The sequence below is a fragment of the Benincasa hispida genome, chromosome 1 (genome assembly GCF_027475165.1).
Source record: "Benincasa hispida cultivar pf3 chromosome 1, pf3_genome.v1.1, whole genome shotgun sequence".
Lineage (NCBI taxonomy): Eukaryota > Viridiplantae > Streptophyta > Magnoliopsida > Cucurbitales > Cucurbitaceae > Benincasa > Benincasa hispida.
Window position 1 is genome coordinate 94,124,065 of NC_143478.1, and position 50,679 is coordinate 94,174,743.

The 50,679-nt window shown below is 31.8% G+C and overlaps 4 protein-coding genes across 13 annotated transcripts; all 4 read left to right on the forward strand.

The window, feature by feature from the left end:
- Positions 1-22,430: 22,430 nt before the first annotated feature.
- LOC120088227 (cytochrome P450 family protein) lies at positions 22,431-23,499 on the forward strand. The gene is made up of 2 exons (XM_039045378.2): positions 22,431-22,866; positions 22,972-23,499. The coding sequence occupies exons 1-2, from the start codon at positions 22,719-22,721 to the stop codon at positions 23,220-23,222; spliced, it is 399 nt and encodes a 132-aa protein (XP_038901306.1). The 5' UTR covers positions 22,431-22,718; the 3' UTR covers positions 23,223-23,499.
- Positions 23,500-27,525: 4,026 nt separating this feature from the next.
- Positions 27,526-31,462, forward strand: LOC120087116 (uncharacterized). Of its 10 annotated transcripts, none has more exons than XM_039044025.2 (6): positions 27,526-27,962; positions 28,070-28,172; positions 28,569-28,794; positions 29,659-29,749; positions 30,833-30,941; positions 31,038-31,462. In XM_039044025.2, the coding sequence occupies exons 3-6, from the start codon at positions 28,686-28,688 to the stop codon at positions 31,089-31,091; spliced, it is 363 nt and encodes a 120-aa protein (XP_038899953.1). In that variant the 5' UTR covers positions 27,526-27,962; positions 28,070-28,172; positions 28,569-28,685; the 3' UTR covers positions 31,092-31,462. The 10 variants fall into 10 exon arrangements, with proteins under 10 accessions (XP_038899953.1, XP_038899969.1, XP_038899929.1 ...); XM_039044041.2 differs by having other exon boundaries at positions 27,624-27,962; positions 30,875-30,941; XM_039044001.2 differs by having other exon boundaries at positions 27,734-27,962; positions 29,647-29,749.
- Positions 31,463-31,617: 155 nt separating this feature from the next.
- LOC120087106 (HSP20-like chaperones superfamily protein) lies at positions 31,618-32,736 on the forward strand. Its single transcript, XM_039043991.2, has one exon. The coding sequence runs from the start codon at positions 31,940-31,942 to the stop codon at positions 32,567-32,569; it is 630 nt and encodes a 209-aa protein (XP_038899919.1). The 5' UTR covers positions 31,618-31,939; the 3' UTR covers positions 32,570-32,736.
- Positions 32,737-45,518: 12,782 nt separating this feature from the next.
- On the forward strand, positions 45,519-46,217 carry LOC120069221 (EPIDERMAL PATTERNING FACTOR-like protein 8). The gene is made up of 2 exons (XM_039020926.2): positions 45,519-45,702; positions 45,819-46,217. The coding sequence occupies exons 1-2, from the start codon at positions 45,618-45,620 to the stop codon at positions 46,043-46,045; spliced, it is 312 nt and encodes a 103-aa protein (XP_038876854.1). The 5' UTR covers positions 45,519-45,617; the 3' UTR covers positions 46,046-46,217.
- The last annotated feature ends 4,462 nt before the right edge of the window (positions 46,218-50,679 follow it).

Genomic DNA, 50,679 nt, shown 5'->3' on the forward strand with positions numbered 1-50,679 from the left:
CAGGATCTAGTACACCTCAACAAAATGATGATGAGTTATATTTCCTTACCTAACTCGTTTTGGGGCTATGCAGTGGAGACTACAACATACATCCTGAACTGCGTTCCCTCCAAGAGTGTTATCAGAACACCTTTGAAGTTATGGAATAGTCGTAAAGCTAGTTTACGTCATTTCAGAATATGAGGTTGCCCAACACATGTGCTTGAGATTAATCCTAAAGAATTGGAACCACGTTCGAGGTTGTGCCTATTTGTAGGCTACCCTAAGGGAACAAGAGGTGATTATTTCTTTGATCCTAAAGAAAACAAAGTATTTGTATCGAAAAATGCTATTTTTCTTGAGGAAAACCACATCAGGGAACACAGACCCAAAAGTAAAATCGTGTTGAATGAGATTTCCAAAGAAACTATTGAATCTTCAACAACAGTTGTTGAAGAACCTAGTACCTCAACAAGAGTTATTGAAATAGGTTCATCTAGTAGGTCAAATCCACCTCAAATGTTGAGGGAGCCTCGATGTAATGGAAGGGTTACGAACCCACCTATTCGTTATATGGGTTTAACTGAAATCCTAGTTATGGTAGTTGATGGCGAAGTGAGGATCCATTGTCTTACAAGAAGGCAATAGAGGATGTTGATAGAGATGAATGGATCAAAGCCATGGATCTCAAAATGGAGTTTATGTACTTCAATTTCGTTGGGATCTTATAAATCAACCTGATGGGGTTAAACTTATAGATTGTAAATGAATCTAATAGAGGAAACGGGGTGTTGATGGGAAGGTGCAAACATTCAAAGCTAGACTGGTGGCAAAGGGTTATACCCAGGTAGAGGGAGTCGACTATGAGGAGACTTTCTCGTCTGTTGCCATATTGATGTCTATCCGGATCCTCTTATTCATAGTATCATATTATGACTATGAGATTTGGCAAATGGATGTCAAGACTGCTTTTAAGGAGACCATTTATATGGTGCAGCCCAAGGGATTCATAATCCAAGGTCAAGAGCAAAAGGTTTGTAAGCTTAATTAATCCATTTATGGACTGAAAAAAGCATCTCGATCTTGGAACATAAGATTTCATATCGCGATCAAATCTTATGGATATTCAGATCTTTCGAGATCGAAAGAATAAAATGCTAGCACTGTCTCAGGAACTCCAAGAAGGGCTTATTGCCTTTCAGGCACGAAGTTACTTTGTCTAAGGAACAGTGTCCTAAGACACCTCAAGAGGTTGAGAAGATGAGACGGATCCCCTATGCATCGGTTATTGGCAGCCTGATGTATGTGATATTATATACGAAACCTGAGGGACTACATGCTCGTGTATGGTTCTAAGGATTTGATTTTTACAGGATACACGAACTCTAATTTTTAGACTAAGAAGGATTCTAGGAAATCCAAATCAAGATCAGTGTTCACTCTTAACGGAGGAGCAGTAGTTTGGAGAAGCACCAAGCAAGGGTGCATAACTGACTCCACCATGGAGGCTGAGTATGTAGCGACTTGTGATGCTGCTAAGGAAGCTGTTTGGCTCAGGAAATTATTGACTGATCTGGAAGTCATTTCAGACATGTCAAAGTCCATCACACTTTATTGTGATAATAATGGTGTTGTGGCTAATTCTCGAGAGCCTAGAAGTCACAGCGCGGGAAGCATATAGAGCGGAAGTATCATCTCATCCGAAAGATTGTACATCGAAAGGACTTGATCGTCACGCATATATCTTCGAAGCATAATGTTACTGATATGCTTACAAAGGCACTCACGGCTAAGGTCTTATTCAAGAGAATCCATGAGTGGAAGCAAGATCTTTCCAAGTCCATTATGACAGAATTAAAGGCATTCACAAACATATAGAACATTTATGCATCTTCTAACAAATTACAACATGCTTTCATAATTAAAAACAAAAGAAATGAGAGACATACCTTTGAAGAACGTTTCTTCTTAATTTCTCTCGCTCTCGTGATCACTGGAACAACAACCTCTCGCTGTCGCTTAGAACGCCTACCCAATCTCTCACTGTCGCTTAGATCACAAACAATCTTCTCCGCAAACAAACACCCTTAGACACCACCACTCGGCAACCTTGTATTCTCGGAGTGAAAATCCAGGAGATATGGGCTCTGTTGGATTTGGTAGAGGAATGGAGGAAGTAACAATCGAACTATACGATCAAACAAGTGGGAGAATGTAATGTCTATCGCATACACTTTTTATGCTTGATCGTTTAGTAAATCTCGCTAAGTACACGATCGTTTAGAAAAATACACTTGATCATTTACAAGATCGTTTAGTAAATCTCGCTTGGCACGTGATCGCTTAGTCAATCACGCTAGATCATCTACATGATCGTTTAGTAAAAACTGCTTTACACGATCGTTTAGGCTAGCAGTTAGAAGGCTATCGTGTAGTCTCTCGTCAATTAAAGGATCAATAAAAGCACTTAATGAAGCAATATTTTACAAAATTAAAACATTTTTCATTTTATTCTTCAGTTATGAAAACTGAACATAACGTCCCACTTCATGCACGGTTAAAGGAGAAACCACCAATAATTATCACATAATCGTTTTAATTAAATAAATATAATAACTAACTTGTCATATTATATTTATAACCTATAGTTTTAATATCACATCATATGTAATATTCAAACCATAGTTCTTTTCTCCTTTATTCAATACAAATCATATTTATATCAAAATCCTCCGATTAATGTATCTCATACATCATATCAATTATATCACATATAATTGAACTAGTTTAATTATATCATATATAATCAAACTCCCTCTTATTAATTTGAACACTTCAAACTAACTCAAAAATTGATTCTCAACTTTAATCCATTAAGCTACCAAGGGGATCTTATGGACCTGTAGCTTGACGCTCCAATGGTACGTGAATAGCTGACTAAACTCTTTAATCACGAGATCCACCATCCGTTAACTGTCGGACACTCCACTAAAGACCGATAACTGCACTCTTCTCACTACAGATATTGTTAGGATGATGCCTTAAACTCTCGTATCCTGTAGTTTGTAAACACACTTTTGAACAAACGCTTGTGATATATAATATGTGATATTTTCTTCACTACTTGTCTTTGAACATTAAATGTATTATTTGCTTTACTACAAACCAATAAACTAAAATCCCTGGTTGTCATTATGTGACTTCAGCATGTATGTAGTGACATACAAGTGGATAATGTCTTAAGTGATAACCAAACTGGTCTGTAGTATATGGATATAGGAGGAAAACCTTATCCTGGTAACGCTACGGATGCAGCCCGCTTTGTGGAATAGTTACAAGTGTTGTAACTTACTACAGATGGTCTGATCCTGATCATTCATGTAGGGACGTGTGAGCGGGCACGTCCTATACAAAGAGTTTGTATAAGACCTGACCACGAAGTGTTAACGTCTTGTTATATAACTTCGTTCATGACAGAGATTTCACTTCACTAGAATAACCATAGGTAACATGATCTTAATCCTGATTAAGTTGGGAACTCCTGCCTTTGAGGGCAGACCTTTGATTTGTATGGGTGCGAGTGGTGATGACATGCAGAAATGCATGTCATCTTAGGCCTTTTATTTAGAATTATGAGGGCTGTTAAGCAGAATATGCGGAAATTATGTTAGGAATTCATGAGAAAATGAGCTTGCGTCGTTCAGCATGATGAATCTCAGAGAAACTCTGGGACGTATTCTGTCACAAACAATTATGTTAGGAATTCTTTGCGATAGAGAGTTTCTCCGCATATTCTGTCAATGCATGGGACGTATTCTGTCACAAACGTGTTATCTTCGTTCAGCATATTCTGACAACGCATAAACTCTCCATCTCAAAGACGAACGCGTTCGATCAATGCATGGGTGTTGCGGTAATCAGCCACATACGTCCATCGCATGGGAGTTGCGCTCGTCAAGCGATTGCGGTCATCGTGTAGAGTTGCGGTATTAAGCGAATGCGGTCACTACATGATTGCAGCTACACGATAACGCATACTAATGAGATCAATGCAAGGTTGGTGGAATGAACGCATCAACGCATATCTCGGGAAAATCAAAAGATGATGTTGACATTTCACCTACCACGTCGTTAGCAGCAGAGATTCAAAAAAGACTAAACACACTGCGAATGTCAGAATCAGAGCAGTCCATTAATGTTGCCAACGATCCAAGCTCTATATAAAGAAGCCGAGGAGTATAATTTCAATGCATCCAGGGTTTTTCCCAACAATCCAGACTAATGCGTGAGAAGAAAGCTTGAGAGTTCTTCATCTTCTTCCTCCATTTCGAGTGACAACTGGAGCCTTCGACCGGAGCTAGATCTTGGGAGAGTCAGCTCCACCACTCTTCCATGGCACCACCAACATCCTTGACCCACATCCGCTGGAAGTAAGACATTGCTTCTAGCTGGTCATTTCATTTTCTCTTCTTTTCTTATATTGTATTGTATTACATTTTTTGATTAAGGAATTAATACATTATGTGTTCAATGCATTTCTGTGTTTTCTTCGATTCCATCTCCATCTTTCTTTACTTAGCACCCTTAACTTTCATTGCATCACTTAGTAAGATTGCTAGAGTATCGCATACTTAGTCATGTGGATTAGAGATATGAAGCTTGTAACAAACCACCGGAAGGTGTGTGTTGCGTGAGTGTGTGATGAACCTTGTGTTTACAAGAAAATCGTCAACGATTCAGTAGTTTTCTTAGTGTTGTATGTAGATGATATCCTACTCATTGGGAATGATATAGGTCTACTGACTGCAGTTAAGAACTGGCTAGCAACCCAATTCCAAATGAAAAATTTGGGAGAGGCTCAATTTGTTCTGGGAATACAGATCTTTCGGGATCGTAAGAACAAAGTGCTAGCGCTGTCTCAAGCATCGTACAGTGACAAGCTGTTGCTCAAGTACTTGATGTAGGACTCCAAAAGAGGCCTACTGCTGTTCAGGCATGGAGACACATTGTTTAAGGACATGTGTTCTAAGACGCCTTAAGAGGTTGAGGAGTAAGACGGGTCCCATATGCATCTGTCGTTGGTAGTTTGACGTACGCGATGCTCTATACTAGGCCAGACATCTACTATGCTGTGGGAATAGTCAGTAGGTATCAGTCTAACCCAGGCCAGGGTCACTGGACTGCAGTTAAGAACACCTCAAGTATCTTCAGAGAACGAGAGACTACATGCTAGTGTATGGACCTAGGAATTTGATCCTTACTGGATACACGGATTCCGACTTTCAGACTGATAAGAACTCTCGAAAGTCCACTTCAGGGTAAGTTTTTACTCTTAATGGAGGAGCAGTAGTATGGCGAAGCACTAAGTAGAAGTGCATCGCCGACTCCACTATGTAAGCCGAGTACGTAGCGGTTTGCGAAGCTGCTATGGAGACCGTTTGCCTCAGGAAGTTCTTGACAGAGCTAGAAGTTGTTCTAGACATGTCATGACCCATCACCCTCTATTGTGACAGTAATGGTGCTGTGGTGAACTCCAAAGAGCTCAGGAGTCACAGGTGCGGCAAACACATAGAGTGAAAGTATCATCTGATCCACAAGGTAGTACATCGAGGGGACGTGATAGTCACAAAGATCGCTTCGGAGCACAACGTTGCTAACCCATTTACGAAGCTCTCATGGCTAGGGTTTAAGGGTCACCTTCAGAGCATGGGTCTACGGGACCGTCCACAACGTTACTAGGGCAAGTGGGAGATTTTATTGTACTAGGCCTTAGTGCCCTAGTTTATTGTTTTGTACTAGTTTTTCTACACCCCACTCGCTTTAGGACAAATGGGAGATTTTTGGAGATGATGCCCTAAACTTTCGTGTTCTGTAGTTTGTAAACACACTTTTGTACGAACGTTTGTGATATATAATATATGATATTTTCTTCATTGCTTATCTTTGAACATTAGATGTTTTATTTGCTTTACCATAAACCAATAAACTAAAATCTCTGGTTTTCATTATGTAACTTAAGCATATATGTGGTGACATACAAGTGGATCATGTCTTAAGTGATAATCAAAATGGTCTGTAGTATATGGATATAAGAGGAAAACCTTATCCTGGTAATGTTACGGATGTGACCCGCTTTGTGGAATAGTTACAAGTATTGTAACTTGCTACAGATGGTCTAATCCTGATCATTCATGTGGGGATGTGCGAGTGGGGGTGGCCTATACAAAGAGTTTGTATAAGACTTGACCACGAAGTGTTAACGTCTCGTTATATAACGTCGTTCATGACAGAGACTTCACTTCACTAGGATGATCATAGGTAACATGACCTTAATACTGAGTGAGTTGGGAACTCCTACCTTTGAGAGCGGTTCTTTGATTTACATGGGTGCGAGTGGCCAGGTCGCTGACTCAAACCTACCACTTTGAGGATTCGTCTTATTTGGGAGCTGAGAACTCAGCTACACAAGATGAAATTCACTCCTTCCTTAAAGCAGAGGTAAGTAGATAGATTGATCCCTTAAAGGCCGATCCCAGGGATTGAACGATGTGGTGCCACACACCTTCTCATGGCTCGAGAGGTGTCCACACATAGTAGAACTATGTTGTATTGTTCATTAGAGGGATCAATGGTACATAAGGAATTAGATGTAACTACAGGGGCAAAACGATAAATTAGCCTAGCTATACTTACGAGCATCTGTGAAGGGTTATCATACTGTTGATTGGTTATATCCGATGGAGACAGAAATATATCTGTGGTAAGGAAAGTTCAGCTGTCGATCTTTAGTGGAATGCCTGGCAGTTAACAGATGGTGGATCTCGTGGCTAAATAGTTTAGTCAGCTATTCACGTACCGTTGGAGCTTTAGCCATAGGTCCATAAGGTCCCCTTGGTAGCTCAATGGATTCAAGTTAAGAATAAGTTTTTGGGTTAGTTTGAAATATTCGAACTGACAAAAGGGAGTTTGATTATATATGATATGATTGAACTGGTTAATTATATATGATATAATTGACTTTATGTATGAGATACATTAATTGGAGGAAAATGGATATAAATATGATTTATATCTAGTGGAGGAGAAAACACTATGGTTGATATGTGATATTAAACTATAGGTTAATGAATATAAGAGGATTATATTTATTATTTTAATTTGACAATTATGGGATAATTGTGCACGTCGTTTTCTCCGTAACCGTACATTAGTGGGAGGTTCCAATCAGTTTTCGTAACTAAAGAATAAAATGAAAACCGTTTTCAGTTTGCAAAAGATCACGGTTATTTGCTCACAAAGTTTTTGCTGTCTATCGCTTAGTAAATTAGGAGACCATACGATAGCTCGAATTTTACTACACGATCGCTTACACACGCGCGCCATCTTCTAAACGATCGCCTACATTTTACTAAATGATCGCTAATGCTGAGCATTTACTAAACGATCGTATAGACGATCGCTGCCTTTTTACGACACGATCGTGTACTTCATCTAAACGATCAGGCATTTTGTCTATACGATAGACTAAGCTTTCTCCCACTTGCTTGATCGTTGTATACGATCTTCCTCTCCTCCTGTCCTCTGCCAAATCCCAACAGATCCCACTCTTTAGATTCTCACACCGAGAATACTAAGGGTTCCAAGTGGTGGTGTCGTCCCCATCTTCTTTTGTTCATGTGGAGGTCATTCGTGGTAAACAACCGGTGGTGTTGTTGGCGATTGGCTTGACGTTCCAGCGAGAGCAAGAGAAGCCTGTTTTGCTGAAGAAAAGTTCTTCAACTGGTAAGTTTTTCTTGTTCTCTTGTTATTGAATCTTAAAGCATGCCGGTAATTTATAGTTTAATGCATATTTGTTTGTTTGAATGTAAATGTGGTAATTCTGTCATAGTGTCTTTTGAAAGGTCCGCTTCCGCTCGAATGTACTCTTGTATATGAGTTCCTTCATATTTCTGTGTCCATTGGGTATAACTAATCAACAGTACGATAACCCTTCACAGATCGCTCGTAAGTACAGCTGGACCAATTTACCGTTTTGCCCCCGTAGTTACATCTAACTTCTTAAGTACCACTGATTCCTCTAATGAACAATACATTATAGTCTTACTATGAGTGGACAATACATCTAACTCCGTAGTTACATCATATGAATATATATTAAATAAATTAATTAATAATTTATTTTACTTTTTTTTTAATAATCAATTTTAATTTTATTTTAAAATTAATTATAGGGAGGGTGTTCCCTCTTTATCTCCACCACAAGACGTGGTTTGGCTGGTTGCTGGTCTTCATCTTCCTTCTGCAAGAAAGGAGAGTGAGGAACAAAAAAAAAATAGCACAGAGAAGAGTTCTCAATTTTTCCCAATTTTGCATCCTTTCACAAAATTCTTCTTCCCTCAAACCAAAATCACCATAGCCCTACACACTCCTAGGTTCTCAACCCTATAGTTATTGAGGTTTCCAAGTGATAGTGTTAATTGGAATTCGAAGGTTTCGTGTGAAGAAGGTCTTCAAAGGTAGGTTTTCTAAAAATACTAAAATCCTTTTCTTTTCCTTTTAACTTAGCATGTTGTGCTAATTTGATAAATGCATGATCTGTACTTCCTCCCTATAAAATTGTTTTTCCATAAAGAATTGGGATTTAGGTTGATCTCGCTTCTGCTCAAGGTTCCCCTCACTGGGGTTCCTTCAATTGGTGTTAGAGCGTTGGTGTTAATCCCAAGTTGTAAATTTTTTTAATTAATTTTTACAGTAATGGTGGGGTTTAAATTTCTGCATTATGTGTTTCGATTCATGTGATAAATGACTTTTTATGATGAATGTGGTTTGTTAATGGATGTTTTCGGGATAGGGCATAAATTTATGGTTTTATGTTTATAATTTGATTGTAAAGGCCCATGTTTTTTAGGGATAATTGCTATAGAGTCTGTAAGTATTTAGTTTTGAGTTGTTCGTGATGCTTCCCGTTGGTTTTATGGTGATTTAGAGTTGTTTTTAGATGTCAGTTCGAGGGAGAACGTTTCTGTAGAGTAGCAAACTACACAGTAGCATCGCGACGTTGTGCCCTAGCATTACGACGCTCCGAGTGAAAAATGAAGAAAATTCCCCGTAGCATCGCAACGCTTGGTAGAGAATTTTCCCTCGTTCACTCGTGGTTCACTCGGTTCAAGTGGTTTGAGGGCGGTTCTGTTACTGGTTGGACCGGTTTATGGCTTGGTTCCAGCGGTTCAAGGCCCAGTTCACTTGTTCAAACCGGATGGCTTTTTTTATTAATGTAATAATTAGCTATCTAATTACTTTATTAGTGTCTTATCCCGGTCCATTAACTTTTATTTTAAATATACGTGTGATATATGTTTTATTATTATATGTCATATTTAATTCCTTTACTAGTGTCCTATCCCTGAATATTTTTTTATATATATATATTATTTTTACTATTCTTTAATATATATAACAATAACTTATATTAATTTTTCTTCTATCTTTTTTTTATGAAATTAATATACTACAGTAGCTTCCTATTTGTTTTTTTTTTATTTTTAAATTTCATTTCATAATATAATTAATTTTAACTTTTTATTAAATTTACATTAAAAATCTAAAGTATTCTTTTAATTATTAATATAAATAACTCAAATAATAATATAATAATTTTTATCTAAAATATTTATAATTTCAACCTAAATACCAAATTTGAATTTATTTTAAATAAGTAATTAATTAAAAATATAAATATAAATGCAAAATTTTTCTCCACGAGATTTCCTGACCTCGATCCCGACTCTCCAAAACGTATAATAGGGCAGGGACGAGGATTACAAGTCCTTGCCCCAATCTCGCCTCATTGCTAACCCTACCCTTCTTCCAACTTCCAAGAATAATCATGGCCTTGTTTTTTTTTTTTTCCTTCTCTCCTATTTCCCCTTTCTCTCTCTTCTTCTCCATTTTCTTTTCCTTCCTCCCACCTCTCTCTCTCACAAATTTAGAAACACTTTCCTCCCTCTTTTTCACTCCATTTTTTTCTTCTCCTCTATTCCTTCATTCTTTTCTTGTCAATCTTTATTTATTTATTTTCTTTTTTGTTATTGTTCTCCCTTTCTTATTTTTTTTCTTCATCTTTTTATTTTTACTTCAACTTCTTGTTTTTATCAAACTTACAACACGGATGAAATCATCCACTCCGACTATATGATTGGACGATCGATGGTAGCAAGTATCCACAGATTATGAACACGAACTGTCGAAAATCGATGTGATGATTAGTGTCAGTTTTCACCCAAAACCGACGGTGTCCGCCCGATGATCACCCTAGAAGATATTCTCATACTTAGAGTGGAGCTAACCTAAGTATTACTAGTAAAATGATATTTATTTGAACATAGAAAAGATTTGAGTGATCTTTGGGAGGGAGTCTCGTGCTTAAGAGGAGCTTAAGTATTATTTCACTAAGTTTGGTTGTTTGTGTATATCACTATAGAAGTTGTATATTTACAAATAATTACGATGTTGTAATTGCTCAACTGTTCATTAATTAAAATATCTTTCTATGGGCACACTGTCCCCAGACATAAGTTATTACACTGAATTGGATTATCAAATTTTATGTTGTATTCTATCACTTTATTATCTGTATATATTTTGATATTTTTAGAATTGATATAACATTGTATGTAATTTGTTACGAGGTGTGCCGATAACCTTCTTCCATCACTAAACATGAATTTAGACTTGCCCCAAGCATCCGATAAAAGATTAATAATCTAATTGAAATTTATGGAAGAGACTATAAACCACCTGATATAATTGGACTTTACACGTGGCCCAACAGGGATGGTTGAATGTTGGTACAGAAACACCTGGCAGAGGGTGGAAGACGACACGTCGGAAAGAAGTGGAAAATTTAGATACTTGTATTGTTCAATTGGTCCACTACTGTGACGACATGTTGTCCAATACTGCTTGCCGACATCTGTGGTAGTTGCCTACTCCAACTGTCAATCATGCGTCTCTTCCATTGTCTCTCTTTGACTTAAAATACTTTAATTATCTTCCTAAAAAAAAAATACCCTTCAATTATCATACATTTCTAGTTTCATCCCTCATGTTTTAGAATTTCCATTATGGTCCCTGAAATCAAACATATTTCAAATTAATTCCAAAATTTATTTTTTTAATAAAATTATGTTTTCTAAGATTCCGTTTGGTAATCATTTATTTTTTATTTTTTGAAAATTATATTTGTTTATAAACATTTGAATTTATATCAAAATTTTGAATTTTCAAACATAAAATTTTAACAATTTAGTTTGAAGTTTGAAAATATCTTTGAAGTAGTAATAACAAATAAATAAATAAAAATCTAGATAGAAATAATATTTAGAGAAAATATCGATTTATACTTCTAAACGTCGGAGTTGTAGAACTAATAAGTCTATCAATTTAATCATGAACTTTTATAATTATATCAATTTACATCCTTCTTCGCACTTAGGCCATGTTTACTTTTGAATGTAATCAATCAATCATTGTATGAAAAATGGGGTTCATTTAAATACGGTCCAGAAAACTAGTTAACAATATTATGTGAATTATGAATAATAAAAAAAAATCACATTACGATTGCAACAATTTTGATTGCGAAGTAGTAAACATGTCTTAGTTTGAAAGATAACGTGTAAAACACATAATTGATTCAATTACACTTCTAAACTATTACAATCAATTTGGACCCTTTTTTTAATATTGCATTTAAAAATCGTCCATGCATTCAATTCTTATACGCGTGTAAATCTATTTCTTCAAATGTCAGATTAATAAAATGGATAATTAGAATTGATGTTGTTGGGGTGTATGCCCTAAAGTCTCGTAGTTTTATGTTAGTTGAATCAATATTTGATTAATTTTATATTACTTGTGCAATAATCCATTTGTTGGGATTGGTGTCCTAATTCTCCCGGAGTCTCGTAGTTTGTAAACAGTTTATACACATTGTTATTAATAAAATAAATGTTATTTTATTTGCATTTATTCTATTCAATAAACTAAAATCCGTGGTTATTTCATATAAACTTAAGCATATATGTGAGACATACAAGTGGATCATACCTTAAGTTTTAACCTAAATGGTCTGTAGTATAAGGATAAATGAAGGATACCTTATCCTAGTGACACTACGGATACGATCCGCTTTGTAGATAGTTACAAGTGTTGTAACGTGCACCAAATGGTCTAATCTTGACCATTCATGTAGAGATATGCGAGCGGATATGCGAGTGAGGGTGTCCTATACAAAGATTTTGTATAAGACCAAACCACGAGATGATTAGTCTCTTTACATAATGTCGTTGATAATTGAGACTTACATTTTACTAAAATTACCATAGGTGACATGATCTTAATCTTGAGTGTTTTGGGAACGAGCCTATGAGGGTGTCCTTTGATTAATATGGGTGAGATTGGCCAAATTACCAACTCAATAAGTCTACCTTTTTGGGGATTTGTCTGATTGGGGAGCTGGAAAATCAGTTAAACAAGACGGAATTCACTCCTTCCTTGAAGCAGGGGTAAGTAGATAAATTTCTCCCTTAAGGGCTGATTCCGGGTCTTGAACATAGTGGCCACATCCTCTCTTTGGAAGAGATGACTCAGTCATAGTAGGACTATGACTTATTGTTCACTAGAGAAATCAGTAATACTTAAGAAGTTAGTTGTAACTATAGGGGCAAAACGATAAATTGGTCCAACTGTACTTACGAGCGATTTGTGAAGGGTTATCACACTGGTGATTAGTTATATGGACACAGAAATATATCTACAGTGAGAAGAGTGCAACTGTCGATTTTTAGTGGAGTGCCCGGTAGTTAACGGATGATGGATCTCGTGACTAAAGAGTTTAGTCAGTTATTCACGTACCGTTGGAGCTTCAAGCTACAGGTCCATAAGGTCCCCTGGGTAGCTCAATGGGTTCAAGTTAAGAATCAAATTTTGGGTTAGTTTGAAGTGTTCAAATTAACAAGAGGAAATTCAATTATATGTGATATAATTGGTGTGATGTATGAGATACATTAATTGGAGGATTAATATAAATATGATTTATATTAAGTACCATAAAATAGAAAAATAACTATGGTTTATATGTTTCATGAGGTGAAATATTAAAACTATAGATTATAAATATAATATGATAAGTTGGTTATCATATTTATTTATAATATATTAATTATATGATAAATAATTCTTTTTCTCTAATAACCGATTGAATGGGAGGTTATTGGAAGTTTTATGGTAACCGTGAGATAAAAGAAAAATTGTTTTCCAAAATTAGTAGTTTCTTCATTCGAAAAGTACTAACGAAAAAGGGCTATCAAGTAAAATTGTTTTACTAAGCGATAGCTATTGAGAGACCAAATGATCGTTTAGAGTTGACTATACGATAGTCACTCAGCTGATCATTGCTACACGATCGAGTAGCAAAGTCTATGCAATAGGTTGCCGTTTACTAAACGATCGAGTAAATCGTTTATGCGATAGACAGTGTTTTATCTCCCACTTACTCAATCGTCTACTCGATCATAGACCTCCTGTCTTCCTCAAACCAAGATAGAGCCCACAACTCCTGGATTCTCACACCGAGAATACCAAGGTAACATCTGTGGTGGTGTCCTTACTCAGTTCATGAATCGAGTTGGACTCGATTGGGTTCGAAGAGCATTCAGACGATCGTTGTGTTCATGGTCGTGTCGTTCCAATCGTTGCGTTCGAGTGTTGTTGTTGGACACATTGGAGATTGATCGAGGGATTCTTGAAGAATGGTTCTTCAAAATGACGTATACTCTATCTCTTGAATCTCTTATAGCATGTTGTAATTACTGTATATGCATGACCTATTAGTTTCCATTTAAGATTGTGATTGTTTGTGTTCAATCTGAATGGAATTTGGAACGATCCTTTCCGCTTCGCATGGAAATCCACGTTTATGATTTCCTTCACCATTAACCTAAGATCCAAGGTTATCTTATGTAACTTAAACAAGTATATGGAGACATAAAGGTGGATCACATTTAAGTGATAACCTAAATAGTTTGTAATATATGGATAAGATCGAGTGCCTTATCCCAGTAACACTATTGATACAATCCGCTTTGCAGTTGTTACAATTGTTGTAAAGTGCTACAAATATTTCGATCCTGATTATTCTTGTGGAGACATGTGAGCGAGGGTATCTTATACAAAAGAGTTTGTATAAAGATCGAACCATGAAATATTAAGTCTCTCTTTATAACATCGTTGCTAGAAGAGACTTATATAGACTTACATTTCACCAAGATGCCCATAGGTGACTTTGAAGGAAATTGGACATGAGGATTTCCATGAGCAACGGAATGATTGTTCCAAATTCCAACCATATTTGAACATAAAAAATTACAGCACACAAATGGAAACTAATTGATCATGCAACGCACGAAATTACAGCATGCTTAACAAAGATCAAGGGATAAAGAAACATACCTTTGAAGACTTATCTTCACCTACCTCGATCCCGAACGCTCGTTCAATCAGTAAGATAGCAATCACGAACACTTCGATCGTAATACAACACGATCACAGCAACTACGAACACAACGATCTTTAAGATCACAAACACAGCGAACTGCCTCCAAAAACCTCGAACTATGTCGACTTGAGTACGACACCACCATAATGGCTATCTTGGTATTCTCGTTGTGAGAATTTAGAAGTGTGGGCTCTGCGTGGACTTGGTTAGAGTACGAAACGGGAGGAAGAACAATCGTGTAAATGATTGAGCAAGTGAAAGATGACAAAAGTCTATCGTATAGATGATGCCCAATCGTTAACAAATGCTATGCGATCGTTTAGCAAAAGCTCCATGATCGTTTAGCTAAAGGCCAGCTGAGTGAATTATCATGTAATGTCACTCCACGATCGTCTAGTCTCTCTTCAACTATCATTTAGTGAATCTAATCCACTTGACAACCTTTCCGTGAGTAATTTTCGAGAATAGAAACTCTCAATTCAACAACTATCAAATTTAGGAAAACGTTTTTCATTTTATCTCATGGTTACCATGAAACCACCAATAACCTCCCAGTCAATTGGTTATTAGAGAAAAAGACATAATTATCCAATAATTAATATTATTATAAATATATATGATAACCAACTTACTATAATATATTTATAATCTATAGTTTTAATATTTCATCTCATGAAATATATAAACCATAGTTCTTTTTCTATTTCATGGTATTTAATGTAAATCTCATTTACATTAATTCTCCACTTGATGTATCTCATACATCACACCGATCATATCATATATGTTCGAATTTTCTCTTGTCAATTTGAACATTTCAAATCAATACCAAAAACTAATTCTCAACTTAAATCCATTGAGCTACCAAGGGGACCTTATGAACCTGTAGCTCAAAGCTCCAACGGTACGTGAATAACTGACTAAACTCTTTAGTCACGAGATCCACCATCCGTTAACTGCCAGGCACTCCACTAAAAACCGATAGTTGAACTTTCCTTACCATAGATATATTATGTGTCCATATCAACCAATCAACAGTGCGATAACCCTTCACAAGTCACTCGTAAGTATAGTTAGGCCAACAACCGTTATGCCCCTGTAGTTACATCTAATTCATTAAGTACCACTAATCCACCTAATGAACATAAGTCATAGTCCTACTATGACTGAGTTATCTCTTCCAAAGAGAAGGTGTGGCTACTATGTTCAAGCCCCACAATCAACCCTTAAGGGAGAAATCTACCTACTTACCTCTGCTTTGGGGAAGGAGTGAATTCCATCTCTCAAATCCCAAATCAGACAAATCCCTAAAAAGGTAGGCATGTTAAGTTGGCAATCTGGCCACTCTCACCCATATTAATCAAAGGACCGCCCTCAAAGGTAAGAGTTCCCAAAATACTCAGGATTGAGATCATGTCACCTATAGTCGTTTAGGTGAGATGTAAGTCTCAAGTATCAATGGCGTTATATACAGAGACTAGTCATCTCATGGTCCGGCCTTATATAAAATTTTTGTATAGGACACCCTCGCTCGCATGTCTCCATATGAATGGTCAGGATCTACCATCTGTAGTAGTTCACAACATTTGCAAACCTCTACAAAGCGGGTTGTATCTGTAGTGTTACCAGGATCAGGTATCCTTCTTTAATCCTTATACTACAGACCTATTTAGATTATCACTTAAGGCATGATCCACTTGTATATCTCATATACTTGCTTAAGTTTACATACAATAACCATGAAACTTTGTTTATTGGATATGAGTAAATGCCAAATAAAATAACTCTTATTTTATTCATAATAATATATAGATTATAAACTACGAGACTCCGGGAGAATTATGACACCAATCCTAATAGACTTAACCTTAATCCTGAGTGAGTTGTGAACTTCTGCCTATAAGGGTGATCCTTTGATTTATATAGGTGAGAGTGGCCACATTCGTCGACTCAATAAGCCTACCATTTTTGGGATTCGTCTGATTGGAGAGCTGGGAACATAGCTACACAAGATGGAATTCACTTCTTTCCTATAGTTAGGGTAAGAAGATAAATTGCTCCCTTAAGGTCTGATTCTGGGGCTTGAATAATGAGGCACCTCACCCTCTCCTGGCCCGGGAGGGATTTGGTCATAATTGGACTATGACTAATTATTCATTAGAAGGATCAGTGGTACTTAAGAAGTTTGATGTAACTATAGGGGTAAAACAATAATTTGACCCAACCGTACTTACGAGCGATTTGTGAAGGGTCAACGCATTGTTGATTGGTTATATTTAATAAACACAAAAATATATTTATAGTGCGAAGAATTCAGCTATCAGTCTTTAGTGAAGTGATCGACAGTTAATGAATGTTGATTAATTTGATTAAAAGAGTTTAATCAATTAATCTCGTATCATTGGACCTTCAATCTATAAGTCCATAAGGTCCCCTCGTTAGCTTATGAGGACTGATGGGAATCAAATTAATTTTGGTGTGATTTGAATTGTTCAAATTAATTAAAGGAAATTAATTGTATAAGATACAGTTAAATAGTCTATATTGATACATTATATAATATAATGTATGTTGATATATTTTTATGAGAGAAATAAATACTTGAATGTGATTCAAATATTAATTATATGAATATGATTCATATAAAAACTATATGTTAAAATTTAATGTGAATATGATTCATGTTAAATTTAAATATAATTTTATGAGAGAAATAAATATTTGAATATGATTTAAATATTAATTATATGAATATGATTCATATAAAAACTATATGTTATAATTTAATGGGAATATGATTGATATTAAATTTATATAGTTTTATGAGAGAAATAAATGTTTGAATATCATTCAAAAATTAATTATCTGAATGTGATTCATATTAAATTTATATACTTTATTGAGAGGTGTTATAATTTGAATATGATTCAATTATTATTTATATTAATGTAATTCAATATATTAAAATTAAAATGAATTTGATTTATATTAATACCTTAGGTTATTTGAGAGAACAATAAACTATAGTTTATGTTATATGTGATATAATATTAACAATAGGTTATATGTTATATGTGATATAACATATGGTTTAAATATATATTAAATTCAAATTTAATAAAGGGGAGGGAATCCCTCACCCCTTAATCTCTCATTCTCTCGCGTAACAAATGAGGAGAGAGAAAGTTCCCTCCCTCTCTCTCACTCACTCTCTAGTTCTTCACCTAGAGAAATTTTTTCTTCTCTCAATTGTTTTCTCCTTCCCTCCTGTCAAATTTATTTACAAGTCCACAAATCTACACGGTTCTCGTCCCTAAGAATGATGGGGAAGACTCCGTGGTGGTGTCCGATTGTGGTGTTCGTGAGATTGGGAAAAGACAACGTGAATTGGAGAGGAACGCGAAGAATTTGTCTTCAACGGGTAAGTGATTTCTTAATCCCTCCTATCTAATTTGTATTGTAGAAAGCATGCTTAAGTTTATGTTTTTCCATGGTTTCCGTCATTGTGAATTTTCTGCATTTTGTTAAACGAAATTTTGAGATTAATGCGTCCAATTGCTTCCGCTACGGGAAATTCCAATCCCTTCAAATGCATGGGAAATTTTCAAATAAAATCGTAATTGAGAGTCTAAATTGATTTGTTTATAAAAGTTTAAGGGTTTAATTGATAAAAATAAAATCTCACTTGATCTTTATACAAACACATAACGTAAATAGAGAGTGTAAATTGGTACAGTTACAAAAGTTGGTTTCCATTGATACAATCAGTTCAGAGTTAAAATTATACATATGTATAGCAAACCATGACAATATAATATTTCATGTTATAATTTCATTAATTTCAATTAAAAACAAAAACTACTGAACTTAGAATTTATTGAATAAGAGAAAATCTAAATATGACTTTTAAACTTTAAGATCCTTCTAAAAAAATATTTAGCCAATGAAAGTAAAAATTGTATTTAAACCTACTACTATACCATGAGAATTCTAATTTAAATAAAATTATTAGCTAGAGAGAGATATTTATTTAATTTCTCTTCTCAACTAAAGTCCCTTCCTTGGAAAAAACCACTCAATCAAATATCCATAGTTTTATTCCTATTATACAAACGGATAACACGAATAAAATTCAATGGTAACTAACATATATTTTTTTAGGAAAAAATAATTTTCTATAAATCTTGATTTATTAATAATAGATGTATTTGGTCTAAGATTTTAAAATTTATCTTTTAGTCTCCGAGTTTTTAATAATGAGTTTAAAATATTTATGAGTAATTTTTTGGATTTATTTGTTTCATATATTCTATGATTTCAGACAAATATTTTTATTTGTTTCACATTATTTCATTTTTTAAAATCCAAGATATATTATCCATAGAAATTTAAAACACATCTAATATGAATTTTCTAGTACCATCTATATGGGTGGAATTTTTATACCTAGTAAAAATATAGTCTAATTAATTAATTGATTGACATCAATTAACCATTATTATTAATTTTAATTAATTATTAAATATAAATGTATTGTTTAAGCTTAATGAATTTAAGGGCGATTTTCAAAATAGAAAAAAAAAAAAGGTAAATTATTTATACAAAATAGTAAAATTTTAGTCTTCTTTGATAGAGGTCGATAAAAGTCTACCAATGTCTATCAGTGATAGAAACTAACAGTCGCTGATAGAAATCTATCAGCGTCTATCAGTGTTTTTTTTTTTCTTTTTTGTTATTTCTGTAAGTAGCTTGACATTGTTTCTATTTGTGAAAATTTTCCTAAAGTTTTAAACTAATACATTTATAATTAATATTTTATGTTATCTTAATCATTTAATATAGATTTTATTATTAAGAATTAAGAATTAATATATATTGATTTAATTATTTCTAGTAATTAAATTATGTTTAATGTTTTATTTTAAGTGATTAATTTAGAATTACATTTATTGTTTCTTCGATTTAATAAGTAATTATTTAATTTTAGATTTCATATACAATATTCATAAATCAAATACATATAGATATAGTTAACTTTCAGATATTAATCATCCTACATATTCAAATACAATGATTAATTATCTTATATAAAATAAGATATGTGATCTCAAGATGCTATTAGTGATATAAAAAAAGTAATTTTACTAATTTTTAAATGGAGAAGATGGTGGATGAAATAAAAAGTTGAAGGATGATTTTGCAATTATTTAAAAGATTGAAGTATAAATACAAAAAGTTAGGGGGTATGAAAAGAAAAACAATGAATAGTGATAAAGGTGTGGAAACCAGGTGTCAGGTAACAGTTGGAAGACAGTGTTTAAAATAAATAGGAATGGGGAGTTTTAGCCTTTTAGGGTTATCCAGAGTGGGTCCCACCTGAATTGACTGTTCTCTCAGAACTCTTCTTTTGGGGGTTTTGAATGAAAGTTGACTGCTTACTATTAATTATTTTTTTTTCCAAAAAAAAAAAAAACAATAATAATAACATTTTGGTTTCCATAAACACTTTTAAATGTCTTATTAGTTTGTTATTTTAATCAACTTTAGGTTAAGTTCTAAAAATTAAAAAAAAAAAAAAAAAATCATTTTTAGTCATAGATTTTAGTTCCATTTAATTTTTAAATTTCAAAATGTTACTTATTTAAGAGTGTTTGGGATAAGAAGGTCATTATTATAGTCTTAGATTATTATAATTTATAATAGTTTGTGTTTGAGGTGTAAACTATTTTAGTTTGAATGTGAAATAGTAAACAAAAACTATAGCAAACAGTAAATACCGTAACAAATAAGAGTTTTGAAATAATATTTACTATAACAAGAAATGGTTATTATAGTCTAATTATAATCCTTGAACCAAACGCCCCCTCGGGGGTTATTCTTATTATAGTTAATTATTATTATAATTTGTGGGTTATAATGATTTGTAGGTTATAATAATCTGTATTTTAGGTGCACATGAGTTAGAAAATAGTAAATACTCTAACAAATAGATATTTGAAATAGTAATATTATTATTAATTATATATTATAATAGTTGAAATATTGGTAATGGAACCTCGAGTTTGGAGGGGCTAAGCACGCTCCACCCACTTGAAGTTGGGGGCCTAAACATCCCATTAATTCTTAAGTTTTGAGTTTGGTTTCAAATTTAGTTTTTAGATTTTAAAATTTTAAAATTTTATTCTTGAAATTTGAGTTTTGTTTCAGCATCTTCTTTTCCTTAAATAATCACATCCAATCATTGACTTTAATTAAGTTAATAGTTGAAATTTAATGTCTATTAATTAAGTTAAAAGTAATTATGAAGTAAAATTCAATTAATTATAATTATTTTAGATTAACTAGTAGACATTGACATTAAAGATGTAAAATGAGTATTTAGTGAAAAATCAAGATTAAGAATGTAAATCTTGAAATTTAGGGACCAAATTAAAAAAAAAAAAAAAAAAAAAAACTCAAATATCAATGGTCAAATTATAAGGCTTTCAAATCCAGAAACTACATTGAAATCAAACTAAAAACTTAAAGATTAAATGCGTAACATTTTGAAATTTATAGATCAAATAAAAACTATATTCAAAATCTAAGAACCAAAAATATTTTTTTAAAAAAGAAAAAAAAAAGGAAAAATTAGGTTGAGTTTATAGTTAAAATTTTAAAATATTAAATATTGTCTATTTGCATTCCCTCCCCTAATTTTTTGAATATATTTACTTTTGCCTTTCATCTTAATGATAGTTATTATTAAATTTTCCAATTTATAAAATTAGAATTTTAAACCAAGCATATGAATCAAAATTTGAAGGTATGATTAAATTTAGATATTTAAAATATTTAAAAGTCTAGAGATTAAAATAAAATGAGATATTTTAATCTAATCTTTCTAACAATTTTCAGTTTAGTTAAACATTTTCAACTTATTCTTTTATGTTGTAATTTTTTTTCTTCATTTTTTTTCCAATTTATTTCCTTGATGTTCATTAACGTTTGAATGGGTTGTTTCTATTTCTTTCAAATCTTTAACTAATTCATAGAAATTTCAAACTTCAATAGCATCTACTTCTATGTTCCCATTGATTAACATAATTTTTCTTTAATTAATGTTTAGAAATCTCACTCCGACAAAAGCTCTACTTTAAGTATTATTCTTTCTTAAATTAAGATGATAATTTTAGGTCATTATTTATCATGTCAAATCTACATTTAAAATTTTAATGAACTTCACATTAAAAGTCGTGACACATACAAAATACGACAAGATCGTAAAGAGAAGAGTTTACATGAATCCCTAAACAATTAAAAAATACATCATATAGAACAACCTAATAAATCACTAAGAGAACCACAAGGTAGCTCCATAAGCACAAAGATTACGTTCTCTCCAAATACAGTAAACATTTCACAAAGATAATTATTACTGCACTAGAACGAAAAATCCAGTTAACATATGTATCCCAATAAGAGATCCTATGAGAGCATCCACACAAAATTCATCAAAATGATTATCGCATTACAAATATTAGAAATAAAAATCTAATCATCCCCTGAGAGATCTGACGAGAACGTCCACCCTAAATTTTGTCAACCACATCATGATAGTCCCAGTCCATTAATTTTGAGTAATTAATTTTGTCAACAATAATTATTTGAATTTGGAAAATTAAGTCTATAACAATCTGTTTTACTTCTAAATTTCTTATTTTGTTATTTATATTCTATCCATAATATAAAATTTTCGTCGATATGTCAATATTTTCATTGATATTTCTACGTTTCTATGAGTTCAAGAATCCAGTTAAGTTATGTATTGTAGTGAAAAATTCAGTGAAAACATCCCACGAAGTTCTCCGATGATTATTGTACTAAAACAATCCAATCAAGTTTTGTATGCCTTGAGACATCTTACGAGAACGTCCACACTGAGTTTTGTCGACCACATAATGAAAGCCTAAGTCCATTAATTTTGAGTCAATCTCTCTCTCTCTCTAGAGAAGCTTACAGAGCCACTTATATAATTAAAATCTCCATCTCCTTCTCTCCCACTTGCCAACTAAAAACTTTCCTTTCCCAAATCCCACTTAAAGAAAAAAAAAAGGAAAAATCCTGCATCGATTTTGTTTTTTCGATTCATCAATAGAACAGGCAAAGTTAAAGAGAATCAACTCAACTTTGGGCATCCGCCATGTCTTCCATTCTAAGCTCTCAAGGTCTCGTCATTGCCACAGCCATGGTCGTCTCCTCCACAGCTCTGTTCCTCGCTTTCTCCAATCACCACAAGATCAATCCAATAATCCCTTCCATATCCCTTCTTCCTTCTTGCTTTTCTTCTGGTAATTTCATTTCCTTCAATTACTTGGTGGGTTTTTTATGTTGTTGTATTTAGATGATAAATTTGAAGATTTGGAGGTGAAATATTGATGGGTTTTTTATGTTAGATGAAAAGAAGAAGGAGAAGAAGAAACAGAGGAGGAAGAAGAAGAAGGTGAGATTTGCAGAGGATGTGAAAGAGCCAAAAGGGAATGGAGAAGAGTATAGAAGAGAGCATGATGAGAAAATGGGTATGGAGGAAAGAAAATTAACAAGAACAAGAACAAGCAATTGTAGAAATGAAATTCCTGCAAATCGAGTTGCTCTGTATAATGGAATTCTTAAAGACAGATCGCAAAGGATTCAATGTTCGTTTTGATCATAACTCTGTTTTTTCTAAACCTGTTTCTTTCTTTCTCTCTTTGTTTTTTTCTGGGGAAATTATGAGAAAAATCTAGGTTCTCTGTGGCTGTCAATGGATGGTGGAGTTTCTCCCACTCACTTTTTTTTTTTTTTTTTTTTTTTTCCTTTTCTCTTTTCATTTTAGTTAAAAACAAAAGAAGGTTATGAATGATGTAAAGAAGTTTTAAGTTTTGTAGGGTTTGTTGGTGGAATTTGAAAATGGAAATGTGAAAGAAACGATTGGGAAAGTAGAATTCAATTTCTTGTTTTCATGCGTGCTAGTTATCATTTTCTTAAGCTCCATTAGCTGATTATTTGATTTTTTTTTTAAATTTTTGAAAATTAAATCTATATAATCGTTTATTTTACCTCTAAATTTTTTTGTTTTGTTATTTATATTCTATTAATAGTGTTAAATTTTTGTCAATATATCGATATTTATACATTTCTATGAGTTTGATATTGATATAAAGGATGAATCGATATTTTCATTATATTATAGAAAAATTTGGGAAACAAATAATTAAGCAACAAAATGTCACTAGTGTAACTATAATATAAATAATTGATATGTTAACTTGTTTAAAAATTATAAAATGTTTATTTATTAAATTAAATTATTCTTTTAAATTTTTGTTTCATAATTTTTTAAAAAATATTCGTCAAAATTGAAATTTTTGTAAACTTAAAACCTCGATACTTCCGTCGACATCGATATTTTAAATGTTGGTTTTGCTAATGTTTTAAAAAAACTAAACCAAGTTTTGAAAATTAAAAAAATAATTTTTAAAAAGTATTTTTATTTTTGTACTTTGGCCAAGAATTCAATTTTTTATTTGATAAGAAATTGAAAGGAAATAGATTTAATTAAAAAAAAAACTCAAAATAAAAAATCAAATAATTACGAAAGGAATTTTAGAAATTAGATCTCTAACTTAAAAAATTGCTATTATTGTTATTATCTTATATATAGCCCATCAAACAAATTATATTTTCCCTTAAAATATAGAATAACTTTTGTCATATAAATGAATGGGTTACAAAATCAACATCTTTCTCGAGTAAATTTTGGTATGAGTATAGCTCAATAGTTCTATATCATATGGTTGCTTAGCAATGGTAAGATGTGTAGGGTTTGAAAAATGTTCGAATACATCTATAGTAGTTAATGCGTAGAGTTAAATTCAAATGTTTCATGATGTAAACTCATACAATCTCAATAGAAAAATAGTTGATATATGTTAGGCTAATAATTACAATATCATTAAAACAAAAATCTTGTTTTATATCTTCGAGATAAATAAGTGGCTAGATTGAATAAACAATATATATCATTTCGAACATAACTCAATCACAATATTAATTATCGTTCTAAAAGTCAATGATCAAATCTCCTATCTATAAGATCATATGTCTTCTCAAATCGATTATATGGATTACAAGTATGAAATATGATACAAAGTAGATTAGACTTTACCAAACTTAATGGATTTTGAGAGATTTTTATATTTTCATTTTTCTAAAAATTGAAAGTAAAGAAGGTAACCTTTTTTTTTTTAATAAAAAGGACCAATTATTTGATGGAACTAAAAATAGAAATTATTTAAAATTTCTTCACTTTGTCTTGTCTAGAGACAAGGGTTGGAGTAGGGAAAAGAATCATTCCTTTCTTAATAGATAATATATATTAATTTTCTTGGAGAGATTTTAAAAAATAGAAAAATAAGAGAAATTATTTACCCAAAATTATAAAATTAATTTTTTTATAGAGACGGATAAAATTCTATTAATGTCTATCAATGATAGAAATTGATAGAAATCCATCTATATATATCATGGTTTTTTTACTATTTCTATAAATAAGTTTACATTTTTTTCTATATGTAATTTTTTTTTTTATAGTCCCTGATTTTGGCACTATTTAAATAGAAACTCTATGGTGATGTGGGCCAAAAAGATTTTTACCATCTCTAATAATGAAGATATAAAATTATGATTGACCAGATTAAAAATTCCATTACTTTTTTTAGTCCAAAAGCTATTCCATTCCAAAAATCTTCCAAAGTACTACTTTCGATGCATACACATCATTGACTTTAGAATATATATTAATTTTTTAAAAAAAAGAAAGAAAAAAAGAAAAAGGAAGAAGAAGAAAGAATCTTCATTTGCCCAAATAATGAGTAATGTTTAGGTTAATCAAATTAAATTTGTTGATATGAATAGAATTAAAGTGATGTTTATGTGAGTGAAAATGAGACCATAAGACACTATTAAAAAAACATTACATTTCTAAAATATATGGAGTAAAGTTGTAATTTATATACATGTCATATATCTTATGATTCATTTAAACTTTGAAGATCTAATTTTTTTCCAGTTAAATTTAATTTATGTCAAAGTAAATTTGTGATTATCAAGAATTTTTTTTTAAATACAACTATTTGGATTTTAGCCATTCCAAACTTTTATATAGCTTGGTAAACAATATCTTTCTCGAGTAGATTAACAGATAACATCTATTTCGTATTCTTATGGATCATGAGTTTTGGTGATATTTTTACAGTTTCACTCATGTTAAATTAGGGGTATAGAGGGTTGGGTTGGGTTGACGATATTTTTTGGACCAACCCGAAAACTCAGATTGGTTAGGTTGTCAACTCGAATAAACCAAATAAAGTCTCTAACTCAACCCAACTTAACTCTTTAAACTCGGGTTGGATTTTCGGGTTATAACTTATTTTTTTTCTTTTTAATTAAAAATATTTAAATTTATATACAACATATGACTAATAACTAAAATCTAATAAAATTCAAATGGTAAGTACCAAATATCTAAGATATTTATTGCAAACTTTAAATAAAGACAAATATCATAACAATTTTAAAAGAAAAATATTTAAAATTGATATTAATTAATACAAACTACAAAGTAATCAAATTTTAAATAAAGAGAAATATATATATATATATTAATTTGAGTTCGGTTAACCCAATTTTTTTTAGCCAACTCACAAAATCCAACAAAAATAGAAAAAGTTTAACCCAATCTAATCCAAAAACAAAACTAACCCAACCTAACCATTATATTTTAGGTTGTTAGGTTGAATAATTCGAGTTGTTCGGATTATTGAGTTATTTGAACACCCTTATATTAAATAAATATGTATATATTAAATAAACAACTCAACTCAACCAATTTGATTTTGGATTCACAAATAACCTTAATTTGAATGCTTCTTACTTCAATGTTATGAGATTGGCTTGAACCAATCCCAATATCAAGAAAAAAAAACTTTACATTTTCCCACAAATTCCCTTGTGCTATTTTTTAGGGTATATGAATGAGTATGAGCATTATTAAGGTTGTGTTTCAAAGGGTGTACTAAGTAGGTCAACATCAATAAATAAGAGGAATGTGAGGTTTTGGCAACCAAATTGAAGAGGTATAAGTATAATTTGCATACGTAACATAAATTTTGAGAAGAATTATATTTATCTGCTTAATATTTTATTTTCATAACATGAAAATTTTGAAGAAGTTAGATCTATCGAGCCATATGAAGCAGCAACAAAAAAAAAAAGACATATTACGCTTAATCAAGGAATAAAATATGATATCAAGATTTTCAATTCTTATTTCAATTTTATGGATATATTAGTAAAATTAAATATATATATTGTCAGATATTTCTGTAAATTAAAAAAATTAATAGTTAAGTTCTTTATACTTCCAAATTAAGTTATAAATCTTTTCGTTAGTGTAAATCCTTATATTGAGATTAATAGATGATATTCTCTTATATTTGATGACTATTTTTCAAAGATAATGGAGATGGAGATATTGATTAATCTTTAATATCGATGTCGAATCTTTCAATTTATGCATATATCAACATATCATATTTTAACATTTGAGCTTAATTAAAATATTATCTTAGTTTGAAAACAAAATAGACTAGAATTAAACTCACTTTTGATACATATAATTTACTATATCTAGTTACAACAAGGAAAAAAAAAAGCTTTAACTAAATGAAGAGGACAATGAAATTAAAAAAAAAAAAGATACATTGAAATTAAGTACTAGTAACCAAAATCTAAAGTATAATTTGACCACAATATCATCCCAAAAACTATTATTATTATTATTATTATTATGATAATCATCCCGAAGATTAGTTATTGGCCTAAATCTAGAAATTCAAATTTACATTAGATTGCTTTATCTTTGAGTTTGCTAATACTATAAAGAAGATAAACACACCTACCTGACATCCAAATTTTATAATTCATTTTTTTTTCCTTTTTTTAGTTAGATATAGAAAAATCAAAGAATCAATTTATCCACAAAATTCAAACAAGATCAAACTTTTCTTGGAAATATTAAAATCCAGAAATTAACCAAAACATTCTCTGAATCCATATTTGATCATAAAATTAGGTTTGATTATTATTTTAAAAGATAATTACAATCCATTTGCCTATAAATAATAATATTCTAAATTTCCACCATTTTCCTCCTCCCCTTCCTTTGTTGCCATTGCGCCCATTAATAATATCCAGAGAAGAAACCAAGGTTGAAGAAGAAAGGGAGAGGAATAGCTTAGCTTGTGAATCCTCGAACAGAGCATTTTCGATTTCAGGGAGGCACGAGAGAGGCGACCCGTGATATTGTTCATTCGAGGTCGACCACTTTTATCTTTTCCCTCGAAAGGTTCAATTTCTCTTTTCCCTTAATTTTTAATGCTGATCTATCCATTTCTCAAATTTGCTTTTGAATCTGCTTTTATCTTTACACCCGTGAATCTTTTTCGTTTCTAGAAGCGGTTCTCTGATCTTTTTCTTCCTGGAATCGGATTTGGTTGCTCTGTGGATCAGTTTTTGTCTTCTGGGTTTGCTTTATATACTTTGCCCTGTAAATGGGGTAAGCTCTTTTTTGCTGTTCTGGATTCTGAATGTATTTGATTGATGTGATTGTCATTGTGTGTGGCGAAATGGGTTATTGGGTCTGTGTTTGATTGCCTAGAAAATTTACTAACATTAAAGGAAGGGGTTTAAATTGGTTACCTCGAACTGTTTTTGCTGCTCTAATATTCATTTGATTTGTTTTTAATGGTGTTAATGATAGTATGGAAATTAAAGATCCTGTGGTTTTATGGATTCTTTCAGTTGTAAATTGGTAATGTACATATGGGAAAATGTGAATAACTACTTAATGAGCATCATGCAAAAGATTTCTTTTATGTTAGAAACTTAGAATCAATGCCTCTTCTCCTTTTCTTTTCCTCCTAATTTTTCTTCTTTCTATTGTTCACTATAGTTTATGATAGATCATTGGTTGGCCTGAAAACCATATCGAGCCTAAGCTTACGACTCTAGTAGTTTATCGATTCAAGGCTTCTTGTAACATATTTTGGGAATCTTGAGCTCATACGATATGGACAACATTGCTAACCAGTCACAGGGAGGTGATTCATCAATTAAAACCAATCGATTACAGGGGGACTCTAGCGAATCTAATGTTCCTACTGCATTTGTTAATCATGGTAAGTTTTTCGTTTGATTAACTTGTGTTGCCAAGGCTCTATAACTTATTTTCTATTTGTTTCTTTTTTTGAAACAGCAACTTTCATTGAAAAAAAAAAAAAGAATGAAAGAGTACAAGGACATAAAAAAAAAACAAGCCCACAAAAAATGGCCATTCTATTCTTAAATATCAAGTCTCAATCCATGTCTGAGTTGATGCAATACAACCACTAACTAATACATAGTGTATCTAATTTGTTTGAATCCCAGTTATGAGAAAATGATAATATATTGTAACTATATTACAATATAGTAACATAGAAGAAATTATAATATCAATAGCTTTTTGAGATGGTTATCTCTTTCAACAATGCATCCACTATAGACTGATTCACAGACCATTCTAACCTCCACCCTCTCTAACTTTCCCTACTTATAACCAACTCCACCCAAACCAACTATCCCTACTTATAACCAACTCCACCCAAACCAACTATCAAAAATTACAATTATGTCACTACTACTATTCTCACATGACCCTATTTTTTTAAAAAAAGCCATTCATTGAGAATAAAGGAAAGAATACACTTAAATGAAAAAAAAAAAAACAAGCTCAGAGAAGGTCCATTAAAGAAATGAACTCCAATTGTGTAAAATAGTACCTATGAACGTTACAAAAGGCCTTCGAAATTGAAGCCTAAAGACAATCTTGAAATCTTACGAAGAACAAAATATTGCTTGGATCTCTCTCTAAACCTCTAAACATTCATCTCTAGCATCATTATTCTCTCTCTTTTGGATACAAAAGTTTATAGTTCAGGAGAGTTTCTATGTTCAACAATATTGTCATGTTATTAGCCATTAGTTGACAGTTCTAGTTGTAGGTCTTCTTCTCTGGAATCAAACTAGGCAGCATTGGGTGCAGAACAGAAAGTCCGGCAACAAAGAACATTTGATTCGAGAACCCAAATTAAAGTAAGTTGGTGGCTATTCTTTTCCGTAACCGAAGTTATTTTATATTCATAAATCAATCAGGAAAATTTTGATTTCTACTTATAAAGCTGTATTGAGGTTCTTGACAAACCATTTATTCCGGTCCATGCTGAAAATCATTTACTAGTTACATCTAGTTAATTTCATTGACAACTTCTAAATCATGTCCCCTTTTTAAGAAACATTTATTGGAAGATCTTGTATTCCGTACATTTTATATATTTCTTTCCGAAAACATTATTACAAGTTTCCATGATGGTTTTCTTCTAAGGTTTACATACGCTATGATTTCACATCCCTACTATGTGGTTTGGTCAAGTGGGCCTATGAGAAGGTTAAATGTTCTTTAGAAAATTTCTATGAGTTTTTGTCAATGAAAGCACCATGGATAGTAGTCCATCATGCAAGCTGAATTGTTTGCCTGCAGTTGTTTAGAGGGAGACCATCATGCTACAAGCGTTAGATTTTTATGGAGAACTGTTTGCAAGTATTCTTTTTTTAGTCTTGTGTTTGTTTTCAGAAGTATTTTTAACAACTATGATTGTGTGACAGGTAAAAGGTTAACTATATTTCACATTTGAATTACCGTTTTCAAAAGTGCAACTTCATTTGTTTTGGCCAAATTGAGCATAAACTCAACTGGCATAAAATGTGTACCCTCGACCAAAAGGTCCGAGATTTGATTACCCCATGTTGGATTAACAAAAGAATAATAATGAAAAATGAAGAACTTCATTTATTTCGAAAAAAGGACATTGCTTTAAAACCAGTTCCATAAGAATAATAATGAAAAATGAAGAACTTCATTTATTTCGAAAAAAGGACATTGCTTTAAAACCAGTTCCAAACTAGTCTAGTTTCAACCATTAACATATATTGTAGTGAAATGATTCACTTCAAATACGTCTTGATATATTCTACACTTCAACATGTTGATACTACGTCACACTGAAAGCTTGCTGAAGATGATAAGAAATCAGAAAGCAAAATCCTTTTAACAATCTGGTTTCGCTGAATCGGGAGTTGATTATTCGTGAACTTCGTTTGTTGCATCTTTTTTTTCAGCACTCATTGTCTCTGCATGCCTAAATCGTTCTGGCTTTGCAGTTGGAATGCAACATACGACAGTTTATTGGGAAGTAACAAGCCGTTCCCACAGCCTATACCACTTGGTGTAAGTGTCTGCCGTATCGAACCAATATGCTTCATTGCTGATCGATTTTCCTTATTAATCTTGCCTTTTTTTCTAACGTAATCGTGAAATCTACAGGAAATGGTTGATTTTCTTGTGGATGCATGGGAGCAAGAGGGGTTGTATGATTGAGCATCATTTATGGAATGAAAAGCTATTTTAAAGGTTAAGTTAGACTCTGGAAACCCTATGGACTGTTGAATTACAGCTATTACATCAACTCGACAGGTTCAATTGCTAAATTGGCCACTTGAGCCAATACCCAAAATGTAGATTCATGCAGAAAAAAGGAAAAACAGAACATTAATCCATTTTAGCATTCAGTTTGTTATACTAAGTGTTCTGTGTTCTTCCTTGGGTAGTTTTTGTCGAGTTCTTGTCTGAAACTTGAGTTGCTTCCTTCTGTTCTAGTGATGGATTGTGTGTAGAGAGAGACACGGTGAGTTTATTGTTTCCATTTTTTCTTGTCGCTAATTTGTTTTATAATATATAAAGTTTTGTTATCTTCTGCCTGATCCTATTTGTGAAAAATATTAGCTTAAATATATTGATTTATATTCTTATTTGGATTTGATTCTATTATTCTTTTAAACTTATACTAGTGGCTGCTTCGATTGCAATCCACTTTTGTAAGTTTGAAACATCACAATTCATAAGTGAAAAAGATGAAGCGAAAAAAAGAGGGAGAGAGAGAGAGAACTGTGTTTGGATTAGAGATTAAATCACTTGTTCTCTGTGTTGGTTCTTATGGTATATTTGAGAAACAACTGGAAGCTCTGCACAGGACATGAATGACACTTGTTTCCGCCATGGACTAGCACCTGCCAGAAACTCCAACGATCCTTCTGGACTCATCTTCTAAATTCTCTCCTACCCCCCAATGTCCTTATATCATCATCTTCTTCCATCTCCATTTTTACACAAAAAACACATCACAAACAAAGCCCACTTCACATCTCTCATTTGAATACCCATTCCCCATGGCCTTGACCCGTTTGGCTCTGAAGAATTTGCAGCAAAGGGCGGCCCTTGTTTCCTCTCCTGCTGATGCTCTTCTCCCCAGGCGAACCGAAGCCCTGATCAGAAGGTTGTGTGATCAGAGCTCAGAAGTCAATCCCAAAGAGATCACCGTTAAAGATGAAGACAGAAACCCCAAAATAGTCCCGAAAAGGGAAAGCAAGAAGTGGGCACCATGGAGGAAGAATGGGGGAGAGTTTCATCTGGGAAATTCACTGATGCAAGCGGCAGAGAACTTAAACAGAGTATTGAAAAGCTTGAATTTGAGCCGTCCATGGTGGGTCTCCGGTGGCCGTGTGAAAGAGCAAGAAGATTGGTACAAACTGCGAGTAGAGATGCCTGGGATTGCTAAGGAAGAAGTGAAGGTGACAGTGGAGGGTCGGATTCTGAACATCAGAGGAGAGCACAGGGAAGAAGAGGAAGAAGAAGAAGAATTTGCAGAGAGTTATGGTTACTATGAAAGCACGGTGATGCTGCCGGAAGATGCGGTGGCGGATGAGATCAAGGCGGAGTTGAAAGATGGGGTTTTGACGATCACCATTCCTAGGGCTGAGAAGCCGTCAAAGGATGTTAAAGAGATCACTGTCGTGTGAAATGTTGCTGAGTTTTAAACATTTTGTAGTCCTTTACTTTGGCCATTGTAATTTCATAAACATGAATGAATAATCAACTTAGTTGTATAAACTGGATGGTTGGATATCATGTTTTTTGGTTCTAAATATATTAATCTTAGAAGTTGATACAAAATATTTTTCTTAAATTATAAGCTTTGAGCTTCTTCAGTTTATTGTCATCCGTTCTGGGGTCACCACCATTTTAGGGTGCCAAAATTTTCATTCAAAATTTCAGAGGATACTACTGTTTTAGGTACGAACTTTCATTTCCCATTTCAAAGCTTTATACTACAAGTCGGCAACTTTAACGACCAATTCGATAGATCATATACTAGAAAAAATGAAAAAAAAAATAAAACATATTTTTAAGCAATCCAAACATGTCCTAATCCAAAATTTCCAAACTATAATTAATTCAAAATTTCCAAGTTACACCTGACATGTTAAAAACAAAAAGTAGCATTCCATTGCCTTTCAAGAGTCTGCCTGGAACATGCATGAAGGGACCGATTTTTTCGCGTGAGCTAATTCTGTAAAGTAGGAGCTTAGAGCTTTTATATGATATGCTTTGGGAGCAGGGAGCTAAAGACTTCCGTCAATGAACATGAGAAAGAAGAATCGAACGTGAAGGTCTCTCCTCATCCGGCTTTTGGCGACTACCGCTAGCGCTTGGACTTGGTACAGGATCGAGCGTAATAAGTGTAACGTGTTTACTAACAGGACTAACTCTTCAATAATACATTAGTAGGGTAGGCTAGGCTGAGTACTCTTCAATAATACATTAGTAGGGTAGGCTAGGCTAACTCAGCCGTGGTTGACCGAGGGCTCTACTTCTCTTCTCGAGCTCATGAACTCTGTTTATGGGGGGTACTGAGCGAATCAACTCCACAGAACAATCAAGTCCGAGGCGGCTAGCTAATCCACAGAAGTAGGGAGGGAGTAGGGGCGTACTTTTGCGAATGCCTTCTATCGACAAAGAATCCCTCCCAGTTAGACGTCAATCAAGCTTTCCTTCACGGAGATCTCAAAACTATTAGTAAAGCCCTGGAGTGCCCTTTGTATATAAAGGTAAGGAGATGGATAGATTTATTCGAGATGGTTGACCATAGACCAAGATTGTATATGTTTCCACTCTCTCCTCAAAGATGGAATCTTTTTTAGACCCTCTCGTTCATGATCGAATAAGATTGGGTTACTCTCGTCTTCAAAAGGGGTCTCGTTCAAAACAATGAAAGCCTAAAAATATACACACCCAGTTGAGATGTGATATGATTGCATCGTGATGCCTAAGTTGTTGCTTGTCTTCCTTTTACGGGTTGTCTTGGGATGATACGAAATAGAGCAGTTGTCAATTGGCATGCGAAATCCGCGTTGTACTGTAGAAGTAAGCTCACCAGCAAGGAGTAGTGAGGAATTCATTCTAACGGGAAAAAGAAAGGAAGGTTCTTCATCGTGAATGACGTATGTGTTCCGTGAGTGAGCTAGTTGTTCTGAGGAGGAGTTTCACAGGAGAGAGTGGTTGTCAAAGACTCAAATGGAGTGACTCAGTCTATGCGATCGAGCGGCGACTCTTATCTGCTAAGCCGTCTCCTTCCTAGTTTTCAAAAAGAACAACTTTCACCGAATACAATTAGACTTTCAATAGGGCTAGGTTAGATACATTCGAATTATGAGAAGTGGTCATCCGAGTGCAGGCGCGGACTCAGGTGGTCTGAATAGGGATCCCCGTAATCTTGGGTTTGGGGCACAAAACAATCTTCGTTAGAAGCGCACAAGCAAGTCCCCCGACACCTCGTCGAGACTCCTTACCCATGAGGTTCCAACATTTGATCCTTAATTGACCTAGGAGTTGTTCCCGGGTATCCTAAAAAAAAAGGTTTTTTGGAAAAAAACCGTTGCCGAAGAAAATGTTTACCATATTGTCATTGCCTTTTTCTCACCGTCACTGCCATCTCACGACTTGGATATTTCTTAGGTTTCTTTCCGTTTCTTAGTAACAATGGGTGAAACACCATATTACATTATATTTCATAAGAAACAACCTATATCATATATACACATTTTTATTTTTTAAAACAAATTTGAGATGTATTTTTTATAAGACAAACATATGCATTTGGTTCAAATATGCATTCTAAATTTGGACATAATGATATAAATACTTTAAACCAACTAACATACGTACATAATAAACTCTAACTTGATTTAGATGTCAAAAAAACTCTGAACCCCTTGACAGTCTATTAATTTTTGTGCATAAACACCACAATTAGAATATAAGCTATAAAGGTATTTAAGATGGTTTGTTTCTCTATTTGAAAAAAAAAAAGAGTATATTTCTTTAAATAAGAATGTCTTCTAATTCTAATATATGAAATCTTAATTTAAAAAAGATATCAAAAGTATCTAATATTGTAATTTTATTGTTATTGTGAAACGTGAGTACTTTGTGTACCTCAAATACAAAGGTCACATGCAAAAAAATTGTAAAATACATATGAAGTTTTTAAGTTGGTATCATATATGTATTGAAAACTTAGGATAATAATGTGTAATTGAATGATTGTGAAAAAGTTATACAAATAAAAATAACTAGAAAAAAATCAAAGTTTTGTAGGTTGTAAAAAATGGCATTAGATTCCATCGATCCCTCAATTCAATCATGCACTTCAAACACAGTTTTATTAACACTACAAATAAGTTTACTCCACAGATAAATATTACTTACTCAACTCAACTGCATGCCAAATGCCCAAAAATCTCCTAAATTGGTGGATTTAGGTATTGTTGAAGAGGTTGAATATAGGACGATGGTCAAAGGATGTGTTTTTATCAATAATAATAATAATAAATGGTAACAATGATGATCCGCGAGTGTATAAATAACAAGCTATTTGAGATTGTAGGAAGCAAATGAATGTACATTTATAAATTTGGGTAATTGTTTTAAATAGTAAAACTACTGAAAATATTTTCAAGTATAACAAAATATAACTGTTTATTAGTGATAAACCATGATAGATATCTATACTAGTACTGATAATGTTTATTACGGTCCATCGTAGTATATCACTAATAGATAATAACATTTTGCTATACTTGTAAATAAACTGACTCATTTTCATTTATTTGAATACAAATAGAAACAATCAAATTGATTTAAAACTACAGAAAATTGATGTAAAAGATTGTGCTTTGTTGCCACCAATCTTAATTGCAATTGACTTTTAACAAAGTTTTAATTACAACCATTCATTTCACGCATATAGTTCATTGGCAAGTGATATTTACTATCTCTTATGTATTATCTCAAGATGATAGCTTTGTTTCTACTTTTACAATTTTAAAAGCTATGATTGTTTTAAAAAAATATTTACTGCATTATTACCTCTCTAAATAAACATTTGCTCTAACAAAATTCTAATACATTTTGGTTTAAATTTTAAAAGCACCCTTAGAAAGTAGACAAGGAGAAAAAAAACTCAAAGTAGAACTCGTATCTAAAAGATTATAGATAAAATATCATCCTGGTCTTTAAATTTTAGGTTTCATTTCATTACATTTAATAAAACTAAAATTTAGTCTCTACAATTAGTTTATTGTTGGTTTTTTTTTTTCTTTCAAAAAATAATTACCATGTATTAGAAATATATTTGCATGATGTCTTTTCTCACATGAAAACTATTATTCATTAGGGAAAATATCATTATATATCCCTAAATTTTAGTGATTGTATTAACTAAAATCACGAAGTAATGATTGTATCAATTTAAACCCTAAACTTTAGTAAATGAATCAATTTATACTGTTCTTTAAATTTTGTTAAACTAATATCGCGTGGAACTTATTATTTGAGTCAATTAAATCCTAAACTTTCATAAACTAATGAATTTAAATATTTCATTACGATTACCTTTGAAGGCCATCCATGCATTGACTCTCAAATGTGTGTAGATTTTTTCAAATGTCGGTTTTACAAAATGAACAATTAGAGTAAATGCATGAATGATCTTTAAAGAAATTTTTGAATAAGAGTTTAAATTGATCAATTTATGAAAGTTGAGGGGTTTAATTAATATAATTATAAGGTTCACACAAGGTTTTTTTAAATGGAACGTGAAGAGTGTAAATTGATACATTTACAAAAGTTGAAGGTTTAAATTGATATATTTATGAGTTCGAGGTCTAAATTGATACAACCACTAGAATTTGTGTGTATAAATTGATATTTTTTCGAATTACTATTTTATAAATTTAAATAAAAATTAATTTCAAATAACTAAATTTAAGATTTATTGAAAATATTTCATCGAAATTTAGACGATAAAAAAATACATGAACAAAAATAGAATTAAATAAAAATATATGTAACAAAAAAATATTTTGATTTATTATCATAGCATTTTGAGAAAAAAATTGAAGTAATGAGAGTTTAAGGGGTTGTTTGGCCCACAAACTTAAGTTGAGTTAAGTCAGTTAAAAGAACCAACTTAGTGTCTGGCATACCAACTTCAGAAGTTGGTATTAAATAACTCAACCCCACTAACTTCAACATTATTCATTATTGAAGTTTGTATATTTATCGAGGAACTTTATATTCCGCTCTTTCTCTATCAATCCTCTAATGTTTCCAATGACTTCATCTGTTGGTCATCGCTGATGATCAACCCCAATGACAATCATCACCAACACATGCTCTGACGACCATCTTTAACGTCCAACTCTGACAACAACCACTATTAACGACTATTGTCACCTCACTTCGGCGACATGCTCTGACGGCTAGTCATGACGATCAAACTTTGACAACCACCTCCATACGACTATCTTCGATGGAACTCCACCTTTGACAAACCATCTCTAGCAACTACCTTTGACGTCCAACTCTGCATGACTACCACCTTTGGCAGCCAACTTCAACTATTACCTCTAGTGACCAACTCTGATCACCAACTCCAACGATCATCTCCAACTATTAACTCTAACGACCAACTCATTTAATCACATACTAAGAAAATAATAATAAACAAACATAAGAACTGGACCGATGCAAGTGTTTTTAAATAGAAAATTGAAATTATTTATTCATAATGATTAATAGTCATCTTATATTGTAATTTAACATTTATAGAAACACTTTGAGCAGGTAAAATTTTGTAAAATATATTTAAAATTTTAAGTTGAAGACTCAACCGAGTATTAAAAATTTAGGAAAATATGCATACAATTGAAGAGTTAAACAAAAAGTTAAGTAAACACAAATAACCACTATAAAATTACACTTTTTAATTTAAAAAAAAAAGTCCACAAAATATTATTGACTTAATAATTCAAGTATGCACTTCAAATACATACTTTCTAATTCTAGATTAAACAACCGTGCATCCCGAACACAAACTTCCAAAGTTTACATATATATAAACTCTAGATTTCAACTCAAAAGAGGTCCAATGTTTGTTTGGATTCTTAGGTGGCAAGAATCATTTGAGGAACGGGCCAATAGGTGGAAGCCACGTGCCAGTAGAAAAATTGAACACAGAGAGCACCAATAAAGCGTGCTACTCAATAGTCTTGTCAAAACTCTCTACTTTTTGTTCTTTTTTTCTACCACCGTACACGTACACTCTCATTATTCAGAGGAGTTCGATGCCGTCTGATCAGACTACCAGAAGGCGTTGACTTTGATTAACCACCGTTGATGAAAATCAGATGGTGTCAGTTTTGGTGGAGATGTTTTTACATCAATCAAATGCTTCTTCTATATGCTTTCTTTCTTCTAAATAGTTTTTTCCCCCTTACTTAACTTTCTTTGTTTTGCTTTTAATGCCAATTCTTTCTTCTCTCTCTTTCTAGTTTTGACATATTACTATATAAGATCAAACTTTGTCTAATTTCAAAACTAGGGTTAGTTTCGATTTCGACTGCACAATTAAGACATATTTGAGAATAATTTTGAAATAATTAAAATAGGTTGTTTTATTAGGTTCAAATTTATTTTTAACACGTATGGTTTTAATTGTTCAAAATCAACTTATTATTTGGTTTTATATTTTTAAACACAATTTGCATATTATTAAAATTGATTTTAAATGATTAAAGACATGCTAAGGTGTGATTTAAAATTTGTTAAAATTATTTTCATCATATTAAAAAAAATACTAAAAATGAAGTTACTGCGAGAGTGTAAATAATCCACCAAGTTCACCAGTATATTGCCTTCCACATCAACATCATACAAAAAATGAAGTCAGATCCATCAACATTAAAAAAATGTACTTATAAAGTAAAGACATATAAGGGGTGATTAGGGTATTGACTTGGGTTGGGTTGAGTTGAGTTGAGTTTTTAACCCAATTCCATTTTTGGCCAACCAATTTCACGGGTCGGAGTTAATTAACTAAAATTCACCAACTTCAATAGTGTTCACTATTGAAGTTTGCACATTTATCTATTAACTCTATATTTCTCTCTTTCTCTCTCTCCCTCTAATGTTTCCAATGACTCCACTTGTCGGCCACCATTGATGATCAACTCCTGCGACAATCAGCATCGATGTGGTGGTGACATGCTTTGACAACCACCTCCAGCAACAATCTCTAGCGATCACCTTCGACATCCAACTTTACGCAACTACTACCTTGAAAACCAAGACGATCACTTTGACGACCAACTCCATCATCTCCAATGAGTAATACTAACGACCAACTCAGGTGACCATATAATCAAAAAAGAAAGAAAAAAGAAAAAGAAAAAAAAAAAACACTTGGTTGGTGAAAAGTGTTTTTAAATACATAATTGAAATTATTAGTTAATTGTGTTTAATAGTAGTCTTATATAGTAATAATTTGACATTAATAGAAACATTTTGAGCATACAGCAAACCAAGCAAACTTGCGCCTAAAAACACTTTTGAGAAAATGTAATCAAACATATTTGTATTTTTACATTTCACCACATGTCTGATAGCTCAACTATCCATCTTGGAAAAGTTAGGGCCTCCTGATATCTCTAGGATAGTATGATATTGCTTACTTGGAGCATAAACCATCATGACTTTATTTTTGGTTGCACCCAAAAGATCTCAAGCTATTAGAGACAGTTGTCGTCACTTATATATTCATCGTCATCTCCTTATCTAGTCAATGTGGTACTTTGATCAGATTCAATACCAACACACATGCATATTAAACCCCAACCTACAATTTGACATAAGATTCTAAAAAAAAAAACCTAAACCCCCTTGATGACCTTTTCTTTTTCTTTTTTTCTTTTTAATTTTTTTTAGACAGATATATTCCATTAATGTAAAAATATATTGTAATTTCATTGTTTGTATTAAAAAATGAGTATTTTATCTACCAAGTACAATTGTTACACATATAAAGAATTGTAAAATATATATGATTTTAAGTTGACATCTGAATTGGGAGTTAAAATTTTGGGGAAAATATGTGTGCAATTGACATCTCAATTTCCTACTTGACCTTCGACACGCTTCTCCTGGTTTGGTCTCGTTTCCAAGGTAACGTGCGTAACATACCCTCACACACCAGTGTGATGTCGAGCCTACTACACTCCAATATCTAAATTAGTACAGATAGTACATAGTTCAACTAAGTACACAAGAAGTAAGGTCAATACCATCCTTTGGAGATTACTTCTTTTGGATCATCGAATGGGGTTATTTATATGCCCTTCCTCTAACACTTACCTCTGGTTACGTATAACGCCAGTGATGCCTGGGTTGTTTTGGCGCTCAAGGTTGTAGTGTGTCAGGCTAAGCGTAATTGGATTATTTTTAGATTGGTATATTTACAAAAGTAGCTGGTTGACAAACCCTGTGGCACTGACTAGCTTTTCCCTTTTGAGACAAGCATTTCCCTATGTCTCCTCCCAGTACCCAATGAGCTTGGTCTCGCCTGTGGTCTTTGGCCTTACTCTGGACAACCTTCGACACTTTCAACATTCTTGACAATGTTTCTATTTGAGATAAAAGGGGTAGGTGATTAGAATCCAACCTCTAGCTTCATTTTTTTTTATTATATTTTAAGTTAAAATACTATTTTAGTTCTTTTTTTTTCGGATCTCATTTCGTTTTAACAATTATATTTTCAAATATAGTTAAAGTATTTTAAATACTTCTTGAAACTAGTGCTTTGAAAAATTAATTTTATTGAAACTAGTTAAGATAATAGTAATATTTTCCATACAAGTTGAAAAGATACAATGTGAATGTGTTTCCAAAGTAATAAAAGAAATGCAAATATAGATGTTTCTTTGTTTGGAAAAAAAATTAACAATAATAAATTAATAGTAATGACTAATTTTAAGATTGGTTGAAATTATACACACTAATTTTAAATATTTAAAAGTACTTCAAGTATGTTTGAAAGGAATAAACTAACACTCTCAAAATTATGCACTTAGTTAGGTTGGGTTGTGATTGATAGAGTAAAAAGAAGGATAAGAAAGGAGAGAGATCAAAAGATTTAACCTTTTCAACTCCAAAAAAAGAAAAAAAAAAGTTTGTTTAGTTTATTGTTATAATTTTAATTGAAATTAAAAGATGGATGAGAGGGTTATATGGAAAAGCTATCCATCCATCCCTCAAATCTCAATCATCCTTTTTTTCACTGTTTGCTTTGGAGACTGAAAATCTAGAACTATTTGTCATTGATGCCTTCCACTTTATTTGATTCTCTCCTCTTAACTGATCAATGCTTTATGTTTTCAATAGCATTTTTTTTTTATGGAAGGTTAACAAAATCTGCCTTTTTTTCCAAACTACTTCTGCTCACCACTCCTTTTGACAATCTCTTTGTTTCTCACACTTTCAACCGTGTTCTCCACTTATTTTTATTTAAGAAAAAAAAATTACCCTCTATCATTCAATTTTTTTTTTAGGGGATGTTAGACTCACCAATTTGAATTGAGTTGAGTTGAGTTGGTAAAAATTATCGCCTCAATGTTTGGTCTACCAACTTTAAATGTTGGTGGAGTTAAGTTGGGTTTTTTTTTTTTTTTTTTTTTACCACTTCACTCCAACTCACCCCAACTCTCCCTCACTCCAATGTTTTGAACGGATCCACTCATTGGCCACTATCGACGACTATCTCTACCACACTTCGATAACCACTTTCGCACAAGTAACTCCGACGACCATCTTCGAACCACTAACTCTGATGACTAACTCCAGGCTTTGGTAACCACTTTCGACGACAACTCCAATAACCACTTTCACACAAACAATTCCGACAATATACTTTGACGACCACCTTCGTGCGACCAACTCAAATGACCAACTCCATGCTCCAGTGACTAATCTCGTGCTCTGACAACACCTTCGACAACAACTCCAATGAAGATCACCTTTGATGATCAACTCTGGTGATAACCACCTCTGAAAGCCAACACTAACATTCACATTCGACAACCAACTCCGACAAATACCACTTCTAACGAGACCTTTAATGACAATTCTAGTTTTTGTGAAAATGTAAATAGACCCTTAATGATAACCCTATTTTTTATGCAAGTTCAACTCATACGTTTTATGATCATTAAAAGTATATTGTAGGGTTGTTGGTTATATAAATAATAGTATTTTGTCTATTATATTAAATGCAATTTTTACATGTAGAATGGTGGTTACTAAAAGAAAGACTGCATTATCCTTTTATAACTTTCTTGTTTTCCACTTTTGACTTTAATTTCTTACCTTCATATAAGGGTGGTCACTAAAAGAAAGATTGTACTAGAAAATGGATTTATCTTTCCTTTCTTTTATAATAAATTAGTTATTGCATTGATGTAGTTTCATACATCTTTTTTTAGATCACATATCTACTCTGCCTCCATTTAGTCTTAGTGTTTTGGTCTAATTCATTTCAGACCTTTGAAAGTATGTTGTAGTATGTTTACTTTTAATTTCATGTGCATTTAACTCATTACAATCTAACTATAGTTTGTTATCTTACTTGCAGGGCTCAAACTAACCCAATCCCTCAAATAATTAGTTTAAAGTTCATAAGTTTTAAATTTGGAGTCTACTTTTTATAGTCAAAATTTTGTTTAATTGTTGTGGAATGTATTGAGTGTTATTCATTGCTATACATTTTTTTTACATGTATATACACATTTTTTTGGACATCATTTCATTTGTAAGTGACAAATTATACTTAACCATAAAAACTACTTTAAAAAATGTTTGCAAAAAATGAGTTTGCACAAGAAAAAAAAAATCATTTCATTGTATTAGTGTAAAATAAAAAAACCGTTTGGGTTTGGTGTTTAGGAATGGAAAAAAATATATGTTATGTAATTGAGTTCTCAAAAATTGAATTCAAAATTTGTGTTTAGTATATGTCTACTTTGTAAGAATTTGTTATGATTTACAATGGGGAAAAAATCAAGCATTTTTTATTGTTAAAAATTTTAGAAAAATCTATGTGTGGTTGGAAATTTTTTTAAATAAAAAGAGAAAAAAATCTAAGGAAAAAACCATTTTGTTAGACAAAATGCACAGGATAACTCACCTCAACTCAATACTCCAAACATAGATTTTTTTTTTTTTTTTTTAATTCAACTCAACTCACCACCCCAAATATAGAGATTCCAACTCAATTCAACTAACTCTATACCTCAAACACAGACAATCTAACTTCACAGGTAATCTAAGTTCTCCGATAATAATTACTAACTCAATTCAACTCTGCGCGCCAAGACACCCCTTAATATACTTGTCAAATACAATAGGGTAAATTTAATAAAAATGTCTAAATAAACTCTTAAGAATGGTTTAAGTCCAAATAAATTTAAACCTCAAATTTGTCCATTATATATAAGATTTTGTTGGAGATTGTTGTAGCTTTTAAAATAAATTAGTAGTAATTGTGCTTTTAAAAAAATCAGCCATAAGAGAAAGTAAAATAGTGTTTGATAAATTTAAAATTTAAATTAGAAAATAACTAGTTACGGCGTTCGGTAAGTTAATACTAAATTTATGTAATTTAGTTGTATAAATCAAAGTATATTATCATTTCAATTATTTAATATTGATATTTAATTTATAATTTATTCTAATATAATTATTTAAAAATATATATGATTCGAATTGGAACTAATTTTGTTAATTTTTATAAAAAATAATTGTTATAAGTAATTTAATCAATTAAAATTTGAGATAAGTAAACGATAAGGGAATCTATCAAATTTTTATGAAAGTTAAAATCTAAAAGTTGGTATCTAGTAGCTTTTGCGCATTAGAACAAATTAAAAAGTGATTCTAGATAAATTAATGAATCATCTGTTTTACCAAACAACCTAGGCGGTGTTAAAATTTTTCTATAATCTTTACAAAACATAATTTTAAATAATTATGATATATAATTTATTACCAACTTTATATCACATGCAAAATTTAAAATTTTGATGATCTTTCACAATCCCAAAAACAGTCAAATGACCCCAATCCACCTAAATACCATAAAAATCAGTCTACTTAAATCAATTACCATTTGTAAAAGAGAGTCAAAACTCCAATTTCCCAAAAGTGCTTACCACAAAATTCTTTCTTTGGCTTTCCCCATCCACTCTTGAAAAGTACTTCCATTGATTAACAGCCCATAAAATCTGCTTCATTATTTATTAATCATTTTCTAAATTTAATTCCTATTCCTCTTGCAAATTTCTAAAATATTTTGGTCCATAATTTGACTATAAAATGATGTTGTTAATAAAATAACAATCGTTGTGTTTGAGCTTGTACTTCTCGAAAAAAAATAAAAATTTATTTCTATTAAATTATAATTTTAATCAATAATAAATAAGGGTGACCAATCTGAACATAGAAAAGACACTAATTATCATTTCAAAAGTTGATAATTTTTACTTTTAAATACTAAATAAAGGTATTCGAAAGACTTAATGATCCGAAAAACTCGATCGATCCATTACAACTTGTACAATTTGAATCAAGTTATATCAACCTAATTAAAGTTCGTTTGTCCGAACCAACTTAACTTATTATTATTATTATTATTTGCTAACGATACAATTATATGTAGATACAATAATTATAATTCTATTTAATTTCATAATAATTTTAGATAATTCAATACTCAAACAACCTTCTATTTTTTCTTTATCTACCCATTGAAAACAAATATTACATGATTGCAGTTTTAGATTGTGCTTAAAAGTGTTTCGGTCCGATCCAACTCAATCCATGAATATACATATACTAAATTCTGTTAAAAAGAAAAAAAAAAAAAAGGACAAACATCAATTTATACCTCAAAACTTTTGGAGTTATATCACTTACAATCTTGAACTAGTAATTGCATCAATTTAAACATTGAGCTTTTGTTAATATATCGATTTACGTCCGTCCTTCTCTAGATTTTGTTTGATCAATATCGTGTGAAACTTATAATTTGAATAAATTAAACTCTTAAATTGTTATAAATTACATTTATACATTTCATTAGGATTGCTTTTGAAAATCATCCCTACATTGATTCTCAAATGTGTATAGACTACTTCAAATGTTAATTTTACAAAATGAACTATTAGAGTAAATGCATAGACGTGATTCTCAAAGTAAATTCTAACTAAGAGTCTAAATCGATTCATTTATAAAAGCATAAAAGTTTAATTTATACAATTATAAGTTTCACACGGGAGATTTTCCTAAACAAAAACGTAATAGAACGTGCAAAATTAATATTAAAAAAATCAATCACACATAAAACTATGTGAACTATAACCTCTTAACTATGTTAGATCATTACCTGATGTAGCTCCAACATTTAAATAGACAAGTCATGTCAATGTGATTATGAAATCATGAATAGTAATTTAGAATCTCTAATAACTTTTATTCTATAAACCCTCCAAATAAAAACAAACAAAGAAAAAAGAATACTATTAACAATAACTCCTTGGGATGAACACATTGCCAAAACTCTCCATTGAAATCTACATTTCTTCCTCTCATAAGTCACAAAGCTTCTCTCACTGAGCTCCAATGGCTTCCCCAAGAAGTGTTCTGAAACTCGTCATCGCCATCGCCGTCGTATTTTCCCTCTTGCTCCCTCTTCCCACATCATCAGGTAAATCAAAAAAACCAAAAGCAACCATTTTAGCCAAAATTTTTCTTTTTTCAGCTCGAAAAAATAATGCAGCCACAAAACCGATATACATTTACAATGTTTTGTGTGTGTTTCAGCTCTGGGAGACATTGAGAGTTTGCAAAAGAAGATGGTGCTGGGATCGAAACCGCCGCGATGCGTTGGAAAGTGCTTGAATTGTCGGCCTTGCACGGCGGCGTTGGTGGTGCCGGAGCACCGTGAAAGGAAGGGATTTGAAGCAAACTTGGATCGTAGAGAAGAAGATGATAGCTATTATCTTCTGCATTGGAAATGTAAATGTGGGAATAAGCTTTATCAGCCATGAGAGTATATGATGATGGTGTTTTTTTCTCCCCTTTTTAGCCTTTCTTTGTAACTTTTTTTTTCCCCAATAATGGTGTGCTGTTGGTTTTTATGTACAAAATTGAACATGTTTTAGCTTCTTTTGTACTCTGTTTTCCCCTCTGTTCTTTGAATTAATTTCTTCTTCTATTTCATATTTGTCTAGCTTGCTGGCTTTTTCCAAATTTTATTAAATTGAGTGGATAAAGTTTTGGGAGAAAACTTAACTACATTTTAAAAAATGCTATTCGATAAGCTGCACTCATCTTTATACAACTCATTTCAAAGTCTAATCATAAATTATCATCTGATAATTTTTTTATTATATAAAATAAAACAATTCAATAGTTTTTTATCCTTGTGATTGAAAAATGCATGGAGATATGCTGCATCTAAGTATTACTTATAGATTCTTATCCTACACTTTTAATTTATGAATTAAAAAAACATATATATAGCATAAAATTAATATAATTTCAAAGAAATATGACAATCAATATTTTTTTTCTTTGGGTTAAACCTTGACTTTTGGCAAAGTCATTTATTGGTTAATTTTGTAACGACCCGACATTTTTTTAGTACTCTGATAAGGGTTGTTACTCATAATTACACATTAACATTCAAAATATTTCCATTCCACGAGCAGAGAATGGTGGCCCGTGGCTCATACAACTACATCGGTTTTTGATGATGAAAGGAAAACCAAAAGATATACTATCTTGCCTTGATACACATGTCTAGCGGCCCGTAGGTACACCGTCAAACATGAAAATAACATGAACGTGAACCCGTCGACTCACGCATGTCTAGCAGCCCGTAGGCACACCGTCAAACATGGAAATAACATGAACGTAAACCTGTTGGCTCACGCATGTCTAGCAGCCTGTAGGCTCGCCGTCAAACATGAAAATTACATGAACGTAAACCTGTCGGCTCACGCATGTCTAGCGGCCCATAGGCACATTGTCAAACATGAAACATGAAAATAAAAGTAACATGAACGTAAACCTGTCGGCTCACGCATGTCTAGCGGCCCATAGGCACACCGTCAAACATGGAAAAATAACATGAACGTGAATCTTTCGAATCACGCATGTCTAGCGGCCCGTAGGCATACCGTCAAATATGAAACTAGACCCGTAGGTCCTCTGAAATAAAACATCCTTCAAGGCGAGATAGTAAACCGCTCTATTGGTCTATTCACGCACCATATACATAATATCTGATTAGAAATTCAAACATGCTCATAATACTTATAACTGTCATGCAACAAGTAAAACATAATGACAAAATCATGCTTCAAGAGTCCATGAGTTAACTTTATAATTTTAGACTAGGTCGCCTGACACAAAGGCACCGATAATAGTATCACTTACCTCAACTTAGAAAAAAACGCAAAACAAAATCTCGTTAGAACTTCTTTAGCACACTTGAGTCAACCTAAAGTTGTGGCTTGGTCCAAGACAAATTCCAAAACTTGATTCAATTAGTCAATCTGATCAAGAATTAAATCCAAAATCAATAACTTAATTTTCCACTATTACTCTCAATCCAAAAGAATAACCATCCAACAACTTACAAAACTTACCAATCTTCACCAATTTTCTGCAAAACAAAATGGTCTCTAGCTTGATGGTCAATGCCTCAAAACTTCCAAATCTTGAATCTAAGTTTCACACCAAAGAGAGGTTACTAATTTGACCTAAAATCAAATGGGTGAATTTCACCTCCCAAATTATAAGAAAAATAAGTCTTACCCAAGGTTTTTCTCAAGATTCCGGCAAAGATCGGGCAGTGGAGGTAGATGGCGCGTCGACTCATGGATACTATAGATAGGCAGCGGGTGTTGCTGTCAAACGACATAAATTGTTTAGGCTAGCGCCTGGTAGTGAGGGTCTTGCATGAGGAGGGTTTGCGAGAGTGGGAGAGAAGGGGAATTTCTAGTTTTACAGATTTTATTCAGCAGCAATTACGAACAAACCATAGCTTCAAACAACGATCTAACCGTTCAAAATAAAATTCCACATGTTTTGAACAGACGGACCAAATTTGAGCACGATCCAACTGTTCAAACTCTAGCAATGGACAATTTTGTGAAAATTGTCGCTGAAAAACCGAATTGCTTTCTCCCCAATTTTTTTTTTTGCCTCTTTTCACTCTCCTTTAATTTCGTAAAAATCTCAACTCTTTTATTTTTTTTTTCAAATTTTTAAAAGATAAATAAAATATTTTATCACAAAATCTCCAAAGATTCTATTAAATTAATAAATCAATTAACTTTTCAAATTATCTTTATTTTGGCTTCAAAAACCAAAATTAAATGACATAAGATCCATCAATTTGACACAAATTAAATCATTCCAAATATTTAAATCAATTTAAAACCACATGAAATTAATTATCTCTTAATTTTTTTTTAAGTTAGCCTTAAAGTCCAAAATCAAAGAGAAACAAAATTCAATATTTACAAGATAATCAGTTTGAATATCTAATCAATTAAATTAAATTTAATCAATACATGTTTTTTCAATTATTTCAATTTAACCTCAATTTATCAAATGAAAGGGAAATTTTAAACTCAATAATTTTAGATAATTAACTTAAATTTTCCTGAAATTCGAGATGTTACAAATTTGTTCACTAATTAAATAAAATTTGTGTAATACTTAAGAATGTTAAATTCGATAGTTTATGAAAAATTTCCCGTTGCATCAGATTAAAATTAGTGGGTGCATTAATAAAAATGGAAAAGAAGATAAGAGATTGCAACAATTAAGGAAGGTTTTATAGACGGTTGGAAATAAAGGAGGTTTCAGAATAAGATACCTAAGAATAGGATATCTGAAAATTATATATAACTGTGTTTGGTTTTGCATTTTTTTAGAATTTTATGAATAAAAATCATGTTGATATTTAATTTATGAAATTAAGTGTGAAAATATTTATAATTATAATAGATTAATAAATTAAACAATAAACAACATTCAATATATCGAATTATCTAATTACAAATCAATAATACTTTAATTATAAATATTTAAAAATTGAGTAATTTATAATTAAAAACAATCGGTTAATATATTTAATAAACGTCATACAAATTATAATCTAATACTTAATTATTTTTATAATTAATTAAGTTTAATATTAGTAATTTTAATATATTTTAATAACCAATATATTATATAAAAAATGAAAAGATGAGATAAAAATATGATATACTAATAAAAAATACAAAAAAAAAGTTTTTATAAATACTATGCTAATAATGAATGAAGTAATAAAAATTAATCAGAATAAATAATTAATTGATTATAAATAATCAATAATGATTATATTTTCATAACGAATTATCAAATTAAAACTATCTCAATAAATGATTATTTGATTATTAAAACAATAAAACAATAAAGTAATAAATCATTGTTATTGAAAATGAATTTTTGTATTAACTAAATTTGACTAATCATAGTTTACTAATTAAATAGATTTAAGATATTGTTGGCTAATAAGTTAATAATTTATGTACAAAAGTAATTTCATTTGTTTATTAATTTTTTTTTAAAAAAATAAGTTAAGTAAATATTTTAATAGATTAATATTGATTTATTAAATAAATATTTATAATTTTTTGTAAAATTAATATTAATTAGTTAATTAACAAATTAACTATATTCAAAGTGAAATTATATATAAAATGAAAAATAGATGGAGAGAAAAAAAAGAGAAAATTCATAGTTTTGGAAGAGAGTAGAAAACTCTTGTTTGTAGGAAATGAGGATGTCTAGTAATAGTTTATTCCAGATAAATGGGTTGAAAAATGTGAAACAAGCATGAGATTTGATGTCTGTGTCAATTCCCATGCAGAAAATACTCATACCAAACGATCCCTAAGAAAGAAATTGTCGTGTGTACAAAAATTTACCATTAACTTTATTGATCAATATCATTATAGAAATATCTTATACGTCACAAAATAATAATAATAATAATGGTTTAACCTTTTTTTTTATTTTTTTTTATTTTTTTTTATGTATGCTTGACTCAAGGGTTGAAGCTGATCCTTTAGTAGGGTTGATTTAGTTGAATTAGCCTATAGCTTGTTGATGATGTATGTTGAATCAACTCTTGGTTTCTTGATCTCATATATTGGATCGGTCATTTGCTTGTTCATGTACATTGAATTGGCCTTTGATCCGTTTGATCTTATATATTAAATTTATCTTTGCCTTTAATCCCTTTTCTGAGGACTCTACGCTTCATAAGTTGAACTCAAAATGTGGTAGCAACCTAACAAATAGATAACTATGTAAGAAAAATTTTAGTCTCTTTTGTGGGATGAGAAAACTGACAAAAAAAAAAAAAAAAAAACCAAACATTGTTGGTGAATCTAAAATAAAAAGAAATCCTATGAAAAAAAAAATATTTAGATTTCAAATTTATTTTCTATTTTCAAAATATTAATTCTTAGTATTTAAGTTTTAAATTATTTTAATTTCTAAATTTTTACAAAATACAATTTTATCTTAAAATTTGAGTTTTGTTTCAATTTGGTCCATATGTTTCAAGATTTACATTTTTAACTTCAATTTTTCACTAAATATTTACTTCAATTTT

What these genes read in the sequence shown, in the direction of transcription:
- LOC120088227 (XM_039045378.2), top strand. Translation starts at nt 22,719, where the DNA reads ATGTCTTCCATTCTAAGCTCTCAAGGTCTCGTCATTGCCACAGCCATG. An exon ending in TCCTTCTTGCTTTTCTTCTG is followed by an intron (nt 22,867 to 22,971) that starts GTAATTTCATTT and finishes TTTTTATGTTAG; the next exon opens with ATGAAAAGAAGAAGGAGAAG.
- LOC120087106 (XM_039043991.2), top strand. Translation starts at nt 31,940, where the DNA reads ATGGCCTTGACCCGTTTGGCTCTGAAGAATTTGCAGCAAAGGGCGGCC.
- LOC120087116 (XM_039044001.2), top strand. Translation starts at nt 28,686, where the DNA reads ATGGACAACATTGCTAACCAGTCACAGGGAGGTGATTCATCAATTAAA. An exon ending in TACTGCATTTGTTAATCATG is followed by an intron (nt 28,795 to 29,646) that starts GTAAGTTTTTCG and finishes ATTAGTTGACAG; the next exon opens with TTCTAGTTGTAGGTCTTCTT. An exon ending in CACAGCCTATACCACTTGGT is followed by an intron (nt 30,942 to 31,037) that starts GTAAGTGTCTGC and finishes TGAAATCTACAG; the next exon opens with GAAATGGTTGATTTTCTTGT.
- LOC120069221 (XM_039020926.2), top strand. Translation starts at nt 45,618, where the DNA reads ATGGCTTCCCCAAGAAGTGTTCTGAAACTCGTCATCGCCATCGCCGTC. An exon ending in CCCTCTTCCCACATCATCAG is followed by an intron (nt 45,703 to 45,818) that starts GTAAATCAAAAA and finishes TGTGTGTTTCAG; the next exon opens with CTCTGGGAGACATTGAGAGT.